The sequence below is a fragment of the Musa acuminata genome, chromosome BXJ2-7, assembly GCF_036884655.1.
Source record: "Musa acuminata AAA Group cultivar baxijiao chromosome BXJ2-7, Cavendish_Baxijiao_AAA, whole genome shotgun sequence".
NCBI classification, from domain to species: Eukaryota; Viridiplantae; Streptophyta; class Magnoliopsida; order Zingiberales; family Musaceae; genus Musa; species Musa acuminata.
In genome coordinates this window covers 11,313,280-11,383,733 of record NC_088344.1, presented here as the reverse complement: position 1 = coordinate 11,383,733, position 70,454 = coordinate 11,313,280, and the positions used below count along the sequence as shown (strand labels likewise).

At 40.1% G+C, this 70,454-nt stretch overlaps 6 protein-coding genes and 1 long non-coding RNA gene across 7 annotated transcripts; 5 read left to right on the top strand and 2 right to left on the bottom strand.

Annotated features, from left to right (window-relative positions):
- Positions 1 to 19,424: 19,424 nt before the first annotated feature.
- Positions 19,425 to 19,883, top strand: LOC103973469 (histidine-containing phosphotransfer protein 1-like). The gene has a single exon (XM_009388044.3). It carries the CDS (start codon positions 19,425 to 19,427, stop codon positions 19,881 to 19,883), a length of 459 nt encoding a protein of 152 aa, XP_009386319.2.
- Positions 19,884 to 43,364: 23,481 nt separating this feature from the next.
- Positions 43,365 to 43,823, top strand: LOC103991768 (histidine-containing phosphotransfer protein 1-like). The gene has a single exon (XM_009411314.3). It carries the CDS (start codon positions 43,365 to 43,367, stop codon positions 43,821 to 43,823), a length of 459 nt encoding a protein of 152 aa, XP_009409589.2.
- A 185-nt stretch (positions 43,824 to 44,008) lies between these two features.
- Positions 44,009 to 49,660, top strand: LOC135616176 (E3 ubiquitin-protein ligase SINAT4-like). The gene is made up of 3 exons (XM_065115362.1): positions 44,009 to 44,437; positions 48,499 to 48,885; positions 49,149 to 49,660. The coding sequence occupies exons 1-3, from the start codon at positions 44,210 to 44,212 to the stop codon at positions 49,239 to 49,241; spliced, it is 708 nt and encodes a 235-aa protein (XP_064971434.1). The 5' UTR covers positions 44,009 to 44,209; the 3' UTR covers positions 49,242 to 49,660.
- A 908-nt stretch (positions 49,661 to 50,568) lies between these two features.
- On the bottom strand, positions 50,569 to 52,563 carry LOC135616342 (GDSL esterase/lipase At5g08460-like). The gene is made up of 4 exons (XM_065115530.1): positions 52,254 to 52,563; positions 52,039 to 52,166; positions 51,709 to 51,948; positions 50,569 to 50,832 (listed from the first exon to the last, which is right to left on the bottom strand). The coding sequence occupies exons 1-4, from the start codon at positions 52,561 to 52,563 to the stop codon at positions 50,569 to 50,571; spliced, it is 942 nt and encodes a 313-aa protein (XP_064971602.1).
- A 2,164-nt stretch (positions 52,564 to 54,727) lies between these two features.
- Positions 54,728 to 58,084, top strand: LOC135617217 (phosphatidylinositol 4-kinase gamma 4-like). Its single transcript, XM_065117228.1, has 2 exons — positions 54,728 to 56,533; positions 57,532 to 58,084. The coding sequence occupies exons 1-2, from the start codon at positions 55,208 to 55,210 to the stop codon at positions 57,907 to 57,909; spliced, it is 1,704 nt and encodes a 567-aa protein (XP_064973300.1). The 5' UTR covers positions 54,728 to 55,207; the 3' UTR covers positions 57,910 to 58,084.
- Positions 58,085 to 60,182: 2,098 nt separating this feature from the next.
- LOC103991669 (plasma membrane-associated cation-binding protein 1) lies at positions 60,183 to 61,605 on the top strand. Its single transcript, XM_009411195.3, has 5 exons — positions 60,183 to 60,313; positions 60,473 to 60,615; positions 60,682 to 60,771; positions 60,919 to 61,003; positions 61,083 to 61,605. Exons 2-5 carry the CDS (start codon positions 60,502 to 60,504, stop codon positions 61,391 to 61,393), a joined length of 600 nt encoding a protein of 199 aa, XP_009409470.2. The 5' UTR covers positions 60,183 to 60,313; positions 60,473 to 60,501; the 3' UTR covers positions 61,394 to 61,605.
- Positions 61,606 to 62,844: 1,239 nt separating this feature from the next.
- LOC135617216 (uncharacterized) lies at positions 62,845 to 66,207 on the bottom strand. The gene is made up of 2 exons (XR_010488646.1): positions 64,963 to 66,207; positions 62,845 to 63,619 (listed from the first exon to the last, which is right to left on the bottom strand). It is a non-coding gene; the product is annotated as an uncharacterized LOC135617216 (long non-coding RNA).
- Between the last annotated feature and the right edge of the window lie 4,247 nt (positions 66,208 to 70,454).

Genomic DNA, 70,454 nt, shown 5'->3' with positions numbered 1-70,454 from the left:
CTTATCTATCCAGCAAAGGAGCTCTACACAGGTTCAAAGACCCTTCAAAGATAATGGAAGAAAATAGTTGTCAAATCCTCGCCAACGATGATCAGTGCTACTGAGAGTAGATTGTTCATTTCATTTCCCAACGAAATGTCAATCAAAAGCGGAAGTGATGCGAACCCTACTTGAAAGTGACAATTAAGTGAAAGAAGAGTCAATAGGTAAATTTTATGGATGAATCATCCAAAAGTTCAGAAGTTTGCAAGGCGATGCTCGTTAAAGCTACATCAAGCTTCCATCCAGTTCAAGCAGCATGAGGCATTTGAGAAACTGACGTATTGTAAGGATTGTCTTTTCCTTCATCTGGAGGATCCGCAAGAACCAATAGGGATCAACACAACTTAGCCAACCCCACACTAAAGTTATAGTGTCGGCAAAGGCTTCGACGAGAACGTCAAAGGAATAAGTGGGGAAGAATGTCACGGGCAAACTTCAAAACAGGATATTTGATTTAATGCTTATGTATGTCCGTGCCTTTTGATATATTCATACTTTGCACAGCATGTAGAGAGATGACCGAAGGCTTAATAGTCCCATTTTAGTTGGGTTTGACAGTCGCTTTAGGCTTGTAAATAAAGGTTATGTCATGTGGACACTTGTGAGAGATTTTCGATCCGTAATGGATCATTTTGACCCTTTGTTGTGTAACTGTTCAGAGATTGTAAAGTCTGTTTATAATATATTGTCTATGAAGTATTTTCGGAAATGTTTGCTTGTGGATCCCGAGTGAGGTGTTTTCTCTAACCTGTTTTCTCTTTTGTGGTTTCTAAGGGACCATGGGAGGCTTCGGGGAGGCTGACCTTTGCGGACGGACACGCAAGTATGCCGCACGACTTAGGCAAAACCAACTAAGCTGCGTTGAGGGAAGTTAGCACATGCGCGACCGTTTGGGAGAAAACATGCATGGAGATATAGGGAAAGGGGTCGCTCAGAGGAGCGAGCATCTGAGATTGTCATTTAGAGGAATAACAAACCCTTCGCGCAAGAGGCACCACGAGAACAAGTAAGCTTGGAAGAATGTGGAGCGCACAAAGGTTGGGATGGCTGAGTTTGAGCTACGGTTCAACTTTGACAACTATACTTGATGGTGCTCAAGGCAAGTGAGGCGCTTGGTAAAAGGATGAGACCATGCAAGATGGAATGAGTTGCTTAGTGACCGAAAAAGTTATGCAAAGCTCACAGATATGAGGGGAATTGCTAACTCAAATAATTCGGTACTCATGCATGGGCTTGTATGCGGATGATGGAATGTTCGTAGCCATCCCAAGGCGACTGAAACCCGACGCTATAGAGCATTGAAACTTTCTCTTCGGCATGTGAAGGATATGTCCGTAGAGGCCGAAGTGTGCATCGAGTTCAGCATGTTTTTAGGCCTTAAGTGGTGTAGCGGGGGCTGTATGTTAGAACCCTTGCAGATTCTAAACTTGGGGTTGATCTCTTTAGGGGATCGGCCTCCTTGGAACTCTATAGGGGTTCCTCCCTCCAATTTTCTACTTAAAGGCTACAGAAAAGATTCATCTATTGCTTATCAAAAGAGGAGGAATACATGACTATTTATAGGGTTTCTAAATCCTAACTCCTAATAGGACTCATACTCAAGACTCCTACTTTTAACCAACTCCTAATAAGACTTCTACTCAAGACTCCTATTTCTTTACAACTTTTAATTCTTCTCTAAGAAACAACCTCCTAACCCTAGCCGGCCACTTCACCTCTTTAATAGGGTCAACTTAGGTAGGTTTTACATGAATGTCCCTCTCAATTAGGACTCTCCTAGCTAGAGTCCTAACAGACCCGCCCTCTTTAAATCAGCCTTGTCCTCGAGGCTGACGATTTATGAATTTTGGGAATTTGATCTTCAAGTCATCATAGTTCTCCCAAGTAACATCTTTTGTTGGTAGGTTCACCCATTGTATTAGCACTTTAGTAGTGGGTCGTCGTCGTCGAGTCACAATCCGTCGATCAATAATGGCACTTGATTGGATCTGGAGTTCTCCTTGAATAGTCATATTTGGTGGGTGGCTTTGGGCTACCTCCAAGCACCTATTTACAACTTCTGTCTGTCCGTCGATTTATGGGTGATATGTCGTACTCCTTTTCAATTTAGTACCCTACATATGAAATAATTTTGTCTAAAATCTGCTCGTGAAGATGCAAGTAGAATTTATCATAAGCACAATGCGTCCCTTATAGTGTAATTCTTTTGAGTCCCAATTGTAATGAGCCACGGAGCTTGGTGCTTCCTCCAATTTTTTTGTAATCTTACTAGTCTTTGAATCTTCCTGCCATTTCATCTTAATATCCTCAAGGAAGTCGTTAGTCGGAAGTGAAACGGTCAAAACTTCAGCTTGTTTGAGTAGCTGCGAAAGCGCATCTGTAAGAACATTCTTTTTTCCTTTTTTGTAAGTTATTTCATAATCAAATCCAAGAAGTTTTGTTACCCATTTTTGCTACTCTGGGGATGATATCTTTCGCTCCAAAAAGTACTTGAGGCTTTTATGGTCAGTTTTAATTTGAAATCGTCGACTAATCAAGTAGGGTCTCCACCTCGTTGTAGTGTATGCGAGTGGTCAACCATCTTGCATGAGAATGGCTCCAATTATGACTCCAAATGCGTCGGCCTCAATAATAAATGGTCGGTTGAAATCTGGTAGTGTTAGCACCGGCGTCGTCATCATGACTGCCTTAAGTTTGTCGAAGACAATGGAGGCTCTGTCCAATCATTGGAAGACATCTTTTTCCAATAAGGAAGTAAGTGGTGTAGTGATCTTTCCATAGTTTTTCACGAACTTGTGGTAGTAGTCTATTAAACCCAGAAAGCCATGTAGTAATTTTATGTTTCTCGGGGTCAGCCAGTTTTGCATTGCTCCAATTTTGAAGGGGTCCACTGCCACACCTTCCTCTAATATGATATGCCCAAGATATTCCACCTTTTGTTGAAGAAAGTAAAAATTCGTAGTGGTCGTTATGTGTTCGAAAGACAGTTTTCGGTATAACTTCTTCGTACACTCGCATTTGATAATACCCGGATCGAAGGTCCAACTTTATGAAGATTTATGCTCCCTTTCATCTAGCAATTCATCTACTACTGGAATAGAGTATTTATCCTTGATGGTTATGCTATTGAGAGCTCGGTAATCAACGCATATTCGCCATGTTCCGTCCTTCTTGCGTACAAGTAGCACCGGTGAAGAGTAGAGGTTGCAACTTGGTCGAATAACTCTTGTTTTGAGCATCTCTTTTATAATCCTTTCTATTTCATCCTTTTGGAGATGTAGATACTGATATGACCGAGTATTTACTAGAGGTTTGCCTGAAAGAATCATTATATAATGATCATGCCGATGGGGAAGAGATAGGTTGTGCGGTTCGTCAAATGTATCTAAAAATTCAACAAGCAAAGGAAGTGGGTTTAGATCTTCAAATTCTATTGGCTCTCCCTTAGTTTGCTACTCAAGTTGTACCAAAAAGCCACTGTATACTTTATACAAAACCTTATCCATTTGTTGTGTGCAAATCATCGTTACGTCGCCCCCATGTTTCCCGTTCAATATCACATGTTTCTCCTTACTGTAAAATTCCATAATTAGATGCATAAAATTCCAAGAAATATTACCTAATGTCGTCAACCATTTAATTCTGAGCATGGCCTCATGATCATCAAGAGGGAGAAGGAAGAAATATGTAATTATCTCTTGGTAAGGCCTCATGATTAGCAACAGTTTCACTTGCGGGCGCCTACAATCATACTTCAAAATCCATCCATCGGTGACCTTAACGTCAAACCTACTGCAATTCTCGATAGGTAAGGCCATCTGGATAGCAACCTTACTGTTTAGAAAGTTATTAGTACTACCCGTGTCGATGAGAACAGTGATCGGTTGTTGTTTGAGAATGCCTCCAACTTTCATCGTTTGTGGGTTTGAGTAGCCGACTAGTGCATGTACCGTAACTTCGGTCGGTTGTGGCTCTTCTCCTGCATCTTTTTCTTCATGTTCAAGGTTCTCTTCTGGATGTTCAATGACCTCTTCTTCTATTGGTTCAATCATAAGAAGTCTCCCTTTACTACAGCGATGCTCACCGCTCGTCACAATGCCAACATAACCCCTTCGCATATCGCTCCCGAAGCTCTTCTCTTGTTAAACTCTTTGGTGTAGAGACTTGGTCGACAGTAAGGGGGGCTGAGGGCTTCAATATTACTAGTTGAGGAGCGGCCCTAGTCCTCTGAGCTTCATGGTTCAATTGCTCCTCTTGATGTCGTGCGAAAGAGATGGCTGCCATAAGCGTATATGGTTGTCGCGCTTTAACTTCTCCTCGGATCTCCGGCTTCAAGCCCTCAATGAAGGTCTTCAATAGCTGTTTTTGAGACCAATCACGAGTTTGATTAGATAACCTTTCAAACCTGGTTTGGTACTCCTGAATGGTGGAGGTTTGTCGGATCTTTGCTAGTTGTCCGTCAATATTCTCGTAATCAGTTGGTCTGAAGCGGATCAGCAATCCTTCTTTGAATTATCGCCATGAAAGGACTCCATATGTGTGTTCAAACTAATCAAACCACTATATGACATCCCCTTCAAGATATTTAACTGTAATTTTCACCATAAATGCATTTACAATTTTGTAGTACCGAAAATATCGCTCCGCACGTGAAATCCAACCAATCGGGTCTCCTTCTTCCCATCTAGGAAAGTTCAATCTCATGCATAGATAGTTGGGGTCGGTTATAGAGCCTCCCCTCCTTTGGAAGTCATCTCTTCGGGCTTGGTGCGATTGGGCAAAGCTCTCTCCTTGATATGATTTCTTCGGGCTTAGTGGTCGGCCCAATCTGAGTTCGGTAAAGAACGTCCGAATCTTATCCTCCATTCGCGCCTCCAAGGCTTCAAATTTAGCATTGATTGCCTCCTTAGATGTCATAGTATATGCCCCCAAATCTATGATGTTAAGATCTCTCTTTTGTTGTTGGGTTAAAGGCATGTATAGGCTGAGAGAAGTGATGGTTGAAAGGGTTGGTGGATATAGGCTGCGGTTTAGGCTTATTTTGTGGCTGTTTTGAGTGCAGTTTGAGGGTATAGTTTGGGTAGTTTTAGGGTTGTGGATGAAAGTTTTGGATCTGTGGTAGATTTGCTGTCTTGTAAGAGCAGAATTGTCGTCGAAGAAACAGTAGTTTCTCGATAAAATTTCTACCAAAAACTTGAGAAATTTGAGGAGGGAATTGACAGTAATATCTTAGTTTATATAACAGCAAGGATGTTCAATTTGATCAAGAAAATTTCAGCAGTAATAGCAAGAAAATTGGTGCAAGTTGCGATAGCAGAATTCTCGTTGAAAAATTTCAACGGTTTACGATGAAAATTTGTAGCAACACAAAATCCTTTTTAGAGATGAATTCCTCAATAGATTAATCTTAGATGGAAGCCATGATGATCTATAAAGTGTATAAGATATTTTATTCAAAAAAGATTGCAAATAGATGGGTGAAGGCAACAATATGTGGCTGAAATTTCAACGGTTTACGATGAAAATTTGTAGCAACACAAAATCCTTTTTAGAGATGAATTCCTCAATAGATTAATCTTAGATGGAAGCCATGATGATCTATAAAGTGTATAAGAAATTTTATTCAAAAAAGATTGCAAATAGATGGGTGAAGGCAACAATATGTGGCTGAAATTTTCTACAGCACAGATTTTCAAGTGTAGCAGATTAGACGTAAAAGATTAGTGGTTTATATTGAGAATTTTTCGACGAAACCAAAGAGAAATCTACTGTTAGGAAGTGTCAAATCTATCATAAAAATTTTGTAGAGATTTGGACAGAAAAAAATGTAGTATCAAGATCAAACAAACAGTTCTATACGGATGAAATTTTACAGTGCAGATTTTCAAGTATAGCAGATTAGATGTAAAAGATCAATGGTTTATATTAAGAATTTTTTTGATAAAACCAAAGGGAAATCTGCTGTTAGGAAGTGTCAAAGATGTCATAAAAATTTTGTAGAGATTTGGATAGAAAAAACACAGTAGCAAGATCAAACACACGGTGCTATACGGTTGGAATTCTACAATGTATCTTTCGTCATAGAGATAAAAACTTTATGATGAAAAGTTTATGCAGCAATATAGGAATAATTTTTTTAGGATTTTCAAATAAGGATAACTAAATTGCAGCAGCACTAAGGTAGGAAACCAGAACCTGTTGCAATTCATGGGGAGATCAAAAGATGATCCGTGGTGGTGGAGATGACGGTGAAATTTGGCGACGATCTTTTAAGCAATTGTGGGAATTGCTTTGGGCGATTGTGGTGGGTTGATGGATGGCTGTGGAAGGGCAGCGAGACACCAAGAACGCTGCTCTGATACCAGGTGTTAGAACCCTTGCACATTCTAAACTTGGGGTTGATCTCTTTAGGGGATCGGCCTCCTTGGAACTCTATAGGGGTTCCTCCCTCCAATTTGCTGCTCAAAGGCTTCAGAAAAGATTCATCTATTACTTATCAAAAGATGAGGAATACATGACTATTTATAGGGTTTCTAAATCCTAACTCCTAATAGGACTCCTACTCAAGACTCCTACTTCTAACCAACTCCTAATAAGACTTCTACTCAAGACTCATATTCCTTTACAACTTCTAATTCTTCTCTAAGAAACAATCTCCTAACCCTAGCCGGCCACTTCACCTCTTTAATAGGGGTCAGCTTATGTAGGTTTTACATGAATGTCCCTCTCAATTAGGACTCTCCTAGCTAGAGTCCTAACATTGTATTAACGTGAAGTCGCAATCTAATAAGTGTATTTGTAGGAGGCAGAATAATGTGCAGTTTGTTCAGCAAATCGAAGTAGTCCAAGGGGATGGTGGTCTCCGAAACAAAGAGAGATGTTGCTCCAATGGGATAGATATCAAGAGGGATAGATCCTGGCTTCTCCAGTGGGAGAATTATGTGCAACAGACCGCATATGTTGAGGAGGAGTACCTCAATAAACAATAACCCCACGAAGCTCAATGGACCAAGCAAGCAGCGAGAAGTTATTGTATGATCTCGCTTGAGAGGATGCATTGGTGGATGCATTATGAGATCAAGTAGGGGAGCGACCCAAAGTAACACAAATGAAGGTATACTTGGAGTCGATTTGGAGATCGGACTCAAAGGAGGGCTGATCCGTGGAATGGTGGGCGTGAGGGATACCATCAACTCAATGCAAAAAACGATGAGTGGAGCAACTTTGGTGTAACTTGGCGAAGTACCCAAGCTGCATGAAGGGAGCTAGTGTAGAAGCTGGAACATTGAGCGGAGTCATAGTGCTTTCCTTAGACAGAGGTCAAGGACATGAACTCTTGTAGAGGCAAGAGCAGGATTATGTTGTTTCATGGGTCATTCATTCTGATAGAGCAGACTCATCTTGCATGGTGCCAAAGATAAAGGGAGCTTCTGGGTAATGCACCTTATCTCGGAGAAGCATTTGATGGAGGAACTAAGGCGACTCAACTTATGGAAGCAAAGTTGGGTTCAGAAGGCCTTGGCATGGGGCAAGAGGACACAAAGGCGGGTACTCTTGAAGAATATGTCATAGTGTTGCCATTCAAGTTGTCATAAAGGAAGTGGTGCACAGCGGAGATTGTGTTAGTAGGGGCAAGGGCCCAGGATCCAGACAATGGTGCACTAATTATGTAACATCCCATTAGTCCCACATCGGAAGTGGGCAATGTGTTTGATTAGCTTATAAGGGCTTGATGAGTGTACTACATTAACTCTTGCTTAAGCATTTTGGTCCGAACTCATCACGACGTGGAGCCACCACTGAGTTAAACCTCACATGCACTATGCTAGGGTTCGATTTGGGATATGTTGGACCTTGACGAGGACGTCAAGCTAATTGAGTTGATATTTTAACATCCCATTAGTCCCACATTGGAAGTAAGCAATGTGTATGATTAGCTTATAAAGGCTTGATGAGTGTACTACGTTAACTCCCGCTTAAGCATTTTGGTCCGTGATTGAAGGACCAAAATGGAGTTATTGGCCAGTTAGCTTATCAAACTCGGGTCGTGACAAATTACAGCGAAGTTGGTGGACTTCTGGAGTTACTAGAGCGGTGCTTCATCTAGGTATGACCCAAGAGTGGGTATGACAAGCCTTGGTCATCAGCATATATGGACTATCCTAGAGCGGTGCTTCATCTAGGAATGACCCAAGAGTGGGTATGACAAGCCTTGGTCATCAGCATATAGGGACTATCCTAGAGCGGTGCTTCATCTAGGTATAATCCAAGAGTGGGTATGACAAACCTTGGTCATCAGCATATAGGGGCTTATGATCGAAGCAGTTGGAGAGTTGGACTGCTCTAGAGTCCGTTCGAAAGGAGCGAGGAAGCGACGACGAAATGTCAATCGAAAGGAGCAAATTTCTCTTAGCTATCCAGCAGAGGAGAGGAGTTCTATACAGGTTTAAAGACCTTTCAAAGATAATGGAAGACAATATTTAACAAATCCTCACCAACGGTGATCAGTACTACTGAGAGTAGATTGTCCGCTTCATTTTCCAATGAAATGTCAATCGAAAGGAGCAAATTTTGTAGAGGAAGGACCCAAAACTTCATAAGTTTACGAGACGATGCTCGATAAAGCTCCAATAAGTATCCATCCAATTGGAAATTAAGAGACTAGTGCATTGTAAGGATGGTCTTTTCCTTCATCTGGAGGATCCGCAGGAACCAACAGGGATCAACACAACTCAGCCAACCCCACACTAGAGTTAGAGTCATTGACGAGTTGAAGCAGCATGGCGGATCAAAGGTTCAACTACTCAAAAATAGTAGTGGAGAGCAGTTGGGAGCCAAGAGGCGCATTACAGCTGGAGCGGAAGATTGAAGACTCAGCAAAGGCGAGGAGTTGTAGTGTCGGCAAAGGCTTCGACGAGGACGTCGAACGAATAAGTGAGGGAGAATGTCACGGACAAACTTCAAAATAGGATGTTTGATGTAATGTTTATGTATGCCCGTGTCTTTTAGTATGTTCATGCTTTGCACAACATTTAGAGGGATGACCAAATGCTTAATAGTCTCATTTTAGTTGGGTTTGGTAGCCATTTTAGGTTTGTAAATAAAGGTTGTGTCATGTGGACACTTGTGAGAGATTTTCGATTTATAATGGACCATTTTGACCCTTTGTTGTATAACTGTTCAGAACTTGTAAAGTTTGTTTGTAATTTGCATTGTCTATGAAGTGTTTTTGGAAATGTTTGCTTGTGGATGAGGCATTTTCTCTAACCCGTTTTCTCTTTTGTGGTTCCTAAGAGACCATGGGAGGCTTCGGGGAGACTGACCTTTGTGGACGGACATTCAAGGGTGCCGTACAACTTAGGCAAAACCAATTAAGTTGCGTTAAGGGCAGTCAGCACACGCGTGACCGTTTGGGCGAAAACGGACATATAGATATAGGGAAAAGGAGTCGCTCGGAGGAGCGGACATCTGAGATTAACATTCAAAGGAAAGACAAACCCTTCGCGCAAGAGGCACGGACGTTGGTGCAGAGTGATAGTGGAGAAGACAGTTGTTGTTCACCAAGGAGGAAAGATTTATCGCACTGATGGGCTGACGACGAAAAAGCAATGGTAGAAAGCCTTTTCTTTTGCCGCCGAAGTTGGAGACGCAACAGTGATCGGTCGGCAACGAAAAGAGAGCTTGCTCTAGGCAAGCTGCTGTTATAAATTGTTCAAATTAAGAATTTCTTTTCAAAAGATTTATTTGAAAAGGTGTTTTCTTTTATTTTTGGTAGTTATTTTTTAAAGGTTGTGTCTTTTGAGAAAATAGTTATAATTTTCAAAGGTTGTGTCTTTTGAGAAAATAGTTAATTTTCAAAGGTTGTGTCTTTTGAGAAAATATCTATAAATAGCTATTTGGGGGTAAATTACAACAACAACTCTTTCATGCTCTTCTTCTTTACTCTCCAAGTGATTGAGTTAGACATTCTCTAATTCCTCTCTGAAGATTCTTTATTGTTTGCTCAATACAGATCTTCTAAAGGCTTGTCATATCCACTAAAACTATTTGCATCAAACCCAGAGCAATCTTATTGAGAAGAGGGTGCAAATATCGTTTTTAGGAAAGTGTTTATACATGTTTCAAGCCTAAATATCTTTCCTAAAGTATTCTTGATCTTGTGTTTGTTATTTGTTTCCATAGTGGGTTTTATCCTCTTCTTTGTCGTACCTCTTTTTTCCAACAATCTAAAAACGATATCTTGTGAGTTTATTCAAATTCACTATGGAGGCTACAAATACCATCAAATTATTGAATCAAGATTTTGTTCGTTTGGATCGTTTTGATGGAACGAATTTTACCCGTTGGCAAGACAAGATGAAGTTCATGTTGACTGCTTTGAAGATCTTCTATATGCTTGATCCAAATCTTCAACCAATTCCTGATCCAACCGACGATGACACCAATGAAATCAAGGCTGAACAAAAGAAAAGAAATGAAGATGAAGTCATGTGTAGAGGACACATTCTCAATGCTCTTTCGGACCGGCTTTATGATCTTTATACGGTGGAACCATCTGCAAAAGCAATTTGGAATGCTTTGGAATTCAAATATCATGCCGAGGAAGAAGGTACAAAGAAATTTTTAATTTCTAAATATTTTGATTATAAGTTTGTGGATGACAAGCCAATCTTGGCACAAGTACATGAGTTGCAAGTCATTGTTAATCAATTGAAGGCTGAAAAAATTGAACTTCCTGAACCTTTTCAAGTAGGGGCTGTAATAGCCAAGTTGCCTTCATCTTGGAAAGGGTATAGGAAGAAGATTTTGCATGACTCCAAGGATATTACTTTGGAGCAAATTCAAAAACATCTTCGAATCGAGGAGGAATCGAGGATGAGAGATAAGAGTGAGAACTCTTTTTGCAATATAAAAGCAAATGTTGTGAATCAGCCTAAGAATTCCAACAAAAGCAAACAAAACAAGGAGAATCATTTTGGCCCCAAAAGGGATCAAAGAAAATTTAAGAAGCCACAGAGTGGAGGCTGTTTTGTTTGTGGAAAACCTGGTCATTTTGCTAGGGATTGCAGATTTAAAAAGGGCCAGAAACCAAAAGTCAACTCCGTTGAGGGAGATGATAATATAATCGCTACGGTGAGCGAAGTGAATGCCATATTTGGCAAGGTTTCTGGTTGGTGGTACGATACTTGTGCTACCGTCCATGTTTGCTATGATAAGGGACTCTTCAAGACTTACAAAGAAGTCACAGAAGGGCAAGAGATTCAAATGGGAAATGAAGTTCGTTCTAAGGTGATTGGGAAGGGAAATGTGGAACTCACTTTCACTTCAGGTAAGAAAGTCACTCTTACTAATGTTCTTCATGTACCGGATATAAGTAGAAATTTAGTGAGTGGGAATCTCCTTAGCAAACCTGGAATTAAATCTGTATTTGAATCCAGGAAGTTAATTCTATCCAGGAATGGAACTTTTGTTGGAAAAGGCTATTCCACTGAGGGAATGGTCAAATTATCTATTGTTGACAATGATTCTAAAGTTAATAAAGATATTGCTTCTATTTATATTGTTGATTCTTATTCATTATGGCATGATAGATTAGCACATATTGGAATTAGCATGATTAGAAGAATGGTTAAGTGTGGCTTAATAAATTGTCATTTTGATGATCTTAATAAATGTGAAATTTGTGTTAAATCAAAGATGATGAAGAAACCCTTCAAAAGTGTGAAAGATATACTAATTTGTTAGATTTAATACATTCTGATATATGTGAATTAAATGGCATATTAACGAGAGGAGGTAATAGATATTTTATTACTTTTATAGATGATATGTCTAGATTCACATATGTGTACTTATTGAAACATAAAAATGATGCTTTTAATGCTTTTAAAGCATATAAAGCAGAAGTTGAAAATCAATTGGGGAAGAAAATTAAAGCTTTAAGAAGTGATAGAGGAGGAAAATACTTTCCAAATGAATTTAACTTGTTTTGTGAACAACATGGTATAATTCATGAATGTTCAGCACCTAGAACACCTGAGCAAAATGGATTAGCAGAAAGAAAAAATAGAACTTATCTAGAGATGATTAATGCTATGTCGTTGCATGCTAAATTATCCTATAATTTGTGGGGAGAAGCTTTATTGGCTGCATGTCATATCTTAAATAGAATTTCCTCTAAAAAGAATAAGATATCTCCATATGAGTTATGGAAAGGAAGACAACCTAACATTGGTTATTTTAAAGTGTGGGGGTGTCTTGCATATTATAAGAATAATAATCCTCAAAGGACAAAATTGGGACCTAGAGGAATCAAATGTGCATTTATAGGCTATGCCTCAAATAGCAAAGCATATAGACTTCTTAATTTAGAGTCTAATATCATAATAGAATCTCGAGATGTGGAGTTCTTTGAACATTTATTGACTTCTAGTAATAATGTTCATCCTCCAACTAGTGAAGAGTCACTAGTGAAGAAATCTCAAAAGATTGGTGAGCAACATAAAATTCCTTTGATTGGACATCAATCAAGTTCACAAGAGGATGGAGAGCAATCTTACGAATTAAGGAGAAGTACTCGTGTACGAAAAGCAAAAACATTAAAATCGGATGAGATTGATTCTCAAAGTATTTCTTTTTACCTTGTAGAAGGAACTAATGAGAGAGTATTAAAAACAATTCCTCTTGTTTTACAAGTGGAAGATGATCCTAAAACATTTAAAGAAGCTATGGCTTCTCGTGATGCTGCTTTTTGGAAAGATGCTATAAATGATGAGATGGATTCTATTATGTCAAATCATACTTGGGAACTTGTCGATTTACCTTCTGCCTCAAAACCTATTAGTTGTAGATGGATATTTTGTAGGAAGTATCATACAAATGGTACTCTCCAAACGTTCAAAGCAAGGTTAGTTGCTAAAGGATTTCGACAAAAGGAAGGAATAGATTATTTTGACACATATGCTCCTGTGGTTAGGATCACATCTATTAGAATTATTTTTGCTTTAGCATCAATTTTTTATCTTTATGTTCATCAAATGGATGTCAAAACGGCATTTCTAAATGGAGACCTCGATGAGGAGGTTTATATGGAACAACCCGAAGGTTTTGTTCTACCGGGAAATGAACATAAAGTGTGTAAACTTATTAAATCATTGTATGGTTTAAAACAGGCTCCAAAACAATGGCATGAGAAATTTGATGCAATAATTCTTTCTAATGGATTTGTTCATAATATTGCAGATAAATGTGTTTATCTCAAAACTTGTGATGACTATATGGTGATAGTTTGCCTTTATGTTGATGATATGCTAATAGTGAGCAACAACATAAAAGGTATTGTAGAAACAAAGAGGTTTCTATCTTCAACATGAAAGATCTTGGGCAAGTTGATACTATACTAGGTATCAAGGTAAAAAGAAATAGTGGGGGATATGTTTTGAGTCAAACTCATTACATAGAGAAAGTACCGGAGAAATTCAGTCACTTAAAAATCAAAGAAGCAAATACCCCATTTGACCCAAGTATCAAATTAGTCAAGAATGTTGGAAGAATAGTGGCTCAATTAGAATATTCAAGTGCTATAGGAAGTCTTATGTATGCAAAGCAGTGCACAAGACTTGATATAGCATTTGCAGTTAGTAAATTGAGTAGATTTACTAGCAATCCAAATGTAGAGCATTGGAAGGCTATTGAAAGAGTTCTTGGGTACCTTAAACGAACCAAAGATTATGGCCTACAATACTCAAAATTTCCTGCTATTTTAGAAGGATATACTGACGCAAGTTGGATATCGAGTTTTGGAGATAACAAATCCACTACTGGTTGGGTGTTCACCTTGGGAGGTGGCGCTGTTTCTTGGAAGAGCAAGAAACAAACGTGTATAACTCACTCAACTATGGAATCAGAATTTGTTGCTCTAGCAGATGCAGGAAAGGAGGCTGAATGGTTGAGGGACTTTCTATTAGAAATTCCATTGACTTCTAAGAGTGTGAATTCAATTTCTATACTTTGTGATAGTCAAGCCACTTTAGCTCGTGCATATAGTGAAATATATAATGGAAAGTCAAGACATATAAGTCTTAGACATGATTTTGTGAGGAAATTAATCAAGAGTGGGATTATTTCACTCACATTTGTGAAAACAAGTGAGAATTTGGCTGATCCATTCACCAAACCTCTTACAAGAGAAGTTGTAAGATCAACATCAAAATGGATGGGGCTAAAACTCCTTGAATAAAAGATCCACCAATGATAGCAACCCTACTCAACATTATGAAATGAGTAATGAAGAGTTCAAAGGGTAAGAACAAGTCATTGATATGTGGAGTGGTTCAGCACTTTGAAATATTTTATGAGTCCCATCTAAAGATGTTAAAGTGCTGGTTGTCACCGAATGAGGGTTGAGTTAATTATACTCTTAATGAAGTTCAGTCAAGTTAGGACAAGTATCTCAAAGAGTGACAAAGATACTATAAGAACTTCACTTATATGAACTTAGAAGTGGTGCCGCTTCGATTGAGAGTTGGAGTTTCTCTCATAAAAGTTCATGAACTTGGATAAGCCCAAGGCCATATTAGGGCTAAGCGAGATTTTATGAGGAATACAAGAATGTTGTATTTATGTGTGTGGTATCACTGGTATTGTCATGAGGAATAACAAATTCAAAGCTTTTATGCTATTTGGGATTTCGACTTCACTTTGTGATGCTTACACTAAGGTAATATTCAAATCGAAAGATATATTACTTTATTCATAAATACTATTCAATCACTTGGAGAAAATTTTAAATTTGAACAAGTGGGGGATTGTTATAAATTGTTCAAATTAAGAATTTCTTTTCAAAAGATTTATTTGAAAAGGTGTTTTCTTTTATTTTTGGTAGTTATTTTTTAAAGGTCGTGTCTTTTGAGAAAATAGTTATAATTTTCAAAGGTTGTGTCTTTTGAGAAAATAGTTAATTTTTAAAGGTTGTGTCTTTTGAGAAAATATCTATAAATAACTATTTGGGGGTAAATTACAACAACAACTCTTTCATGCTCTTCTTCTTTACTCTCCAAGTGATTGAGTTAGACATTCTCTAATTCCTCTCTGAAGATTCTTTATTGTTTGCTCAATACAGATCTTCTAAAGGCTTGTCATATCCACTAAAACTATTTGCATCAAACCCAGAGCAATCTTATTGAGAAGAGGGTGCAAATATCGTTTTTAGGAAAGTGTTTATACATGTTTCAAGCCTAAATATCTTTCCTAAAGTATTCTTGATCTTGTGTTTGTTATTTGTTTCCATAGTGGGTTTTATCCTCTTCTTTGTCGTACCTCTTTTTTCCAACAGCTGCTGCTCTAATACCATGAAGAAAATAATAGAAGATAAGAACAATTATTGAAAAAGCTTTATTAAAGAAGCGAAGAAGCTTGATTGTCTTCACATGTTCCTCTTTTATTTATACAGATTACGAGAGATGATTTTCCTTTTCTCTGCTATCATAAAGATGTTATTTATGGTATTGTTTGTGTTTTTTTTTTATTCGATTTGTCGAGTTAAGTGTTCGGAGTGGTTTAGTTTCGGTGTTTTATTGTTGATGATAAATGCGTGATTTTTTGTGTCTATTTTTGAGTCTTGACGAAATTGTTGACACAAAGGTGCAACCTACACTTTTAAAATTTCTTCTTTTGAGATACTTCAAAAGTTGACGAATCTTCATTTTTACGGTTTAGGCATGTGCATCTGAATGATTATTGATACATAAGTGAATAATTTGAATGCGAGAGGCCATTATCGTTTCAAGTTCTTCTACATCACATATGTCAAACCCTGGATTTCGGGGACTGCTGCACTTGAGGTATTAACGTGGAAATCACCAAGAAGGGCTTATCTACATGGCACCTTCGTACGATTTTTTCCCTGATATTGAAGAACGATATGCATATTAAGAATTCTAGTATGATTTGTGACATAATAGTAAGTGTTTAAATGAATTGGATTTATTGTAGCTTGATTTGTATTGGAGGACTGCATATGCAATTTGGAACAAAAGGCTTATCTAGTCTAGTTTCCCTGTTCCTTTACTTGGGATGCTTCCTGTCAGTTTCCAATTCTTACAGGCTTCTCATCTGTTAATGAGTTGCTTTCTCCATGTAAGCACCCTGAGCTCTTAAGCTTCAGGTTTTCCGGGTGGCTGCTGGCTGTTATGACGATTCTTTTGGTTGGGGATCAAAATAATATGATTAGATTATTTTAAACCATACAAATCATGTCCTTTTTTTTTGTTTATATGGTGCTTTAGTGGGTTAAAAGCGGGAATAAAGAGTATTATCCAAATAGTTCCATTTAGGTTGATTATTTTTCTCTAGTTTATCATATTATATTTATTTTTATCAAAAAATTATAACTTTTATTACTTAATCATATTTTGTAACTTAAGTGTTAAAACCAACAGAGTTATTATTTTTAATCATGCAATAAATTTTGGTGCTACTGTTATATGGAAAATAGATGTAATTTTTTTATTATATGATTTTTGCCTTTCATGTGATGTGATAAAAAATAAAAATGAGACAACAGCTCATATGCCTTTAATTGACATCTAATGGAGACTATAATTGTTGATATTTTGATTATATAATTTTCTCGTTTATTTTTTAAAATTTTGTTTATCGATTCAATAACTAATAGTATAACATCCCAATTAATCTTATATTAGTGATGGACAAGACTAAAATTGACTTATATGAGTTTAATGAGTGAGCTAGTATTAGTTTCAGCTTAAGCATTATGACCAGTTGTTTGGGTCAAACAAAGTTGATAAGCCAGTTAACCCATCAAGCCCGAGTCATAATATTTGATATTAGAACCGACCTAGTATTTGGAAATGATGAACGGACTCAATTAGGAAAGAGCTACCTGTGGATGGAGTCGAAGGATTTGTTATGACGTAGAGTCACCACTGGGCTGTACCTCAAATGCACCATGCTAGGGTTTGATCTAGGATATGTTGGGCTTTGACGAGAACGTCAAGCCCTTGAGTGAGGGAGATTATGATATACCGATTAGTTCTACATTGAAAGTGGACAAGACTAAGATTGACTTATATGGGTCTGATAAGTGAACTACTATCAATTTCAGTTTAAGTATTATGATCAGTGATTTATGTCAAATTAAGTTGATAGGTCAATTTACCCATTAAACCTGAGTCGTGATATTTGGTATTAGAGTCGACCTAATATTTGAGCACGATGAGATGACTCGAATATAAAAGGGATACTCGTTACGACGTGTAGTTATTATTGGATTATGTCTGCTCCTTTTTTTGGAATCGAATTTTCTAATTTCATTCATGATCATTAAGAAACATCAAAAGAGGGATCCAATTCATGGGCGTTCTTAAGAAAGAAAAAACATTTTTTTTTCTATTTGGTGTGCAATATTGTGCTTGTTTGACGAGGCATGGTTCATTTTATCGTCGAATTAACTTGACCTCGAATTTCCAGCAGAAATGCTTATTTGAAGACTGGAAAAGAATTCACTTTGATATGATTCTCCCAAATATATCAAAACCTAGCCCGTAAACATCATCTCAGGATCAATTAAATGAGCAATAACTGTAGGGGATTGTGATTGCTCCTACCGGTGGAAACCGAATTTGGTGGCTTTCTCGAACGAGATCTCGTCGGTGGGAGCGGACATCCACACCGACTCCCTGTACAACCGCACCTCGAAGTCCGACTCGGAGTGTACGACGGTGTACTGGGGCGACTCGATCGCACTGGTGACGACCAACAAAAGAGGGACGACCGCGAGGAGGGTGAAGCCGCGGGGCCGATTCATCGTTGCAAGTCGCCCCCCCCCCCCCGAGCTCGAAGGGATCGATCGGAACGAGGGGCAGCGAGGCTCTGCGTCCGTTTTTGACCTCTCGATTGGTTCGGGCTGGACAACACTAATGTGGGAAGTTGGGCCGTGTTAGGACGACTCAGTGGACTCGGGCCCATACAAGGATCCGGACCCATTTACGACACATGGTGATCCACGTGACTCCCGCCATGTCTCTGTCCACGCGTCGCTAGGTGGATGGAAGACCTGACGAGTCAGCTTAACTGAAAGTGTCCTTGACGAACAACGCGAACTGAACGGTATACGCACATTCGCAGTATGATTACCGACGCAGTGTAACGGAATTTGTGTCGCAGGATGGACATAAACTGCACGGTATTAACACCGTAGAGGCAAGCCATTTTGCAGCGCCAACGAACGGGACTCTCTTCCCCCATTTCCCACTTCTCGCTCTGTTTCCGGCGCTTCGACTCCTTTCATCTCTCGCTCTCCCTTTCATGGTCGGAGGTATTCTCGTGTTCTCCACCGTCGTTCTTGGGGTCAAAGCTCGTTCCCGTGGTCGCCGGACTCTTTGCAGGAGGTATTCTCTCTCGATCTTCGGATGCTCTCTGCAGCTATGCAACCTTGCATAGTTACGGAGCATCAAGAAAGTCAGATCCAGCCGGAGCCTTCTTTCTTGATGCCATTTGCCGCACCTTGTTGTTCTTACACGGTCTGCATTAGGTTTTCGTGTTTATTAATCGTTTCTTGGATGCGAGACGGTTCGCACTCTTGTCGAATGAACCACGCGTCGAAGGTATCAGCGCGACAAGAAAATTCCACCGCATCTCGTCGTTGATTATTTCACGTGGGCTTGCTTTCTTTTAGGTTTTGTATGTTTCTTGGTCGGCTTTCGGATCAGAGGAGGCGTTTAATCTGTTATCTGATGATGGTTTCAAGGTTTTGGGAGGCTTTTGCTGGCTTTGCTTGTGAAATGTTGGTTCGTTTTCTTGCTGCATGCGTTCTATTTGTGATTATAGGTTTTCTCTGTTCTTGATGTTTAAGCAACCAGTTCCGAAATCATTTTACAGAGAGAGTGGGTCAGTCTTGGAAAACCTTATTAGTTGACTTGAACGCTTCTACGTTAATAAGCTCATCATTCAGCATTTGGAGAGTCATTTTACTACTTGGCTTTCAACTCAGCTCATCGTCTCCAGCTGCCTTGGTATCACATAAAAAGTTGTGTGTGTTGTGTGTTCATAATTAGCAAGTTTTCTTTTTTTTTTGCAATTTTTATGCTTCTTGTCTTTCATTTTAATGGAAAAATTGCATAGATATATGTTTCTCAAAGTTACTTCTCTAAATTTAAATTTAGCATGAATATCCAATATATAGCTGATACACTATGAGCACACAGACATACAATATTTGTCTCCCATTGCTGTTCTTTTTATTGGATGCGTTGAATGAGAATTTGGGAGTCGTATTGCCGAACAGCTGCTTTATTTTGAAAAGGTGAAGAAGCTCCCCCTCCCTGGAAGAAGCCTGGTCCCTGCTGCATAGCTGAGGAGACATGGAGTTGCATAAATTGCGAAGGGTATACATTGAGTTCGCATCGTTTGTCTACCGTGACGGGTTTCTGGACGATCAGTACACACAGTTGCAGCAGCTGAAGGATGAGAGCGAACCTAAGTTTGTTCTTCAGGTTGGGACTCTTTTCCTTGAAGACTCTGAGAAGCTCCTCAATGAACTACGCTCTATCCTAGATCAGCAGGACGTGGACTTCGAGAAATTGGATGTCTTTGTCCGCAAGTTGACAGGCAGCAGTGCCAGCATAGGTGCTAAAAGAGTCAAAAATTCGTGCATGGCCTTTCACGACTGCTGTAAGAAGGGGAGCAAAGAAGGTTGCCTCAAATGTCTGCAGCAACTGACGGAGGAGTATCGCCTGGTGAAGCGCAAGATGGAAACTCTGTTCGAGATGGAGACGGAGATTCTGGATGCTGGTGGATCAGTCCCATTGTTGTCGCAGTAGCAACAGTCGTACGTGCCAAAGCAGTTGTTCATGCTGTTTGCTGCTTGTCATTGCTTTCGCAGCTTCCTGTGGCCCACTCATGTGGAAACGTCTCTTTTTGAGTGACTTAGAAGTCAAAAACTTGTGGTGTTTCTCTGATGTGGTAGATAAGAGTAAAAGGATAAGGTGGTTCCTCGATTGAAAACATATTAAGGAGAAGTCGACAGTTCAATTTGGTGTCTCATTTCCGTGCAACGTTTAGTGTTACTTCGATTTAAATGTGCTTGCGGCGACCAAGGCATCTGCGAGCGACGCTCCCGCTCCCGAAAGGGGGGAGAGAAGGGTGTGGAACTCGCATTGCAATTTTGGCAACGCGTCTTCCCCGGCGCGAGAGAGGGCAGGAAGAAGGGGTTGAATCTGGAAAGGCGCTTCCATTTTGGTTCTCCTTGGTTTATTTTGACCGATGGAATCGGATAATATCGAGTGCATCTCCGTGTCGGACGGGATGGTGGACGACGACGAGGTCGCCCACGTTCCCCACCCCTTCTTGAAGCCCCACGGCGATGGGAGCGGAACCATCATCGGCTGCGCCGGCGGCTTTCCGGCGCCGGTTATAAGCCCGGTGACTAAGGTGCATCAGTTGCTAGTTGCTGGAGTGCCCCGTCTGCACCAACTCGATGTACCCCCCGATCCACCAGGTTAGAGTTGCCCTATTTTGAATTTTCTTCTCCATCCTGGTCGTTGGGGTTGGGTCTCTAGGGATTGTTGTCGGATTTAATTTCTTGGCTTGTATTTCGAGGGAAATCTAAGTGATTGTTGGTATCAAGATGTTTAACAACCTCGAGGTGGCGTCCAAAGTCTAGTAACATTTATCTTATCAACTTTTAAAAAAATTGGACGAAATCGAGTACCCTAATTCTCTTATCTATTCAGCAGAGGAGTTCTGCATAGGTTCAAAGACCCTTCAAAGATAATGGAAGACAATAGTTGTCAAATACTCGCCAACGATGATCAGTGCTGCTGAGAGTAGATTGTTCGTTTCATTTCCTAACGAAATATCAATCGAAAACGGAAGTGATGCGAACCCTACTTGGAAGTGACAACTAAGTGAAAGAAGAGTCAATAGGTAAATTTTATGGAGGAATGACCCAAAAGTTCAGAAGTTTGTAATGCGATGCTCGTTAAAGCTCCAACAAGCATCCATCCAATTCAAGCAGCATGAAGCATTTAAGAAACTGGCGTATTGTAAAGATGGTCTTTTTCTTCATCTGGAGGATCCGCAAGAACCAATAGGGATCAACACAACTCAGCCAACCCCACACTAAAGTTAGAGTCATTGGCGAGTTGAAGCAGCATGGTGGATCAAATGTTCAACTACTCAAAAATAATAGCGGAGAGCAATTGGGAGCCAAGAGGCGCATTGCAGCTGGAGCAGAAAATTGAAGACTCAGCAAAGGCGAGGAGTTGTAGTGTCGGCAAAGGCTTCGATGAGAACGTCAAAGGAATAAGTGGGGGAGAATGTCACGGACAAACTTCAAAACAGGATATTTGATTTAATGCTTATGTATGTCTGTGCCTTTTGATATATTCATACTTTGCACAGCATGTAGAGAGATGGCCGAAGGCTTAATAGTCTCATTTTAGTTGGATTTGGCGATCGCTTTAGGCTTGTAAATAAAGGTTATGTTATGTGGACACTTGTGAGAGATTTTCAATCTGTAATGGATCATTTTGACCTTTTGTTGTGCAACTGTTCAGAGCTTGTAAAGTCTGTTTATAATTTGTATTGTCTATGAAGTGTTTTCGGAAATGTTTGCTTATGGATCCCGAGTTAGGTGTTTTCTCTAACCTGTTTTCTCTTTTGTGGTTTCTAAGGGACCATGGGAGGCTTCGAGGAGGCTGACCTTTGCGAACGGACACGCAAGTGTGCCGCACGATTTAGGCAAAACCAGCTAAGTTGCGTTGAGGGAAGTCAGCACATGCGCGACCGTTTGGGAGAAAACAGGCATGGAGATATAGGGAAAAGGGGTCGCTCAGAGGAGCGGACATATGAGATTAGCATTCAGAGGAATGACAAACCCTTCGCGTAAGACGCACTACGAGAACAAGCAAGCTTAGAAGAATGTGGAGCACACAAAGGTTGGGATGGTTGAGTTTGAGCTATGGCTCAACTTTGACAACTATACTTATGGTGCTCAAGGCAAGTGAGGCGCTTGGTAAAAGGATGAAACCATGCAAGATGGAATGAGTTGCTTAGTGACCGAAAAAGTTATGCAAAGCTCACAGATATTAGGGGAATTGCTAACTCAAATAATTCGGTACTCATGCATGGGCTTGTATGTGGATGATGGAATGTTCGTAGCCATCCTAAGGCGATTGAAACCCGGCGCTATGGAGCATTGAAACTTTCTCTTTGACATGTGAATGATACGTTCGTAGAGACTGAAGTGTGCATCGAGTTCAGCATGTTTTTAGGCCTTAAGTGGTGTAGCGGGGGTTGTATGTTAGAATCCTTACAGATTCTAAACTTGGGGTTGATCTCTTTAGGGGATCAGCCTCCTTGGAACTCTATAGGGGTTCCTTCCTCCAATTTTCTATTCAAAGGCTGCAGAAAAGATTCAACTATTGCTTATCAAAAGAGGAGGAATACATGACTATTTTTATGGTTTCTAAATCCTAACTCCTAATAGGGCTCCTACTCAAGACTCCTACTTCTAACCAACTCCTAATAAGACTTCTACTCAAGACTCCTATTCCTTTACAACTTCTAATTCTTCTCTAAGAAACAACCTTCTAACCCTAGCCAGCCACTTCACCTCTTTAATAGGGGTCAACTTAGGTAGATTTTACATGAATGTCCCTCTCAATTAGGACTCTCCTAGCTAGAGTTCTAATAGACCCGCCCTCTTTAAATCAGCCTTGTCCTCGATGCTGACGATTTATGAATTTTGGGAATTTGATCTTCAAGTCGTCATAGTTCTCCCAAGTGGCATCTTCTGTTGGTAGGTTCACCCACTATATTAGCACTTTAGTATGGGTCGTCATTATCGAGTCACGATCCGTCGATCAATAATGGCACTTGGTTGGGTCTGGAGTTCTCCTTGAATAGTCATATTTGGTGGGTGGCTTTGGGCTGCCTCCAAGCACCTATTTACAACTTCTGTCTGTCCATCGATTTGTAGATGATATGTCGTACTCCTTTTCAATTTAGTACCATGCATATGGAATAACTTTGTCCAAAATCTGCTCGTGAAAATGCAAGTAGAATTTCTCATAAGCACAATACGTCCCTTATAGTGTAATTCTTTTGAGTCCCAATTGTAATGAGCCACGGAGCTTGGTGCTTTCTCCAATTTTTTTTTAATCTTACTAGTCTCTGAATCTTCCTGCCATTTCATCTTAATATCCTCAAGGAAGTCGTTAGTCGGAAGTGAAACGACCGAAACTTCAACTTGCTCGAGTAGCTGCGAAAGCGCATTTGCAAAAACATTCTCTTTCTCTTTTTTGTAAGTTATTTCATAATCAAATTCAAGAAGTTTTGTTACCCATTTTTGCTGCTCGGGGGATAATATCTTTCGCTCTAAAAAGTACTTTAGGCTTTTATGGTCGGTTTTAATTTGAAATCGTCGACCAATCAAGTAGGGTCTCCACCTCGTTGTAGTGTATGCGAGTGGTCGACCATCTTGCATGAGAATGACTCCAATTTCGACTCCAAATGCATCGGCCTCAATAATGAATGGTCGGTTGAAATATGGTAGTGTTAGCATCGGCGTCGTCGTCATGGCTGCCTTAAGTTTGTCGAAGACAACGAAGGCTCTGTCCAATCATTGGAAGACATCTTTTTCCAATAAGGAAGTAAGTGGTGTACTGATCTTTCTATAGTTTTTTACGAACTTGTGGTAGTAGCCTATTAAACCTAGAAAGCCATGAAGTAATTTTATGTTTCTCGGGGTCGACTAGTTTTGCATTGCTCAAATTTTGAAGGGGTCCACTGTCACACCTTCCTCTGATATGATATGCCCAAAATATTCCACATTTTATTGAAGAAATTAAAAATTCGTAGTGGTCGTTGTATGTTCGAAAGGCAGTTTTCGGTATGACTTCTTCGTACACTCGTATTTGATAATACCCAGATCGAAGGTCCAACTTTGTGAAGATTTGTGCTCCCTTTCATCTAGCAATTCATCTACTACTGGAATAGAGTATTTATCCTTGATGGTTATGCCATTGAGAGCTCGGTAATCAACGCATATTCGCTATGTTCTGTCCTTCTTGCATACAAGTAGCACCAGTGAAGAGTAGAGGTTGCAACTTGGCTGAATAACTCATGTTTTGAGCATCTATTTTATAATTTTTTCTATTTCATCCTTCTGGAGATGTAGATATTGATATGGCCGAGTATTTACTAGAGGTTTGCCTGAAAGAATTATTATATAATGATCATGCCGACGGGGAAGAGATAGGTTGTACGGTTCATCAAATATATCTAAAAATTCAACAAGCAAAGGAAGTAGGTTTAGATATTCAAATTCTATTGGCTCTCCCTTAGTTTGCTGCTCAAGTTGTACCAAAAAGCCACTGTATACTTTATGCAAAACCTTATCCATTTGTTGTGTGCAAATCGTCGTTACATCGCCCCCATGTTTCCCGTTCAGTATCACATATTTCTTCTTACTGTAAAATTTCATAATTAGATGCATAAAATTCCAAGAAATGTCACCTAATGTCGTCAACCATTTAATTCTGAGCATGGTCTCATGATCATCAAGAGGGAGAAGGAAGAAATATGCAATTATCTCTTGGTAAGGCCTCATGATCAGCAATAGTTTCACTTGCGGGCGCCTACAATCATACTTCAAAATCCATCCATCGGCGACCTTAACGTCAAACCTACTACAATTCTCGATAGGTAAGGCCATCTGGATAGCAACCTTACTGCTTAGAAAGTTATTAGTACTGCCCGTGTTGATGAGAACAGTGATCGGTTGTTGTTTGAAAAGGCCTCCAAATTTCATCGTTTGTGGGTTTGAGTAGCCGGCTAATGCATGTACCGTAACTTCGGTCGGTTGTGGCTCTTCTCCTGCAGCTTCTTCTTCATGTTCAAGGTTGTCTTCTGGATATTCAATGACCTCTTCTTCTATTGGTTCAATCATAAGAAGTCTCCCTTTACTACAGCGATGCTCACGGCTCCACGGCTTGTCACAATGCCAACATAACCCTTTCGCATATCGCTCCCGAAGCTCTTCTCTTGTTAAACTCTTTGGTGTAGGGACTTGGTCGATAGTAACGGGGGCTGAGGGCTTCAATATTACTGGTTGAGGAGCGACGCTAGTCCTCCGAGCTTCATGGTTCAATTGCTCCTCTTGATGTCGTGTGAAAGAGATGGCTGTCATAAGCGTATACGGTTGTTGCACTTTAACTTCTCCTCGGATCTCCGGCTTCAAGTCCTCGATGAAGGTCTTCAATAGCTATTTTTGAGACCAATCACGAGTTTGATTAGATAACCTTTCAAACCTGGTTTGGTACTCCTGAATGGTGGAGGTTTGTCGGATCTTTGCTAGTTGTCCGTCAATATTCTCGTAATCAGTTGGTCTGAAGCGGATCAGCAATCCTTCTTTGAATTATCGCCATTAAAGGACTACATATGTGTGTTCAAACTAGTCAAACCACTGTATGGCATCCCCTTCAAGATATTTAGCTGTAATTTTCACCATAGATGCATTTGCGGTTTTATGGTACCGAAAATATCGCTCCGCACGTGAAATCTAATCAATCGGGTCTCCTTCTTCCCATCTAGGGAAGTTCAATCTCATGCATAGATAGTTGGGGTCGGTCATAGAGCCTCCCCTCCATTTAAAGTCATCTCTTCGGGCTTGGTGCGATTGGGCAAAGCTCTCTCCTTGATATAATTTCTTCGGGCTTAGTGGTCAGCCCAATCTGAGTTCGGTAAAGAGCGTCTGAATCTTATCCTCCATTCGCGCCTCCAAGGCTTCAAATTTAGCATTGATTGCCTCCTTAGATGTCATAGTATATGCCCCCAAATCTATGATGTTAAGATCTCTCTTTTGTTGTTGGGTTAAAGGCATGTATAGGCTGAGAGAAGTGATGGTCGAAAGGGTTGGTGGATTGGTAGATGTAGGCTGCAGTTTAGGCTTGTTTTGTGGCTGTTTTGGGTGCAGTTTGAGGGTGTGGTTTGGTAGAGTTTTAGGGTTGTGGATGAAAGTTTCGGATATGTGGTAGATGTGCTGTCTTATAAGAGCAGAATTGTCGTCGAAGAAACAGTAGTTTCTCGACAAAATTTCTACCAAAAATTTTAATATCTTAGTTTATATGACAGCAAGGATGTTCAATTTGATCAAGAAAATTTCAGCAGTAATAGCAAGAAAATTGGTGCAAGTTGCGATAGCAGAATTCTCGTCGAAAAATTTCAACGGTTTACGATGAAAATTTGTAGCAACACAAAATCGTTTTTAGAAATGAATTCCTCAATAGATTAATCTTAGATGGAAGCCATGATGATCTATGAAGTGTATAAAAAATTTGATTCAAAAAAGATTACAAATAGATGAGTGAAGGCAACAATATGTGGCTAAAATTTTCTACAGCACAGATTTTCAAGTGTAGCAGATTGGACGTAAAAGATTAGTGGTTTATATTGAGAATATTTTGACGAAACCAAAGAGAAATCTACTATTAGGAAGTGACAAGGCTATCATAAAAATTTTGTAGAGATTTGGACAGAAAAAATGTAGTATCAAGATCAAACAAACAGTTCTATGCGGATAAAATTTTATAATGCAGATTTTCAAGTATAGCAGATTAGATGTAAAAGATCAATGGTTTATATTAAGAATTTTTTGATAAAACCAAAGGAAAATCTGCTGTTAGGAAGTGTCAAAGATGTCATAAAAATTTCGTAGAGATTTGGATAGAAAAAACATAATAGCAAGATCAAACAAACGGTGCTATACGGTTGGAATTCTGCATTGTATCTTTCGTCGTAGAGATAAAAACTTTATGACGAAAAGTTTATGCAGCAATATAGGAATAATATTTTTGAGATTTTCAAATAAGGATAACTAAATTGCAGCAGCAGTAAGGTAGGAAACCAGAACCAGTTACAATTCACGGGGAGATCAAAAGATGATCCATGATGGTGGAGATGACGGTGAAATTTGGCGATGATCTTTTAAGCAATTGTGGGAATTGCTTTAGGCGGTTATAGAGGGTTGATGGATGGCTGTGGAAGGGCAGTGAGACGCCAAGAATGCTGCTCTTATACCAGGTGTTAGAACCCTTGTAGATTCTAAACTTGGGGTTGATCTCTTTAGGGGATTAGCCTCCTTGGAACTCTATAGGGGTTCCTCCCTCCAATTTGCTGCTCAAAGGCTGCAGAAAAGATTTATCTATTGCTTATCAAAAGAGGAGGAATACATGGCTATTTATAGGGTTTCTAAATCCTAACTCCTAATAGGACTTCTACTCAAGACTCCTATTTCTAAACAACTCCTAATAAGACTTCTACTCAAGACTCATATTCCTTTACAACTTCTAATTCTTCTCTAAGAAACAACCTCCTAACCCTAGCCGGCCACTTCACCTCTTTAGTAGGGGTCGGCTTAGGTAGGTTTTATATGAATGTCCCCCTCAATTAGGACTCTCCTAGCTAGAGTCCTAACATTGTATTGACGTGAAGTCGCAATCTAGCAAGTGTATTTGCAGGAGACAGAATAATGTGCAGTTTGTTCAGCAAATCGGAGTAGTCCAAGGGGATGGTAGTCTCCGAAACGAAGAGAGATGTTGCTCTAATGGGATAGATATCAAGAGGGATAGATCCTGACTTCTCCAGTGGGAGAATTATGTGCAACAGACCGCATATGTTGAGGAGGAGTACCTCAATAAACAATAACCCCACGAAGCTCAATGGACCGAGCAAGCAGCGAGAAGTTATCGCATGATCTCACTTGAGAGGATACATTGGTGGATGCATTATGAGATCAAGTGGGGGAGCGACCTAAAGCAACACAAATGAAGGTATACTTGGAGTCGATATGAAGATCGGACTCAAGGGATGGCTGATCCATGGAATGGTGAGCGTGAGGGATACCATCAACTCAATGCAAAAAACGAGGAGCGGAGCAACTTTGGTGTAACTTGGCGAAGTACCCAAGCTGTATAAAGGGAGCCAGTGTAGAAGCTGGAATATAGAGCGGAGGCATAGTGCTTTCCTTGGACAGAGGTCAAGGACATGAACTCTTGTAGAGGCAAGAGCAGGATTATGTTGTTTCATGGGTTATTCATTCTGACGGAGCAGACTCATCTTGCATGGTGCCAAAGATAAAGGGAGCTGTTAGGATCAAGAGCACTAAGAGGGGGGGGGGGGGGGGGGGGGGTGAATTAGTGCAGCGGAAATCTTTCTGCGATTAAAACCGAAAGCTGCGTACTTTTGATAAAAATGATTTCGATGTAGAAGCCGATTTTAAGATTAGGCACAGTTTACATTTAAACGCTGTTTATGTCTAAACGCAGTTTGCGTCTAAGCGCAGTTTACGCAGTTTGCGTCTAAGCACAGTTTACGCAGTTTGCGTCTAAGCGCAGTTTGCGTCTAAATGCAGTTTGCGTCTAAATGCAGATTGCGTCTAAGCGCAGTTTGCGTCTAAGCGCAGTTTACGTCTAAATGCAGTTTGCGTCTAAATGCAGATTGCGTCTAAATGCAGATTGCGACTAAGCGCAGTTTTACATCTAAACACAGATTGCGTCTAAACGCAGTTTTACGTCTGAAAGTAGTTTATGTCTAAAACACAGTTTTACGTCCAAATACAGTTTGTGCAGTTTACGTCAAAAACACAGTTTTACGTTTAAACACAGTTTGCGCAGTTTACGTCTAAACGCAGTTTTTACGTCTAGACGCAGTTTACGTTTAAACGTAGATTTACGTCTAAACGCAGTTTCAAAGGGATATGAACTTGGAAACTTGTTCGTAAAAGCGCAGAAGACAGTTTTGCAGAATCAAAACGTAAACGTAAACTGTAATGTAAATCTCGTACGAAAACACCGATTTACGTCTGAATGCGGATTAGGAAAGATCAGCGCTTAGAAACTTATTCGTAAAGGCGCAGAGAGCAGAAGCAATGTAGGAGGTTTGCAGTAATGATAAAGTGCTCAAAATAAATGCAAACCAGAGATTTAGAGTGGTTCGGTCAGTCTTGACCTACTCCACTTTTGGCTTCCTCCACCGGCGAGGTCACCGACGTCAACTAGGGGCCTTCCTTCAATAGGCGAAGGCCAACTGCCCTTTTACAGTTTCTCTCCTTTTGACAGGCTCAGGAGACAACCTTTACAGATCCTTTCTCTCCTCTCTTTACAACTCAGAATTTGAAGAACAGAAAGAGGAGAACTTTAGGACTTTACACAAATTTAAGCTCTTAGAATCACAGAAAAGATCAGAAATTCGGTGTGGATCTGTATCTCTTCAGTGTTGAATGGGTGGGGTACTTATAGGCCCTAACCCAATTCAAATTTGGAGCTCAAAACGATCAAATCCCGGAATTTCGGGATCAGGCGGTTGTACCTCCTGACTGGAGAGGTTGCACCGCCTGGCAGAGCTCGAAGAATGAGCCCAGGCGGTTGCACCTCTCTGTCAGGGAGGTTCCACCGCCTGAGTTTGGCTCGGAGACTGAGCCCCAGGCGGTGCCACCTCTTGACTGAGGCGGTTGCACCTCTCTGCCAGAGCTCGAAGACCGAGCTCAGGCGGTGCCACCTCTTTGTCAGGGAGGTTCCACCGCTCAGTCTAGCTCGAAGACTGAGCTCAGGCGGTGCCACCTCCTGGCTGGAGCGGTTGCACCGCCCAGTCTCGCTGAAAGACTCAGCCCAGGCGGTGCCACCTCCTGGCCTAGGCGGTTGCACCTCCTGGTGCAATCAGGGTCCGAATGGTTAGCTTCATTCGGCTCAATTTCGACTTTTCAGGGGCCCAATTGCCCCAAGATTAAGCTAATGGGATCACCTCCCATTTTCTAGCTTAACCAATGTGCTAACTACGATTAAATCTAAGACAATTCCTGCAGCTTTGCTTCGGTGCGTCAATCGCTTCTTCCGGCGAGTTTCCGACGAACTTCCGTCGATCATCCGATGAACCCTCGGTGATGCTCCTGCGGACTTCCAGCAAACTCCTGGACTTTGCGACGATCCACTTGGCGAGTTCCGACGAGCTTCGCTTGGCAAGCTTCTGGACTTCTCGGATCTGTTCCCGCAGAACCTCCGACGACCGTCCGAACTTCCGTCGAACTCTCGAACTCCCAACGTGATCATGAACTTGACTCCGGCGCAACTTCTGCTGCTTGTCTAACTTTCATCGTAGTTAATCCTGCACACTTAAAACAAAACTTTGATCGAGACAATTAATCCTAAGCAATTAACCAAGTTGTCCGACATGTCATTGGTCCCTCGACGCTTCGTCCGATTCTTCGGCGCATCATCCTCTCCTGCAGCCTATTGCCCAATCGGCCAGTTGACTCTGCAACTCCGATATCCTTGGCACAATACCCGCTCTTCTTGGCCCGATGCCCGAGTCCACGGCCCGAAGCCTTCTGTCGATACGTCGACCGATCCACCAGCCCGACGTCCAATCTTCTGACATGTTCCTTCGGCACAACATGATTTTCCTGCTTTAATTGTCTCATCCTGATCGAAACATCCTGCGTCAGTCAAAACGCAGATTAAATCATAAATATATATCAAGTAGTTTCATCATCAAAATACGAGATTCAACAATCTCCCCCTTTTTGATGATGACAACCACTTGATGACGGAGTTAAACTTAACTCCCGGAGTTTAAACAAACTCCCTCTATCAATATGCCATATTGATAGAACCTTGAATTCAAACTGAATTCAAGTCATTGCAATATTCATCATGAATACTTGCAACACGTCAACGTGAACATATGCATAAACTTATGCATCACATGTCATGTCATCAACATACTTCTCCCCCTTTGTCATCAACAAAAAGGAGAAGTACCACAATCAAGTGTTTGTGATATTGGTTCAACTCATTGCATGAAAAACATAATATCAAGTTTTATCATCATGCAATTTTGCTAGAAAATATAGCAAGTGTTGAATCATGCTTAGAATATTCAAGCTATCAAGTTTTAGATATGCAAGTTTTATAGCATACAAGATAGCACTTGGTATGAAAATTAGAGATGTTCAAGGTAGCAAGTTCTACATCATGCAAGCTAGCAAATTAGAGATGTTCAAGAAGGCAACTCTTGCTTCTTGAAATATGAAAATTTTGTCCACTTTGCTAGATGCGCAAGTTAGCATGTTTTGCTTCTTGAAATAGGCAAGATAGCACCTTTGTTCTTTTTGTTTCTTAAGATGTTCAAGATAGCAATTTCTTCTCTTTTGAGAAGTGAAAATTTGCTTTCTTCTTGAATTGTGCATGCAAGTTATCTCCTCCTTAGTCATTGTCAAAAAGAAGGGAAAACCTTTTCTGTCAATTTCTAAATCATGACAAAGGTGAGTAATCATTTTTATTTCAAAATTCCATAATTGAGATAAACCTTGAATTCAAATCAAGGCAATTTTAATCAAGGTTCATATCATATGCAATACATTACGTAGAAAGCATAAGTATTGCATGCATCATTTTAGCAACAAATCGTAGCATTTCATCACATGGCAAGATATCATCAAGTAGAATTACGATGCAAGTTCTTGATATCTTAACATGATGAAAATTCAAATATGACACTTATAGTATCAATTCATATATTTCTCCCCCTTTATCATCAACAAAAGGAGAAGTAGCTCTAGCTATTTTAAAATATATGTAAGTTTTTATAACATGAAGCTATATTTTCATCACAACATATAAGCACAAAAGCATAGCAAGATTCTTAGGTTCAATCATGACAATTCAACACTTGCTTCATGTGCAAGATTGCAATTGCTTTTCTTTGCATGTTCTAACTAGCAAAAGCTTTCTCCCCTTTGTTTTTGTCGAAAAGAAGGGAGAAATCAATGGCCAAAATTTTTTAATTATTATCCAGGCCATATTACAAAATCTTGTCATGATATCAAGAAAGTTCAAGAAGGACATGATCCATTCAACAAATCCTTTTAATAGGGCAAAGGAATTATATAACCAAGAATCATGATTAAAATATTTCAATATCATAGATCAAGTCATGATTCGTGATTCATCGTAAAGCAAATTAATTCTCAGTCATCACATAAGGCATTTAAAGAATTTTTTGAAACATAGAAGAATGATTAATTTAAGCATGTAATGTTTCAATCAAAATCAAGTCATAAATACCAATACTTTCATATTGTGAGTATCAATTCATGAATACCAAAAGATATTATTTGTGATTTCAATTTTGCAAGATCATGATTATGATTTAGACATAACTTATTCAAATCAAATCGTCAACTTGAAACTCATAATCAAGTCATTAAAATTAATTTCGAGATTCACAAAATATCATGAAATCAAAAGACAAGTTGCATTTCATTTGAAGAACTCCTTTTTGATAAATGTAGGGAGCATAATGAACGATCTTGATTTATAAAGAGCTTCATGTTATAATTATCAAGATCATGATTTTAATAATTATTCTCTTTAGCAAAGAATCATAAAAGCACTTTATTTTTGCATAAGAAATCTCATTGTATTATGATTTATAAATTCTTTTTCTGCACATGAATCATAGGAGATATGTATGTGAAACAAATCTTTGCAAGCAAAGACATTATCATTCATATTTCAAGATGGAATTTATAAGCAGGAATCATTTCATCAAATCCATTTTAGAAAAATATTTTTCATAAGTGTATGAGAAAATCCGATTGTTAGGATACCAATTGTTAAGTGAATCCGAAAATGAAATTAGTACTTTCATACATTCGGATAAGATTTTTCTATAGATTTTCAAGTTCAATTATGAAGATAAAACATGCTCATGATCATAAAAATTTATGTATCCAAAACATATAATTTCCAACATGTTATAGTGTAAAATCATCATGGCAATTAAGTGTTTTGAACATTGAATCAAGAATGTCCGAAAAATAATCTTAACACGTTCATGCATTCAAGCACATTTTTGCCATAGTTTTTCAAATATACTCATGAGAATAACACATGCTTATCATCGGCTTAAAATCTCATGCATAAAATTGTTAATCAAAATATTTAATTTCATCATTATGCATTTCTATGATCTTTAATCAAAATCGAGAAATAACAATGGAAATCAACGTAATACACATTATTACTTCTTAACCATGATTTCATATTTTCAATCAAGATTATTTTATTTGTTTATCATAAAATATGCAATATTATCATTTTCGAAATTACTTAGTATGATCATAATAATTTTTTTTTTTTAACATGTAATTTTTAAGAAAATTAATTCTAAACTAAAAGAGAAAAATACATCATGAAAGCATCAAGTAATTTCAAAATAAATTAGGGGGATTTCGATTACCTCATCATTGTAGGCTGTTAAGGCGTAGTTTGCCGCCTTGCTTTTGTTGACTTTCTCTTCTTCGGATGAGCTCGATTCATCCCAATTTTTGTTCTTCTTCTTGCGTTTAAAGCAAGTAGTTCGATTCTTTTTGCTTTTTAATTTTTGTTTTATTTGTAGTTTAAGTTCACCATCACTTGAGCTTATGCTCGAGTGGTCTTCAAATGTTCTATGTCCCAAATCCTTCCTGTTCTTTGGAAGGTTGTTTTGTTCATCATTGTCCTCATCACTTGAGTCATCGCTCAAGTGGCATTCATTTGTCCAGAGTTCCAAATCCTTCCTGTTCTTTAGAAGGTGATTGTGTTCAACATGTTCATCATGTGCATTGTGCACCATTTCATATGTCATCAATGAACCAATTAGTTCTTCAAGTGGTAAGTTGTTTAGGTTTTTAGCTTCTTGTATTGCAGTTACTTTTGAATCCCACTTCTTAGAAAGAGAACGCAAAATCTTGTTTACAAGTTCAAAGTCCGAAAAACATTTTCCAAGAGCTCTTAAACTATTGACGACATCCGTGAAACGGGTGTACATGTCGCCTATAGTCTCGCTTAGTTGCATTCGAAAAAGCTTGAAATCATGCAATAAAAAGTTAACTTTCGAGTCTTTGACACTACTAGTTCCCTCGTGCGTGATTTCAAGTGTTCCCCAAATGTCAAAAGCTGTTTCGCACGTAGAAATCCGATTGAACTCATTTTTGTCCAAAGCGCAAAATAAGGCATTCATAGCCTTTGCGTTTAAAGAGAAATACTTCTTCTCCAAATCCGACCATTCGTTCGTCGGTTTAGAGGGAAGTTGAAAGCTGTTTTCAACGATATTCCATAAATCCAGATTTAGAGAAATCAAGAAAACTCTCATTCGAGTTTTCCAATAAGTATAGTCCAATCCGTTAAAGAACGGTGGACGAAAGATCGAAAAGCCCTCCTGAAGAGCCATTTCTCTCGGGTGTAAATCCGAAATGAGAAATACCCCGCTCTGATACCAATTGTTAGGATCAAGAGCACTAAGAGGGGGGGGGGGGGTGAATTAGTGCAGCGGAAATCTTTCTGCGATTAAAACCGAAAGCTGCGTACTTTTGATAAAAATGATTTCGATGTAGAAGCTGATTTTAAGATTAGGCACAGTTTACGTTTAAACGCTGTTTACGTCTAAACGCAGTTTGCGTCTAAGCGCAGTTTACGCAGTTTGCGTCTAAGCGCAGTTTACACAGTTTGCGTCTAAGCACAGTTTGCGTCTAAATGCAGTTTGCGTCTAAATGCAGATTGCGTCTAAGCGCAGTTTGCGTCTAAGCGCAGTTTGCGTCTAAATGCAGTTTGCGTCTAAATGCAGATTGCGTCTAAATGCATATTGCGACTAAGCGCAGTTTTACGTCTAAACACATATTACGTCTAAACGCAGTTTTACGTCTGAAAGTAGTTTACGTCTAAAACACAGTTTTACGTCCAAATACAGTTTGTGCAGTTTACGTCAAAAACACAGTTTTACGTTTAAACACAGTTTGCGCAGTTTACGTCTAAACGCAGTTTTTACGTCTAGACGCAGTTTACGTTTAAACGTAGATTTACGTCTAAACGCAGTTTCAAAGGGATCTGAACTTGGAAACTTGTTCGTAAAAGCGCAGAAGACAGTTTTGCAGAATCAAAACGTAAACGTAAACTGTAATGTAAATCTCGTACGAAAACACCGATTTACGTCTGAATGCGGATTCAGAAAGATCAGTGCTTAAAAACTTGTTCGTAAAGGCGCAGAGAGCAGAAGCAATGTAGGAGGTTTGCAGTAATGATAAAGTGCTCAAAATAAACGCAAACCAGAGATTTAGAGTGGTTCGGTCAGTCTTGACCTACTCCACTTTTGGCTTCCTCCACCGGCGAGGTCACCGACGTCAACTAGGGGCCTTCCTTCAATAGGCGAAGGCCAACTGCCCTTTTACGGTTTCTCTCCTTTTGACAGGCTCAGGAGACAACCTTTACAGATCCTTTCTCTCCTCTCTTTACAACTCAGAATTTGAAGAACAGAAAGAGGAGAACTTTAGGACTTTACACAAATTTGAGCTCTTAGAATCACAGAAAAGATCAGAAATTCGATGTGGATCTGTATCTCTTCAGTGCTGAATGGGTGGGGTACTTATAGGCCCCAACCCAATTCAAATTTGGAGCTCAAAACGATCAAATCCCGGAATTCCGGGATCAGGCGGTTGTACCTCCTGACTGGAGAGGTTGCACCGCCTGGCAGAGCTCGAAGACTGAGCCCAGGCGGTTGCACCTCTCTGTCAGGGAGGTTCCACCGCCTGAGTCTGGCTCGGAGACTGAGCCCCAGGCGGTGCCACCTCTTGACTGAGGCGGTTGCACCTCTCTGCCAGAGCTCGAAGACCGAGCTCAGGCGGTGCCACCTCTCTGTCAGGGAGGTTCCACCGCTCAGTCTAGCTCGAAGACTGAGCTCAGGCGGTGCCACCTCCTGGCTGGAGCGGTTGCACCGCCCAGTCTCGCTGAAAGACTCAGCCCAGGCGGTGCCACCTCCTGGCCTAGGCGGTTGCACCTCCTGGTGCAATCAGGGTCCGAATGGTTAGCTCCATTCGGCCCAATTTTGACTTTTCAGGGGCCCAATTGCCCCAAGATTAAGCTAATGGGATCACCTCCCATTTTCTAGCTTAACCAATGTGCTAACTACGATTAAATCTAAGACAATTCCTGCAGCTTTGCTTCGGTGCGTCAATCGCTTCTTCCGGCGAGTTTCCGGCGAACTTCCGTCGATCATCCGATGAACCCTCGGTGATGCTCCTGCGGACTTCCAGCAAACTCCTGGACTTTGCGACAATCCACTTGGCGAGTTCCGACGAGCTTCGCTTGGCAAGCTTCTGGACTTCTCGGATCTGTTCCCGCAGAACCTCCGACAACCGTCCGAACTTCCATCGAACTCTCGAACTCCCAACGTGATCATGAACTTGACTCCGGCGCAACTTCTGCTGCTTATCTAACTTTCATCGTAGTTAATCCTGCACACTTAAAACAAAACTTTGATCGAGACAATTAATCCTAAGCAATTAACCAAGTTGTCCGACATGTCATTGGTCCCTCGACGCTTCGTCCGATTCTTCGGCGCATCGTCCTCTCCTGCAGCCTATTGCCCAATCGGCCAGTTGACTCCGCAACTCCGATATCCTTGGCACAATACCCGCTCTTCTTGGCCCGATGCCCGAGTCCACGGCCCGAAGCCTTCTGTCGATACGTCGACCGATCCACCGGCCCGACGTCCAATCTTCTGACATGTTCCTTCGGCACAACATGATTTTCCTGCTTTAATTGTCTCATCCTGATCGAAACATCCTGCGTCACTCAAAACGCAGATTAAATCATAAACATATATCAAGTAGTTTCATCATCAAAATACGAGATTCAACAGGAGCTTCTTGGTACATGCACCTTATCTCGGAGAAGCATTTGATGGAGGAACTAAGGCGACTCAACTTATGGAAGCAAAGTTGGGTTCATAAGGCCTTGGCATGGGGCAAGAGGACACAAAGGCGGGTACTCTTGAAGAATATGTCATAGTGTTGCCATTCAAGTTGCCATAAAGGAAGTGGTGTGCAGCGGAGATTGTGTTAGTAGGGGCAAAGGCACAGGATCCAGACAATGGTGCACTAATTATATAATATCCCATTAGTCCCACATCGGAAGTGGGCAATGTGTATGATTAGCTTATAAGGGCTTGATGAGTGTACTACGTTAACTCTCGCTTAAGCATTTTGGTCCGAACTCATCACGACGTGGAGCCACCACTGAGTTAAACCTCACATGGACTATGCTAGGGTTCGATTTGGGATATGTTGGACCTTGACGAGGACGTCAAGCTAATTGAGTTGATATTTTAACATCCCATTAGTCCCACATTGGAAGTAAGCAATGTGTATGATTAGCTTATAAAGGCTTGATGAGTGTACTACGTTAACTCCCGCTTAAGCATTTTGGTCCGTGATTGAAGGACCAAAATGGAGTTATTGGCCAGTTAGCTCATCAAACTCGGGTCGTGACAAATTACAGTGAAGTTGGTGGACTTCTGGAGTTACTAGAGCGGTGCTTCATCTAGGTATGACCCAAGAGTGGGTATGACAAGCCTTGGTCATCAGCATATATGGACTATCCTAGAGCGACGGACTATCCTAGAGCGGTGCTTCATCTAGGTATGATCCAAGAGTGGCTCTAGAGTCCATATTCGCTTAAGAGAGCTTGGCAAGTCAGAGGAGTGCTACTGAGAGTAGATTGTCCGCTTCATTTTCCAATGAAATGTCAATCGAAAGGAGCAAATTTTGTAGAGGAAGGACCCAAAACTTCAGAAGTTTACGAGACGATGCTCGATAAAGCTCCAATAAGTATCCATCCAATTGGCAATTAAGAGACTAGTGCATTGTAAGGATGGTCTTTTCCTTCATCTGGAGGATCCGCAGGAACCAACAGGGATCAACACAACTCAGCCAACCCCACACTAGAGTTAGAGTCATTGACGAGTTGAAGCAGCATGGCGGATCAAAGGTTCGACTACTCAAAAATAGTAGTGGAGAGCAGTTGGGAGCCAAGAGGCGCATTGCAGCTGGAGCGGAAGATTGAAGACTCAGCAAAGGCGAGGAGTTGTAGTGTCGGCAAAGGCTTCGACGAGGACGTCGAACGAATAAGTGAGGGAGAATGTCACGGACAAACTTCAAAATAGGATGTTTGATATAATGTTTATGTATGCCCATGTCTTTTAGTATGTTCATGCTTTGCACAACATTTAGAGGGATGGCCAAATGCTTAATAGTCTCATTTTAGTTGGGTTTGGTAGCCATTTTAGGTTTGTAAATAAAGGTTGTGTCATGTGGACACTTGTGAGAGATTTTCGATTTATAATGGACCATTTTGACCCTTTGTTGTATAACTGTTCAGAACTTGTAAAGTTTGTTTGTAATTTGTATTGTCTATGAAGTGTTTTCGGAAATGTTTGCTTATGGATGAGGCATTTTCTCTAACCCGTTTTCTCTTTTGTGGTTCCTAAGAGACCATGGGAGGCTTCGGGGAGGCTGACCTTTGTGGACGGACATTCAAGGGTGCCGTACGACTTAGGCAAAACCAGTTAAGTTGCGTTAAGGGCAGTCAGCACACGCGTGACCGTTTGGGCGAAAACGGACATATAGATATAGGGAAAAGGAGTCGCTCGGAAGAGCGGACATCTGAGATTGATATTCAAAGGAAAGACAAACCCTTCGCGCAAGAGGCACGGACGTTGGTGCAGAGTGATAGTGGAGAAGACAGTTGTTGTTCACCAAGGAGGAAAGATTTATCGCACTGATGGACTGACGACGAAAAAGCAATGGTAGAAAGCCTTTTCTTTTGCCGCCGGAGTTGGAGACGCAACAGTGATCGGTCGGCAACGAAAAGAGAGCTTGCTCTAGGCAAGCTGCTGCTCTAATACCATGAAGAAAATAATAGAAGATAAGAACAATTATTGAAAAAGCTTTATTAAAGAAGCGAAGAAGCTTGATTGTATTCACATGTTCCTCTTTTATTTATACAGATTAAGAGAGATGATTTTCCTTTTCTCTGTTATCATAAAGATGTTATTTATGGTATTGTTTGTGTTTTTTTTTTATTCGATTTATCGAGTTGAAGTGTTCGGAGTGGTTTAGTTTCGGTATTTTATTGTTGATGATAAATGTGTGATTTTTAGTTTCGGTATTTTAGGTCTTCCTCCTACCGAAGGAATTTCCTTGTGCAGTAGATCTAGGTGGAAGAGCATGTTGTTGATCGACTACATACATCTAAACTGTAAATCTTTTGCAGATTTGAAATACATGTTCTGTCACAAATTGCTAGCTTCAGCTGCATTCCATAGTTTTTTTCCTAACCACATCAATGTTGTAAAGTACTTGCTATTCCAGGTGTTTGTGCCCTTGATCATCTCTTCCTCACAATTCTTATGCTATGTCTCCTGTATTTCATGTTTATCTCATTTTGTTGGTCATACCTCCACTTCTTGATGACTTGGATATCTTGCTTTTCATCTTTCTGCTTTCCTAATCTTTCTTTTTTATCTTTTTTTTTCTCAATAAAATAGTTTCTTTTCTCTTTTTTGGCTCCCTGTTCCTCTACCGATGCTCCTTTTATTTTGTTGTTTGCATTCCTACTTTTCTGTGTTTTGTTACTCCCTGTTCCACTACCCTTTTCTTTTGACTTCCTGCTTTTCCGCTTCTCTATCCTCTTTTCTCTTCTTCCTGCTTTCTTAATCCTATGAGAAATAAATACTCTCTGTTTGATTTTTTTATCCCATCATATTCCTTTTGGTCTATAATTGTCATTATGCTCTGTCCTTCCTGTTTTCCTCTTTCTTATTTTTTTCCTATCAATCTTTGCCTTCTTTTGGTACTATTCTCCTTTTCCATTCCATTCATTTGCATGCTCATTCCCTCCTCTGGGCTGTAAGTGATTTTCTTCACAAATAATCATTTTTGCACAACTCAAATAAAAAGTGATGCTTCCTTTTCTTTTTCATCACTCCAGTAATCATGTTGGCCTGTCGACTTGTAGTACGTTGAGATTTTTCCTTTTGATAACTGGTAGCATACACTTTTTCGGGAGCTAATAAAGTTTGTTAACAATGGGTTCTCAGTTTCCTATTGGATGTGAAATTTTTTTTTTACTTGCAGTAGTTAAATTAAGGTGTGCATTTGGAATTTATCAGTATATTTTTATCTTTTAAATCAATTTCATCCATCACTTGAAGCTGTTTCTATTGTCCATCCAGTTACATAACCAATATTGCTTTTCTTACCCATTGATGAATGATTGTAACTTTACTTTAATAATCAGAGATTACTGAATTGAAAAACATGCACTAGCTTCCTTTTGGTTGGGGATCAAAATAATATGATTAGATTATTTTAAACCATACAAATCATGTCCTTTTTTGTTTATATGGTGCTTCAATGGGTTAAAAGCGGGGATAAAGAGTATTATCCAAATCATTCCATCTAGGTTGATTATTTTTTCCTAGTTTACCATATTATATTTATTTTTATCAGGAAATTATTACTTTATTACTTAATCATGTTTTGTGACTTAAATCTTATAACCAACAGAGTCATTTTTTTTTATTATATGATTTTTGCCTTTATATGATGTGATGAGAAACAAAAACGAGATTATAATTCTCATGATATTTTGACCATATAATTTTCTAGTTTATTTTTTAAAAATTTATTTATCGATTCAATAACTAATGGTATAATATCCCGATTAGTTTTGTATTAGCAATGGATAAGACTAATATTGACTTATATGGGTTTGATTAGTGAGCTACTTGATGACTAGTGGTTTGGGTTAAACGAAGTTGATAAGCCAATTGGCCCATCAAGCCCGAGTCATAATATTTGATATTATAGCTGACATAATATTTTGGCATGATGAGCGGACTCGATTAGAATAGAGCTACCCGTGGATAGAGTCGAAAGACTTATTATGACGTAGAGTCACCATTGGGCTATGCTTCAAATACACCATGCTAGGGTTTGATCTAGGATATGTTCGACTTTGACGAGGACGTCAAGCCCTTGAGTGAGGGAGATTATAATATACTGATTAGTTCTACATTGGAAGGGAACAAAACTAAGATTGACTTATATGGGTCTGATAAGTAAACTACTATCAATTTCAGTTTAAGTATTATGGTAAGTGGTTTAAGTCAAATTAAGTTGATAAGTGGACTACTATCAATTTCAGTTTAAGTATTATGGTAAGTGGTTTAAGTCAAATTAAATTGATAAGCCAATTTGTCCATCCTGAGTCGTGATATTTGGTATTAGAGCCGACTTAGTATTTGAGCACGATGAGATAACTCGTTACCACAGTCACCAGGTTATGTCTGTTCCTCTTTTGGAATCGAATTTTCTAATTTCATTCATGATCATTAAGAAACATAGATCCAATTCATGGCGTTCTTAAGAAAAAAAAAACATTAATTTTCTATTTGGTGTGCAATATTGCGCTTGTTTGACGAGGCATGGTTCATTTTATCGTCGAATTAACTTGACCTCGAATTTCCAGCAGAAATGCTTATTTGAAGACCGGAAAAGAATTCACTTTGATATGATTCTCCCAAATATATCAAAACCTAGCCCATAAACATCATCTCAGGATCAATTAAATGAGCAATAACTGTAGGGGATTGTGATTGCTCCTACCGGTGGAAACCGAATTTGGTGGCTTTCTCGAACGAGATCTCGTCGGTGGGAGCGGACATCCACAACGACTCCCTGTACAACCGCACCTCGAAGTCCGACTCGGAGTGTACGACGGTGTACTGGGGCGACTCGATCGCACTGGTGACGACCAACAAAAGAGGGACGACCGCGAGGAGGGTGAAGCCGCGGGGCCGATTCATCGTTGCAAGTCGCCCCCCCCCCCCCCCCCGAGCTCGAAGGGATCGATCGGAACGAGGGGCAGCGAGGCTCTGCGTCCGTTTTTTACCTCTCGATTGGTTCGGGCTGGACAACACTAATGTGGGAAGTTGGGCCGTGTTAGGACGACTCAGTGGACTCGGGCCCATACAAGGATCCGGACCCATTTACGACACATGGTGATCCACGTGACTCCCGCCATGTCTCTGTCCACGCGTCGCTAGGTGGATGGAAGACCTGACGAGTCAGCTTAACTGAAAGTGTCCTTGACGAACAACGCGAACTGAACGGTATACGCACATTCGCAGTATGATTACCGAGGCAGTGTAACGGAATTTGTGTCGCAGGATGGACATAAACTGCACGGTATTAACACCGTAGAGGCAAGCCATTTTGCAGCGCCAACGAACGGGACTCTCTTCCCCCATTTCCCACTTCTCGCTCTGTTTCCGGCGCTTCGACTCCTTTCATCTCTCGCTCTCCCTTTCATGGTCGGAGGTATTCTCGTGTTCTCCACCGTCGTTCTTGGGGTCAAAGCTCGTTCCCGTGGTCGCCGGACTCGTTGCAGGAGGTATTCTCTCTCGATCTTCGGATGCTCTCTGCAGCTATGCAACCTTGCATAGTTACGGAGCATCAAGAAAGTCAGATCCAGCCGGAACCTTCTTTCTTGATGCCATTTGCCGCACCTTGTTGTTCTTACACGGTCTGCATTAGGTTTTCGTGTTTATTAATCGTTTCTTGGATGCGAGACGGTTCGCACTCTTGTCGAATGAACCACGCGTCGAAGGTATCAGCGCGACAAGAAAATTCCACCGCATCTCGTCGTTGATTATTTCACGTGGGCTTGCTTTCTTTTAGGTTTTGTATGTTTCTTGGTCGGCTTTCGGATTAGAGGAGGCGTTTAATCTGTTATCTGATGATGGTTTCAAGGTTTTGGGAGGCTTTTGCTGGCTTTGCTTGTGAAATGTTGGTTCGTTTTCTTGCTGCATGCGTTCTATTTGTGATTATAGGATTTCGCTGTTCTTGATGTTTAAGCAACCAGTTCCGAAATCATTTTACAAAGAGAGCGGGTCAGTCTTGGAAAACCTTATTAGTTGACTTAAACGCATCTACGTTAATAAGCTCATCATTCAGCATTTGGAGAGTCATTTTACTACTTGGCTTTCAACTCAGCTCATCATCTCCAGCTGCCTTGGTATCACATAAAAAGTTGTGTGTGTTGTGTGTTCATAATTAGCAAGTTTTCTTTTTTTTTTGCAATTTTTATGCTTCTTGTCTTTCATTTTAATGGAAAAATTGCATAGATATATGTTTCTCAAAGTTACTTCTCTAAATTTAAATTTAGCATGAATATCCAATATATAGCTGATACACTATGAGCACACAGACATACAATATTTGTCTCCCATTGCTGTTCTTTTTATTGGATGCATTGAATCAGAATTTGGGAGTCGTATTGCCGAACAGCTGCTTTATTTTGAAAAGGTGAAGAAGCTCCCCGTCCCTGGAAGAAGCCTGGTCCCTGCTGCATAGCTGAGGAGACATGGACTCGGATAGATTGCAAAAGCTATACATTGACTTCGCATCAGTAGTCTTCCGTGAGGGGTTTCTGGACAATCAGTACACACAGTTGCAGCAGCTGCAGGATGAGAGCGAACCTAAGTTTGTTCTTCAGGTCGGGACTCTTTTCCTTGAAGACTCTGAGAAGCTCATCAATGGACTACGCTCTATCCTAGATCAGCAGGACGTGGACTTCGAGAAATTGGATGCCTGTGTCCGCAAGTTGATGGGCAGCAGTGCCAGCATAGGTGCTAGAAGAGTCAAAAATGTGTGCATGGCCTTTCACAACAGCTGTAAGAAGGGGAGCAAAGAAGGTTGCCTCAAATGTCTACAGCAAGTGGCGCAGGAGCATCTCCTGGTGAAGCGCAAGCTGGAAACTCTGTTCAAGCTGGAGACGCAGATTCTGGCTACTGGTGGATCAGTCCCTTTGATGTCGCAGTAGCAACAGTAGTTAGTGCCAAAGCAGTTATTCATGCTGTTTGCTGCTTGTCATTGCTTTTGCAGCTTCCTGTGGCCCACTCATGTGGAAACGTCTCTTTTTGAGTGACTAAGCAGTCAAAAACTTGTGGTGTTTCTCTTTTTGAGTCGACAGTTCAATTTGGTGTCTCATTTCCGTGCAACGTTTAGTGTTACTTCGATTTAAATGCGCTTGCGGCGACCAAGGCATCTGCGAGCGACGCTCCCGCTCCCGAAAGTGGGGAGAGAAGGGTGTGGAACTCGCATTGCAATTTTGGCAACGCGTCTTCCCCGGCGCGAGAGAGGGCAGGAAGAAGGGGTTGAATCTGGAAAGGCGCTTCCATTTTGGTTCTCCTTGGTTTATTTTGACCGATGGAATCGGATAATATCGAGTGCATCTCCGTGTCGGACGGGATGGTGGACGACGACGAGGTCGCCCATGTTCCCCACCCCTTCTTGAAGCCCCACGGCGATGGGAACGGAACTGTCATCGGCTGCGCCGGCGGCTTTCCGGCGCCGGTTATAAGCCCGGTGACTAGGGTGCATCAGTTGCTGGAGTGCCCCGTCTGCACCAACTCGATGTACCCCCCGATCCACCAGGTTAGAGTTGCCCTATTTTGATTTTTCTTCTCCATCCTGGTCGTTGGGGTTGGGTCTCTAGCGATTGTTGTCGGATTTAATTTCTTGTCATGTATTTCGAGGGAAATCGAAGTGATTGTTGGTATAAAGATGTTATTTATGGCATTGTTTGCGTTTTTTTTCTTCTTTTTTTCTTTTGATTCGATTTGTCGAGTTGAAGTGTTCGGAGTGGTTTAGTTTCGGTATTTTATTGTTGATGATAAATGCGTGATTTTTTGTGTCTATTTTTGATTCTTGACGAAATTGTTGACGCAAAAGTGCAACCTACACTTTTAAAATTTCTTCTGTTGAGATACTTCAAAAGTTAACGAATCTTCATTTTTACGGTTTAGGCATGTGCATCTGAATGATTATTGATACATAAGTGAATAATTTGAATGCGAGAGGCCATCATCGTTTCAAGTTCTTCTGCATCACATATGTCAAACCCTGGATTTCGGGGACTGCTGCACTTGAGGTCTTAACGTGGAAATCACCAAGAAGGGCTTATCTACATGGCACCTTCATACGATTTTTTCCCTGATATTAAAGAACGATATGCATATTAAGAATTCTAGTATGACTTGTGACATAATAGTAAGTGTTTAAATGAATTGGATTTATTGTAGCTTGATTTTTATTGGGGGACTGCATATGCAATTTGGAGCAAAAGGCTCATTGAGTCTAGTTTCCCTGTCCCTTTACTTGGGATGCTTCCTATCAGTTTCCAATTCTAACAGGCTTCTCATCTGCTAATGAGTTGCTTCTCCATGTAAGCACCCTGAGCTCTTAAGCTTCAGGTTTTCCGGGTGGCTGCTGGCTGTTTTGACGATTCTTTGGTAGGAACCCAAGTAGTAAGCCTTAATCAGTCAGTAATCTTTTAAATTCCGGTACCTACTGTAGTACCGAGGTCCAGGTCCTCCTCCTACTGAAGGAATTGCCTTGTACAGTAGATCTAGGTGGAAGAGCATGTTGTTGATCGACTACATACTTCTAAACTGTAAATCTTTTGCAGATTTGAAATACATGTTCTGTCACAAATTGCTAGCTTATGCTGCATTCCATAGTTTTTTCTCTAAACACATCAATGTTGTAAAGTACTTGCTATTCCAGGTGTTTGTGCCCTTGATAATCTCTTCCTCACAATTCTTATGTTATGTCTCCTGTATTTCATGTTTATCTCATTATGTTGGTCATACCTCCACTTCTTGATGACTTGGATATCTTGCTTTTCATCTTTCTGCTTTCCTAAACTTTCTTTTTATCTTTTTTTTTTCTCAATAAAATAGTTTCTTTTCTCTTTTTTGGCTCCCTGTTCCTCTACCGATGCTCCTTTTATTTTGTTGTGTTTTTTCCTACTCTTCTGTGTTTTGTTACTCCTGTTCCTCTCCTCCTGCTGCCTTCACTACCCTTTTCTTTTGACTTCCTGCTTTGCCGCTTCTCTATCCTCTTTTCTCTTCCTGCTTTCTTATTCCTATGAGAAATACTCTCTGTTTGATTTTTTGACCCCATCATATTCCTTTTGGTCTATAATTGTCATTATGCTCTGTCCTTCCTGTTTTCCTCTTTCTTCCTTTTTCCTATCAATATTTTCCTTCTTTTGGTACTATGCTCCTTTTCTGCTCCATTCATTTGCATGCTCATTTCCTCCTCATGGCTGTACGTGATTTTCTTCACAATTAATCATTTTTGCACAATTCAAATAAAAAGTGATGCTTCCTTTTCTTTTTCATCACTCCAGTAATCATGTTGGCCTGTCCACTTGTAGTAGGTTGAGATTTTTCCTTTTGATAACTGGTAGCATACACTTTTTCGTGGGCTAATAAAGTTTGTTAACAATGGGTTCTCAGTTTCCTATTGGATGTGAATTTTTTTTTTTACTTGTAGTAGTTAAATTAAGGTGTGCATTTGGAATTTATCAGTAGATTTTTATCTTTTAAATCAATTTCATCCATCACTTGAAGTTGTTTCTATTGTCTATCCAGTTACATAACCAATATTGCTTTTCTTACCCATTGATGAATGATTGTAACTTTACTTTAATAATCAGAGATTACTGAATTGAAAAACATGCACTAGCTTCCTTTTGGATAATATGATTAGATTATTTTAAACCATACAAATCATGTCCTTTTTTGTTTATATGGTGCTTCAGTGGGTTAAAAGCGGGGATAAAGAGTATTATCCAAATCATTCCATCTAGGTTGATTATTTTTCCCTAGTTTGCCATATTATATTTATTTTTACCAAGAAATTATAATTTTTATTACTTAATCATATTTTTATTTCTTCAAACCAACAGAGTCATTCTTTTTAATCATGTAATAAATTCTGGTGCTACTTCTATATGGAAAATTGATGTAATTTTTTATTATATGATTTTTACTTTCATATGATGTGATAAAAAATAAAAATGAGACAACTGCCCAGATGCCTTTAATTGACATCTAATGGAGACTATAATTCTTAGTGATGATATTTTGATTATATAATTTTCTCGTTTATTTTTTAAAATTTTATTTATCGATTTAATAACTAATGGTATAACACCCCAATTAGTCTTATATTAGTGGTGGACAAGACTAAGATTGGCTTATATGAGTTTAATGAGTGAGCTACTATCAGTTTCAGCTTAAGCATTATGACCAGTGGTTTGGGTCAAACAAAGTTGATAAGCCAGTTAGCCCATCAGGCCCGAGTCATGATATTTGGTATTAGAGCCAACCTAGTATTTGGACATGATGAACGGGCTTGAGTAGGAAAGGGCTCGCCATGGATGGAGTCGAAGGACTCGTTACGGTGTGGAGTCATCACTGGGTGTGCCTCACATGCACCATTCTAGGGTTTGATCTAGGATATGTTAGGCTTTGACGAAGACTTCAAGCCCTTGAGTATGAGATATTATAACACCCTGATTAGTCTTATATTGGAAGTAGACAAGACTAAGATTAACCTATATGGGTCTAATGAGTAAACTACTATCAACTTCAGCTTAAGCATTATAGCCAGTGGTTTGGGTCAAACGAAGTTGATGAGCTAGTTAGCCCATCAGACCCGAGTTATGACATTTGGTATCAGAGCCGACATAGTATTTGGGCATGGTGAGAGGGCTCGAGTAGGAAAAGGCTACCCATGGATAGAGTCAAATGACTTGTCACGGCGTGGAGCCACCATTGGGCTGCGCCTCACATGCACCATGTTAGGGTTTGATATAAGATATGTTGGGCTTTGACGAGAACGTCAAGCCCTTGAGTGAGGGTGATTATAACACCCCGATTAGTTCTACATTGGAAGTGGACAAGACTACGATTGATTTATATGGGTCTGATGAGTGAATTACTATCAACTTCAGTTTAAATATTATGGCCAGTGGTTTGGGTCAAATGAAGTTGATAAGCCAATTAGCCCATCAAGCTTGAGTTAATGACAAATAACATCTCTTGCATGGATTCGTGTTGGGTATTTGCTTATCTTGTTCTTGTTATGCTCTGAGGAAACTTAATATCTAAAGATTCACTTGCACTGTAGTTATTATTTTATATGATGATATTGGAAATTCAGGAACTGAATTACAATATCTTTGTGGTTAACTTTCTGATTGTAAACCTGAATCCTTAGTTAATCTAAATGTTGAATCTTGTTTATAGAACATAAGCAGTGATCCATCATACATTAATTCATGGTGAGCCGTAAATGTTTGCTTGGAAGCAATAAGAGGTGCCACTTTATCTCTCTATCTATGCTGTATTTGTCCTGTACTTTTCTCCCAACATTTGCTGTTAGCTAGTTGTGGAACCTTTTGTTACCTTGCCATTTTTCTTTTAGTACTTTCAATATGCTTGGAGTTGCCTGCAGCCCAAAATTTTTGATGCTCGAGACAAAGGTTGATTGTGATGCTTAAGAAGTTTTATGTTCTTTTTTTTTTTTGTAAGTAAAGCAGACTTTTTACTTGGGATATTTATTGTATGCTTTCAAATATCAAATTCTCTGGATCTATAACTCTTATATATTATTATGAGTTAAACCAATTAGAATATTTGCAGTGCCACAATGGACACACCCTATGTTCAGCTTGTAAGTCAAGGGTACATAATCGTTGCCCCACATGTAGGCAAGAGCTTGGAGACATCAGATGTCTGGCCTTGGAGAAAGTGGCGGAGTCACTCGATCTTCCTTGCCGATATTTTTCGCTGGGGTGCCCTGAAAGTTTTCCATATTACAGCAAACTCAAGCATGAAGCTCAAAGCGATTTCAGGCCACACAACTGCACCGATGCTGGTTCTGAGTGTTCTGTTGTTGGGGATATTCCATTCCTCGTTGCTCATTTAAGGGAGGAACACCAGGTAGATATGCACGTTGGTTCTGCATTCAACCATAGATATGTGAAATCCAATCCCAGAGAGGTTGAAAATGCTTCCTGGGTGTTGACTGTAAGTATGCTAAAACACCCCAAAGTTGACCTATTGTGATTTAGTAGGGTTTAAGTCTACTGTTGAGTTCTTTTAGTTAAAGCGTGCTGTATATGAACATGCTCTTGGAGAGAACTTCATCGGCTGTAGGATGATCATTCATGGTTTAAATTTACTGTACTGTATACATCCTGTTTAGTCATGTCATTCGATCTATTTTCTCTTTGGTATCATACCATTTGCTCTATTGCGCTCTGTCACTCTCTCTCTCTCTCTCTCTGCAGGTGTTCCACTGTCGTTTCATGGGTGATGAGAATGAAGCAATGCACTGTAGCTACAGCCTTGTAGTTGGTTCAAATGGCAGGAAACTTACGTGAGAAGGCACCCCTCGGAGCAATCGTGACAGCCACCAGAGTTCGAGACAGCCATGGCGGTCTCATGATTCAGAGGAACGTGGCACTTCTCCGGTGGAGACAGGAAGGAGCTGAAACTGCGGTTACTGGTGGTCGCATATGGAAGGAGCAGCAGAATCTCGATGGTGGAGCATGCGGTATTGAATCCCTGTGACTGATAGTCCACAAGCTTTTGTCACTGGTTGTGATTGTGCGAAGCAGGTGCATCCATGACGCTGCTGCTGTCAATATTTGGCTGTGCTTTCCACTGTTCAGTTGAATTGTTGAGAGGAGGGATATGTATGGATATAATAAGCAAAGCTTCTTCTCCATCTTATCTCGGTGTTATTCTGAAAGAAAGCCTTTTTTTTTTTATCTCATGTTATTTCAAAGTGTCTTTTTTGGATGTGGGAATATCATCTGTAAATTTTATGACTGATGGACGACTATTATTTGATGAATGAGTCCGTGCAATTTATGGTTATCTGATGAGCACCAACCAGAGAGCAAATCACATCTTGATTTGTGGCCATTGCCTCTAATAATGATTTTATGGATGCAAGATTCAACATTAGGAGTATTTGATGTGTGTAGGCATATTTTGTCTTGTCTTAACGATAGTTCCAAAATTGATGATTTTGATTTATTAAAATAAAGAATCAAAATTCGGTTTTGGAACCATAACCGGAATCTTTCTCTGCTGACTTCGCATCAAGATGATCATAGATCAGACTCTTTTCAACCTGTTAAACTTCCAAACAATTTTGTTAATGTTCCACGGAATCTACCAAACATTCTAAATGACTATATTTTGACATGTAGAAAAACTGAACATCATCGTCGAATAAGATTTTCTCGGTACAGGAAAACAGTAGAAACACACGTGTTAAGAATGACGACTCACCCAGTTATCAATCTTTCATGAGCAGTAGTAGTCATTCAAGTTTCTTCTTCTTCTTCTTCTTCTTCTTCTTCTTCTTCTTCTTCTTCTTCGAGCTTCCAGTAAGGTGTAGCCAGCTAGTGGTTAGCTCTAAGCATGTCCTGCAAGTTCACGGGATAGCAGATGGACGCATGCTTGCTGTCCCACACATCATCCGCGATGATCCGGTTGACTGCATCCGTGGGATGGAACTCATCCCACCACACATGGGTCGAAGCATTGCTGCAAGCCATCTCCGGCAGCAGGCACATGATGAATCCTCCCTACTTCCCAAGACCGCAGCAAGCATCGGTGACTGTCTGGAAACCTGCGAGGAACGGAACGGTGAGCGAACGAGCTCCGCTATTTCCATGCTAACTCATAACCGATAACTCACTCTCCGTAGAGCTGGTGATTGGTTAGTATGTCCATGGAGCCCTCAAAAGCATCACAGAAGGTGAAAGTGGCATTTGGGAGCTCGCGGTTGAGCTCATGCACCGTGTACCTCATGGCGTAGTTGAACTCCATCACCACGTTATTGATTGCATCAACACACTCCCCATTCTCACTGGCGGATAGCCACAGGTAGTGAGGAGTGCAGCCAATCGGAGCCAGCCCCGTGAGCACCACTCTTCTCACGTTCTTATCATACAGACTCTGCAGTCATGAAACAACTTAGCAGAAGCCAAACACAGCCCAAGCACAGGAAATAGACACACAAAGCTTTCTCCATCTCAAGTAACAATACCTGATGCAGAACGCAGACCTAAATCGCACTGGTATTTGGTAGTGAAGCTCAGAACAAATTCAATGATCAGCAGACCATGATAAGAAATTAAGAGAAAACAATTTAACTTTTCTAGAGATTTCATATCAGATCTTTTCAGAACAGGAAGTCATTGAAATCAAGGCATAATCACCCAACATGTTGTTAAGTCTTATAAATAATATCGACTCCTTTCCTACTAGTTTGGCCATTGTAATATTAAGTCGTAATATCGGTTTCATGAGTATGTCTAATTTATCTTGTACTTGAGAAAATTATTAATTCTTATCACATATATTAGACCCTTTCCTAACAGTTGTAATTAGTGACAACTCAATCAAAATATTTATTGTAGGCCATATCCATATTTCAAAGTATAGTTGGGACACTTTGGAATCAAATTTGAAGCCTTCCAAATCATTAACAAAGGAAACGCTAAATGCAGCCAAGATTCCTTTGGGTGTGACAATCTAGTCAACCATAGCATTCAATAGCCATTATCAAAAATTTATAGAAAAGATATATTAGGTGTATGGATGCAAGATCAACATGAACTCTGCAAAATTAAGGAATTTAACTAAAAATGTATTCTTTTCCTAGTCTCCCAATTGATCACACTATCAAAAGGCAGCATTTGCTCCACTAGAAGGTTAAATTAGTCAAGACAATCAGTAAATAATTGATCACAAGTCAATGAGCAAAATGGAATAGGAAATGACAATATATATGCCATAGCTAGAAAGGGCGCTTTGAGGAAGGAGGTTGACCTTGAGCGCCTGCTTCATAGTGGTCACTAGGAGCTGGTTGAACTCCCATGGCAGGTACAGCACCTGCGCGCTCGAAGTATTTTGCTGGTAGTAATGTATAAAGTCATTGCTCCCGATCGAGACGTAGAACACCGACTTCGAGATGAGGTCCGCCGTCGCCTCCTCCCCTAGGCTCAGCTCGAACTGCTGGAAGGTGTCCGATACCTGCTGGATCTGCTGCGACAGAGAAAAGTGCTGCCCCTGCCGCAACAACGATGAGCATTTGACACCAAATCCCGCGGCAAAGTCTCGTCTACCTCAAAGAAGATATCAATTTAGTAACGAACTCACCAAATCGGAACCGCTCGAGAAGAGGATTCCGGGGGCGGCCGACGCGTAGTTCACCCCGCGGATCATGTCCTCGATCTTCCCGCTCCGGCCCAAGAACGGAGGCACGAAGGGCAACCCCAGCCGGACCGCTGCATCAGATGAGGAGAGGGTGGGTGAGAACGGGTCAAGAAATCGGAGTTCTTGAAAAGACGGGTTCTTTGACTAGGGTTGCCGACCGAGGTAGTCGACGATGATGCGGCCGTTGGAAAAGCGGCCGGTGGGGCGGTGGGTGTCGAAGTCGCGGCCGTAGGGGGATCGATCGGCGCGGGCGAGGGTTCCGTGGTAGTTGTTGGTGCCGGAGTCGACGGTGGAGTCTCCGAGGACGAAGAGAGCGAGGACGAGGGGGGAGGGCGATGGCGAGGGCAGCGAAGGGCTGGAGGAAGCGACGAGGACACCGGACGAGGTGCGGCTGCGGCGTTCTTGGAGAGAGGGGGAGGGGAAGAAGAGGAGGAGGAGGAAGAAGAAGAGTGGAGAGGTTGGCGCCATTTCGCTGCTCGTTTGATTGGGTTTTGGGAAGGCTGGAGACTAAAGGGGCGGTGGTCGGCTTGATAGCTTACTTATGATCGGTTGTTGACCGTCCGATGCGTTTGAGTTCTTGGGATTCGATCACAGCCTTTCGATTGAAAGATCACTAGAATGTCTCCAATATGGGATGTAAAGAAAAATGGTTCATCAAATTAATATGTTAGTCTCTTTATTAGATTGGATTATAATAAATAGTATCAAAACGAAGTATATGTCGATTAAAAGACTTGTGAATGAATTATGTTGGCCTGCTTTCAAGAGTGCGACTTTTGTAATCATCCTCTCATCACTAACATCAAAGAAAAATAAAAAAAGGCAGAGAAAAGAAAATTATTAAATAGTAATATTATTTTAAATATATATCAAGTGAAAAATACGAAAAAGTATGAGTGTCTATGGAAAAAGAAGATAAAAATATTTTTTTACGAAGAATTCAAAAATCTTAATTCTACTTACAAGTTTAAACTTCAAATTTAAAGGTGGAAGTCCCAATTAGTTTTATCCCTTTAGATAGTTGCCTTTAATACAAAATGATAGAATATATAAATATATATAACTTATTTTTTATAAAAAATATTTTTTTAATACTTAAAATCTCTTTCAACACTATTAATAGTTATAATAAAATTGATCGATAAAGACAATTAATAGAATCAAAGCAAAAGGATAAATATGAACGAAGGTAATAGAGCCTCATAATTGATAGATATGATCATAATAACACAAATGAGATACGGTTAACACGACAATAATAAAATGCATGTGACTACAACGATGAAAAAATATAAAGATAAAAATAATAAAATTTAATGAATAAAAAAGATATAATTATCATATAATAAAAATGATGAAACAAAGACGATAAGAGGGAAGCGATGGATAATACACTCCCAAGGAGAAGTAACGGCGATAATAAATATTTAGGATATTAAAAAGAAAATTCATAAATAAAAAAATAAAAAACTGAAAATACTTTTTGGGGCATATATATATATATATATATATATATATATATATATATATATATAGAGAGAGAGAGAGAGAGGAGTTGGTTGGCAACTACTCGGTTGCTTCGTTCGCTTTCTGCTTCCGAGTGATTCCAACGCAGCTCAAGAATTGTTTACTCATTAGAGGTTTGATAAATGTAGTTTAAATAAAATTAGGTAGAAAGGAAGACAGATAAGGAAGCAGCAAAGCAAGGAATACCGACACCGCAAAAGCAAACTAAGCCCATGGTTTACAACATATATTAATATCTTAAATAACACTAAACAAATATCTTAGACACCTGATGATCATGCTTCCATCATCGATCTTGATGCTTTGTTTCTATGGAGAATATTCTTCTTTTATAACGATTCAAATATAAAAACATCCCTCACACGTTGACTGCTTCCATTGCGTCGAGATGTACCACAAAGAACCAAGGGTCAAAGGAGCGGGATGAGGGCGAGGATTTATGACTTGGAGATCACGTTGCTGAACCAATCCAGATGGCCGAAACGTCCCGACGTGCTCTTAATTCTCCGTTGACTTTTTCCTTCCACCGTAACAGACGTCACTACTTACGCCACCACGCTCGTCTCCTCCTCTTACTTCGATCACGGACGCTAACATTTTAACCGTCAATTTTTGTTTATAAGTGATGATCTAAGGTTTGGGTCCGTCCATTTCGATGATGTAATGATTTTTTATTCAAATACTTCTTATGCTGTTATTTTCTCGTTGGCTGTGAAGATGAATGATAGGTTTACAGATTAGTCTTTGCTTGCATCGTATTTACAGTTTGCCAGCTGTGAAGATGAATGGGGGTTTGCAAATTACTATTTGCTTCTGCATCACATTTGCGTCTTACTAACTGTGAAGGTTTCATATTTTTATGAGATAGATATTAAGGGAAAATCCAGACATTTTGACCCGAGTCAAAATTAACTCAAAATGCTGTGCTGTTTTTTTTGCACCATAAACTACGAGGAGGCCTCAGGGGTAGAAGTGGCAATTCATCTCGACCTTCCAAGAAGCTGCCCGCTTTCGGAACCGGCGCCTCGCTCCACTTAACGCCGTCAGTTATCTACCATGCCGTTAAGTCTTGGTCTACCCTCATAAGATCCACGAGCCTTTCCCTCTCCTCATTTCTCTGATCGAAAGGAAGCAATCGGGGCAGGAAGATTAGTTTCGGCGTTCGGATCGAAGCCCTCGCCCATTGATCGCGCGTTTTCGGTTCTTCCTCTCCGGTAAGAGCCGATCGCCGAGGGTCGATCTTCCTCCATCTTTTCTGCCCTTTTCTGGGTAGAAATCAGCCATCGATCGAAGGAAACCCTGATCGCTTCTTTTGTTCCCTTCTTGCTGGTTTTGCTGAATTTGGAAGGTTCAGTGTAGGGTTTGTTCTCGATGCTGGAAGCTTCCCTTGGGTCCTTGATGGGGTTGTAGGATCTGATCAGTTCTTGGGATTATTTGGGCGTCGCTTCCTCAAATCTGTGGGGAGCAGATGGCCGTAGTCGAAGATGAGTTGTAGCGTTTGAAGGAAAGACTCTCGCTGTTCTTTTTCTGCCTTCCTTCTTAGAGGCAAAGGGGCTTCTGTGGTCATCTTAGTTTGGGAACGACGATGTCGTCGTCCGCCCTCGTCGCACTCAGCCCCATCCGGGACGATTTCCCGCTGTCCCCTGTACGTTTCGACGGCAGCTGGTCGCCTCATTGCTCATCGGAGTCCATCCTGATCTATCTTGCCGTCCCTGGGTCGTCCGTGATTCCGATGCAGGTATCGGAGTTCGATTCGATCGCCTCCGTGAAGCTCCGGATCCAGAACTTCAAGGGTTTTGTTGTCAAGAAGCAGAAGCTGGTGTTTGATGGGAGGGAGCTGGCGCGGAATGATAGCCTTGTTAGGGACTACGGCGTGACTGATGGCAATGTCCTGCACCTTGTAATTAGGCTCTCCAATCTCCGTTGCATCACTGTAAAAACCACCTGCGGCAAGAAGTACAACTTCCAAGTTGAACGGAGCCGTAACATTGGGTATATCAAACAGCAGCTGGCTAAGAGGGGAAAAGATTTGAGCAGTCTTGTGGACCATAAGCTCATATGTGATGGTGAGGAGCTCGATGATCAGCAAGTGATTGATGACATCTGTAAAAACAACAATGCTGTCATCCATTTGCTGATCTGCAAATCCGCAAAAGTTAGGTCAAAACCTGTTGAGAAGGACTTTGAGGTGTCAATAGACTCTCCTTCTGTAGTAGATGATCTTCAAATAGTTGCTAAGAAGGCACCAGTTTCTTGGATCGACCCAGTTGTTAATCCCAAAGTCGAATTGTCTCCGGTGATTATGGAACTAGTCCGGTCTACCTCTGCAGGGCTGGAGAAGGGTAATCTACCAATCATGTCTTCAGAAGGTTCAGGGGGAGCCTACTTTATGCCGGATGCCCTGGGCCACAACTATATTGCTGTCTTCAAGCCGATCGATGAGGAACCGAGAGCTGAAAATAACCCTCGAGGGCTTCCTTTGTCGACGGATGGTGAAGGGTTGAAGAGGGGAACACGTGTTGGAGAGGGAGCAATAAGGGAGGTTGCAGCATACATTCTTGATCATCCTGTCAGTGGAAGCCGCTTATCTGATGAAGCAGGGTTTGCTGGTGTTCCTCCGACGGTCATGGTGCGGTGCCTCAACAATGGTTTCCATCACCCTGAGAATCGTGGGTATGTGGTCAAGAATTCCAAGATCGGATCCTTACAGATGTTTGTGAAAAACAATGGAAGCTGTGAGGATATGGGGCCTCGAATGTTCCCGGTTGAGGAGGTTCATAAGATTTCTGTGTTAGATATACGCTTAGCAAATGCTGATCGCCATGCTGGAAATATTTTGGTCTGCAAGGATGAGGAAGAAGGGAGGTTTCTCTTGGTTCCCATCGATCATGGATACTGCTTGCCTGAGAATGTAAGTATTTGCATTTATTTTTGCGATGAGCGGTACTTTACTATTGTCTTGATGTACTTCTGCCTGGTTTGTGCTTTATCTGTTGTTCGAGAAAGCTGAGTTGATATTTAATTTGAAATATTTCATGCTTGTTGTTCTGTAAGACTGCATCATAAGTAGAGCAATCAAGCTCCAGAGCCGCCTTTTCCTTCTTTCTACCTCAGCTCCCATCTGTTTCCATTGGATGACCTAGATTTAGACTAGTAGGCATGTTTGGACACAGTACTTCAATGATTATGTCCCTGAGAATGATAGATACTTTTCATTTAAAGCCTTTTGTCCGCATTCATGGAGGTATAGCTGTATACATTTAGTTCACTCAAGCAAGGTAATTTGAAATGATGATATCTCATTCTGGAGGATTTTTAAGTATGACTCCATTACCCCCAATAATTCCTAAAGTGTTTGTATGCTTGCTTGACCTAAAACCGTTTCTTATGTCCTTAAGTGTCCTGAAGGATGATTCCATAACAGCTACTTTAACTATATTAAACTATTCTTATCCTAAAAGAATGTCTCAAAAGCACTGTAGAATTTCCCTCTAGGAGCTATTAAGCCCACATGCATTGCTGTTTTAGCCGACTTCCTCATCTGTGACAATATCTGATCCATTCTGTCCACCATTACCTTACATATAGTTAGTTATACACACAAAATAGGCTCCTCCTGATTTGACATGACCACATTCTTATCCATATTGGGGAATCATGATGGTGTGATCATTTCAGATAAACTAATCAGTGTGAGATTGGAACTTCTGCATGTTTGTGATTCATCTTTTTATTAAATTTGGTGAAATTTCATATCTGCATGAATTCATGGTTTCATATGTTTTTCTTCTTGCGGACAGCCATCTGGATCTTTAATGTTTTCTTTCTTGAGGAAAAAATCCAGATTGGTTTGTCCATGTATGTTTGGTGTTACATAATTGCTGAGCTTTAACACATTTGTTACTGCAGTTTGAAGATTGTACATTCGAGTGGCTCTACTGGCCTCAAGCTCGCCAACATTTTAGTGATGCAACCATCAATTACATAAAATCACTGGATGCTGAAGAAGATATTGCTCTCCTTAAATTCCATGGGTGGGAACTTTCACCAGAATGCTCTCGCACTCTTCGCATCTCAACCATGCTTTTGAAAAAAGGTGTAGAAAGAGGACTCACACCCTATGATATTGGAAGCATCATGTGTAGGGAAACTGTTAATAAGGAATCAAAAATTGAGGAGATAATCTGTGAAGCAAAGGATGCTGTTCTTCCGGGCACTTGTGAGACGGTGTTCCTGGAGTCTGTTTCTGAGATCATGGATTGCCACCTTGATAAACTTTTATCATAGGTTGACTGGTTACTGTTTCATATTCATTTATGATCAGATGTAAGTATGCGAACGAGCAATAGAACTATGGATGGCATGATTGTTGTAAGCATGAAGGCCACCCTATCAGTTACGTTGATATGTTCCATTTCATGACTATTTCACTTTGCACTTAATAAATCCTCGACTTTCAATATGTCACATTTGTTTGATGAAAAAAGTCAAGCTTGTACGACGGTACATATTATTTGAGTTTGCTATTTTCTTGAAGGTCATCGTAACATCCGAATGTGTTTTCTAGAAAATAATTCTGGTGTTTTTGATATAATCTTAGTTGCTTCATTACTTGGTTTGTTCCATTTTTCATAAATATACAGTTATTTTGAAATAATTGACTGTTTAGTTAAATATATTGTCGTTCAATGGTTGGTGCCATCTCAGAGAAGATCACTGATATGTTTCTCTAGTGATGTGCCAGCAATGGTTTTACTAGTTGAACTAACTCTTCAGATAAAAAGTTTGTTCAACAGTAAAACCTCATTTCTGAGTGGTAGCTGATGATACATATTTATCTATAGTTAGTACCAGTTTTTGATCTTTGAGGAAACCTTCTTTCAGTCCTCAGAATCTAAGCAGAGAATTTTAAACAGTTCAATGAGTTGATTACCAGTTCGGTTACTCAAATGTTAACAGAGTGAATGTTCTTTACAATCCATAGACACATTAAAACTTGGAAGTGGTCTTTTTCTGGAAGTAGTAAATTCTCATGATGGTTCTGAGTATTAATTCTTCGGCAGAAATAGTGGAAGGGTGATTTTATGTGAATTTTCATCTTCTAGTTTCTCGGATATTGAATTTGTTCCTTTCAGGTATTTGCATAATATATTATTACAACACTTGGCCATGTTTATGCCATAGTAATAGTTCCCACATATTACAACTTTTTAACTTTTAAGCTGATCTCATGTTATATTTATCCTTATGACATGTCCATATTGTTCTCCCTATCCTTCTCTTCTGCAAGTGCCAGCTGATAAGCAGCATCAGATCTGCTACATGTCTATGGATTGCAAGTCACAAATGCAAGTCTCAGTTCAAAAAAATGATCACCATCAAACTATGCTTCAGAGTCACTAAAATGTCATGTACCTTTTCTTCACTAACTACTGAGGCAGTGCATTCATTCTCCTGGTTTTCCAAGTAGAGCCCTTTGTATGGTGAGGAAGAGAGGAGCTTAAAGCTGTACCCATTTGGGAGAGTTTTCAGAATCAGAAACACGGATAGATGAAAGGAAACATGATCTGTGGTTGGCTCAGTTCATCTTTCTATGCTTGTGCTTGCTGGATATACATGCATGCATGCGCATGCATGCATGCATGCATTGATGAACCAGCATTTGCTTGCTGGTAATTACTGATCCACAAAAGCTTAGTTGAGTCACTGCAACCAGGAACACGAAACCATATCCCTTCCACGGAAGAAACAAAGGAAGTGAGGAATCCATGCAGCTACCATCTTCCACATGGAACTGTCCACTCTTTTCGGTGGTCGCCTTCTGCTGCTGCTGCTGCTGTTCATGTTCACTGTATTCCCCGTCACTCGTGACGAAATTAGTGGAGTTTTGAGTTGTTTCGAAAGCAATACCCCGAAGAAGAAGAAGAAGCCACGGTTCTCAACAGCAGAAAGCAGAGATGGCTTTTCCTTCAAGTGGATGTCGCTCACGAAGAGAAGGCATTATTAGTCTATGAAAACGCTTGAATTAATGAAATCACATAAGTTCATTTTATGTTTTTGATAAACACTGGTCTACTTCACCCCTATAATGGATCTTAGAAAAGGATACTGCATGTACATGATGAAACATGCACATTAATTGTAGAATGGTGGTGAAAACTATCATATGCTCACCAAAAGTAATTGAGGAAAATAGTAGGGGTATTTTGGGGATAAGGAAGATAAAAAATGCCAAGCCAGCGAAGCCACGTTGTGACGGATGAGACGAAAATGGCAACGTGGCCCAGCCCACTGGGCCCGGATAGGGAAACCGGAGCCGACTTCGTTTCCCACCCCGCCACCTCCGTTCTCCGTTTCACAAGTGGCGGGCCCACGAATAAGCGACGGCCACCAAATGCCAGCTGTCACATATCTGCTCTCCTATTCGTACCCTCATCTCGACCACGTATCTACGGAAATGCCTTCTACGTGTTCCGGTGTGCTGGGCCCCGGTGGGACCATGATGGCTTCCAATGCGAACCCTCCACCCGTAAATTCGCTGCAAGAATAAGGTTGTTTATGTGGCCTGTTCTTCTATATTTTGGCTGCGGAGTTCGTGGCTCGCCTCTACTCTTTGTTTCGTGCATGATAGACACTTGGTGATCAAAGCAGGAGAAGGAGAGGGCGAAAGAGAAAGGAAGAGACTCGAAAGGTACGTCTTGTTCTTTACGGATTCTTCCTCTGGGCTGAAAGCTTTTGATGTTAGTTGTTGTTGGTAGCTGGTGATGTGTACATGTTGGTGTTTCCTTTTTGTGGATTTGCGTTTCTTCCTTCTGAGTAGAATAGTAATCATAACTTTCTTCTACTGAAGGAGCGAGCGAGCGACAGAGAGAGAGAGAGATGGCTAATATCTGGAAATCTAAGGTTCTTCCAAAGATTAAGAAGGTTTTTGGTAGTGGCGGCAGCAAGAAGGCTGCTGTAGCTGAGGCCATCAAGTCCTTCGATGAATCGAAGGTTGGTTTAACTTCCTCTCTCTCTCTCTCTCTCTGTGTGTTGTTATTTTGGCTTGTTGGTATACAGGAGGAGATCAGCAAGGAGTTGGAAGAGAAGAAGACTGAACTCCAACCCAAAGTCGTAGAGATCTATGAAGCTTCTCCTGCTGAGATTAAGGTCCGTATTTGATTTCCTCATTCACGTAAGGCAAATGATGCGCTTGATGATCATGGAAGCCTTGCCTCGCTTGCCTGTGGATTTATGGGAATGAATGCCAAATTACAGATAAATCTTTAAACAATGTTTGGTTAATCGTCACTGCAGTCTTTGGTGAAGAAACCTACAGAGTCTGGTCTGAAGAAGAACTCGGCCGCCGTCAAGAAGTTCCTCGAGGAACTAGTAAAGATTGGTAACCAACATGAAGCTATTCATGTGTGTATTATATGATCAACTTCTAATGGGAGATGGTCTATTAATATTGCTTGCAGAGTTCCCGGGCTCCAAGCCGGTGAGCGAGGCTGCCACCAAGTACGGTCCGGCATACGTCTCCGGTCCTGTCACGTTCATTCTCGACAAAGTCTCCGGCCTTCTCCCCGCAGAAGAGGCCGCGGCCACCCCCGAGGCAACCGCCGAAGCCGACAGCTCCAGCAAAGAGGCGACAGCCGAGGTCATCGAGGAGATCAAGAAAGAGGAGGCTGAGAAGGTGGAGGAGACCCCTCCTCCCGCCACCGAGACCCCCCCGCCGGCCCCAGCACCGGAGCAGGAGCCGGAGACAGCACCGGAACCTGCCAAAGCTTAAGATGCTCTCCGTTCAGTACTCCATGCACGATTCCATGTTTTACGTGATTTATTATTCTTTGTTTTTATTCGATCACTTCCTACACTCCCTTCTCTCTTCCTTGGCGGGGGGAGTTCTTCCTCTTTTGTTCTTGTGAGGAAGGGCATGCAAGCTATGTGCTATTCTGATGGATGAACTGCTGTGTGGTCTATTATGTTTGGGCTTTCTCACCACTTTTGCGAGGTGATTACTTGGTTTTAGTTCCTATCATTGTTTCTCATCATTATCACTCTGTCATGCTCACATCTAAAAGAGATGAATGGATTATCCTTTTATCTTCCCAGTAGGCATGAAGGTGATATATATCAATCAATGCATGTGATGGTAAGTTGAAAGACATCGGCCTGAATGTTCTGATGACTGTAGCGACAGGTAAGCCTACTGAAGAGATTAATCTGCAATGATTGGTATGGTGAGTCCTGTAAACTTGTAGATGTGAGAAAAGCCTATCAGCTCTGTTTTAATAGGTTATTACTTTGAGTTGTTTGTTCAGTCTTGTCTTTGGTTGACTTGATGGAATATGACTTGTCAGCAATCAGAATGAGCAGATTCTTTAAAGGTCTAAATCTCAAGTAATTAGCAGCAGTCAACTAATGGAGTAATAATCTTTCATATACTTCCATATCAGTCTAATGTTAGGATATATATGCATCCACACACCAATTTGTTGGCCTTGAACCATAATTACCAATGTGCTGATCATGTGGCAGCATATTATTGGGAGCATTTTTTGTTGAGTAGAAACTTTGCAAGACTAAAATCAAGGAAAAAAAATAAAGATTACAGTAAAAAAAGATCTATGAATCCATCTCCCCAAAAAAAAAAAAAAAAGTGATCAAATAAATGCTCTTTCTTCATGGGCAACAATTGTGAGAAACTGATGTGTGAATCATGAGCAGAGAGGAATCGAGTAGTATAGGAAAAGAATAAATGGAATAGAGAACTTATGAGAAAAGATGTTAACTAAGAATCATCAAAGGTAAAGAATAACAAAAGAAAATACAAGAAAAAATATGCTTAAATGGGAAGGAGTATCAGTGATTTGAATTGTTCCACTTCATGTGAATGCGGCATCAGAGTTGGTCAAACCTATCATTTCTGTAGCACTCCCTGGGAATAAAGTTCCAAGATTTGTTTTGGTCACAGCACAGATTGCTTGAGCTTGCACTCTATGGTCCCAAGAGACAGGAATTGTCCCATTAGGAGCAGAACAATAAATGAGATGGATACGAAGGATTTTGTGTGTTCCTACGGCTGCAAGAACTTCCAGATGCAACCACATGGCTGCTCTCAGAGTATTCCCACCACTAATGTTCGTTCTCGTACCCATGTTTGATCTCTCCATGCTTGTGTTGAACATAGAGAAGCCAGCTTGAGTAAATGCAATCCACAGTGACGAATAACTCGATAGATTTAAATCATGAAACTCAGAATATTTTATTTTATATACAATAATTTAAATCTTGTTGTAAAATCCGGCATGACAATTAACTTTTGAATGTTACAATCTCAACAACAAGCAAAGGAATAATGATTCATGTGAAAGAAAGTAGAAATCCCTTATAATTCAAGTTCCCATCACTCGAAGAGAGCCAAACCTGTGGATGCTGATGGTGTCCTCATCCTCCAACCACCAAACAATACTTAAAAGAAGCCTGGAGCTGATTAGCTTTAGATGCCATGTGTTTCTCCAATGCCCATCCGTGTGAGTTGGTGGACATGGACATATGAGCCTGGCTGCTGCCTTTGACAGCAGGGCTGTGAGATGTCCTCAACAAGGACTGGTGAGAGACGTACCAGTGGCTCCGGGCATTGCGGCGGAATCATCAGCAATCCAAGGGCATGACAGGAATGTGATTGTGACACAAGCCATCGGGAGTAGTCGCCTGCAAGAATTAGCTGGAGTTGTTCTTTAGCTCATTCTTGCTCGAGCTCTGTTGGGAGGGAGGCAATGCAAGGGCTTGCAAGCAAGTGTTGTACAAGTTCGACAGCCAATGAACAATGTGGAACAAGTCACATGGCTTGACTTGGGCATCTTGAGACAGAATGAGAGCCCTGCTGTCTGTGATGAAACCCATTGGTGGAGTGGAAAGTTCAGTTTCATGGCTAAAGATGGAACTGCATGTCTGAAAGATGATACATGTAAAGTTTCCTTGGTATTTGTTCTTTTGATCAGCTGAATATTTGCTGCACAGGAGATGTCATTAAAGCCTGTGTTAAATATATCAGATTCTGATGATACAACACACAAGATGGCAGATAAATGAGCAGACAAGTAAATATTTTCTTATGATCAAACTGGTCTGTTCTATTCTTACACAAGTGTTGGAGTTACTACATTATGGACACAATACAAAGAAGAAGGTTTGTGTCAATGTGAGATGGTCAATACCACATTACAATTAAAGATGGTGAAATCCATATTTGGAACATCTCAAACTATCTCCTTTCAATAGAATTGAACCTGTAGATGTCAATAGACCACAAGAAACATCATTATAAACTAAGACCATTACCAAACACAAACACAATCTCACAAATTTCTGAAGACAGCTGTAGCATTGCTTGTATGATTTTTTATGCCTTATATCATTTTGATCAGATATGACAAGTGTCAACATGTATTAATTGGTAAAAGCTGCAAATAATCTTTTTTCTGGACTTTAAAAACAACATGATCGGGCTGCTTAATCAGTGCAATTATGATATGCTGAATGAATGATACCAAGTGAAAAACGAAAATGATATAACAATTAGATCAGATCTTACATTAGCAGCATTCAAAGAGTAGTTTTGTAACTGCAGGCAATACAACTCACAGCTTACTCATAGGCATTCTACATTTCTTCCCCTTCTCTTTCTTGTGAGACACTAAAAACTACTCATTCTTATATAAGATACAATAATAACAAGCTGTGACTTTCCAACTATTTAGATTCAACTATAAGGATCTTTTCTGTCATTGTACACCAAGCATTTTCATATAAGATCAGAAACAAAAAACCTACCTGCTTAAAACAAGGAGCTTTGCTGAATAAGATGATATTCTACCAATAAGAACATTCCAAGAAGAATTTGTCCTATCTCAGTCTAATTTCTTTCTTTATCAGACAAGAGATTCATCCGAGTTAGATTTTTTGCCAAACTTCTACATACAGGATGAGGAGGCTGACGTAGAAGATACATGAAACTGTTGGTACCCTGAAAAATCCTAAGAAAGTTTCGTGAGGTAGGGTCATCAAACAAATGACCGAGAGCAAACAGGTGCGGGACAAGATCTTTGGAAATTAGTGCCAGAGTGAGGGGTATATCTCCTAATGGCTCTCTGTATTAAAAAATCTTCATCATGTGTGGATATGTTATTGTCTATTTTGACTAATGCCATTCAAACAGCAAATTAGTAGAATTAAATCCTGAGAATGGGATTCTGCAGAACAAAAACTGCATTTAATATTTGATGTTTAATAAACCTACAACAGATGTGTGGTATCTAACCTTATCTAGCACCTCAAAAGTGTTACTGTACTCACCTTGGATTATGCTAATCGATGCACCAAGCAACTTGATCTCCTTGCTTCGTGCCACAAAAACTAGTTCCTGTAAAACATGCAAATATACTCTATGGGGATACAGAGCAGAGCCATCAGAAAAATAATTTGCCTGGGAACCAAAAGTCCATAAATTTATGAAACAGGAAAGCAATACAACGTCTCACACTAGCTTAAAGACAGTTTAATGGAGCAGACTGACTAAAATTTAAACAACATTTACTGCATTCATTTCCTTTTCTTATCTCAGATTAGATACTTTACATGATAACTGTGACTAGAGAATTTAGACTTAAAGCAACATTTAGTGAGTGTTAACAACTAATGACCATTTTGTACAGTTATACTTAAAAAGATCAAACAACAGAGTATAAGGCTATGAGGAGACATACTGCAATCAAAAGCTACAGAACTAATAGTTCATTAAGTGCAAACAGAGATATCAATTCATCTACCAATACAAGAAACAGAACATATAGATTTATCGATCAATCAGCGTAAAAGAGTCTCTTTTTTGGTTTTTTGTGATCAATAACCGCACAGAGAAAGTAATGATTCCTAATGATTTCTCCGGAGGCCACACCATCAGCCTATCAGCTCATTTAAGCAAACGGTCTAATGTACGCTGGGAATCAATCGGACTCATCCCTCGAATCGTTGCCGTCGAACTCGCTCCAATCCTCATCAATATCGTTCTCGCCGTCAAAGTCCTCGTCGAGATCGTCCAGGTCCTCCTCGTCGTCCGAATCCTCTTCCTCGAAGTCGCTCGGGATGGCCTCCCGGCCCCGCGCGAAGCCACGTGAGGGCTCGTAAACAGGCGGCAGGAGGCGCGCGATCGGGCGGTGAAGGTCGTGTGATGAGAAAAGGCACCGGGAGAGGGCCGGACCGGCCAACGAGGCTGCTCGCGCGAGGAACATCGGCCGGGCCGCCTCCGCTGCCGCTAGACGTCGCAGGGCGAAGGACGCGATCGCCGTCGCTCGCTGCATCCTTCCTCTCTCTCTCTCTCTCTCTCTCTCCCGGAGGCTGCTAAGGGTCCTGGCAGTAGTGTTCTTGGTAGGGTTTCCGAGAGCCGGCTGCGTCTATAGAGAGATGTATAATCTGCAGTAGGGTTTGAATTGGCTTTGAATAATATTACCTTCGAATCTCGGCCAATTTGATTAATTGGATTTGAATTGGAATTAGGGTTGGAAGATAACCAGAACTAGACATTGATTTGGCACAACCCAAAGCTTGACCCAAGTTTGACTTTGATCCAATTCTACACTTAGCCTTAAGTAATGCACATGGATATAACTAAGTTTCATGTTCAATGTGTTATATATAAAAATTAAAGTAAAATATCTATCAATAATCGAGGTTCTAAATCCAGGATTTATTGGTTTAAATGATATTTAACGTCAAGATCACATTTCTAATGTAATTATGGAAAATAAATTTATTATATATATATATATTTTTTTAAAAAAATAATATTTATTTATTTTATTTTCTTGTTGGAAACTATTCTTTTGTTTACTCATTACGAGGGAGGAGGATTTTACTTTTTATTTTTTGAATTTTAAATCATAATATTGATTGTTCATAATTTTAGTTATACATTAGTTTTATTTTTTTTAATATTACTTGTCTAGAAATTTTATAATTAATATATGATTGTATTAATAAATTTATATTTTAGATTAAGATTAAAAATTATAAAGATATTTATTGTAATGATGAGTCTCACAACTACAACTTGTATATATGTTATCCTCACTTAATAATACGATTTGTAATGCCTATGTTTTATAAATATATTAAATGACATACTAATATTTTTAACTCTTAAGATTAAAATACATATATTTTAAAAATATTATTTTTAGTATTATAAGAAATATTTGTTAACCATTTATAAATATTAATATTTGTCTTAAGCATAGCATAATAAATCAAAATGTATTAGTGGATTTGAATAATAGGTTAAGTTATAATAATAAGTATGCATAGAAATAATTATTAAATTACAATCGACTTTAAGTGAATCTCAATCCTAAATGAGTTTGAACATAATCAAAATAAGAAAGTTTAAGTTTTAAACCTCGTGTATACGAAGGATTATAAGCTATTTAGATATGGATTAAGTGATAAATAAATAAATAAAAATATAAATCAAAGAGGAATTTTATGCTAAATATATTGAGATATATAAGTGAGATTGAAGGATGAGCTTAGATCAATAATATCATCTTTGTTAAACTAAATTTGACTCAATTGAAGTTGTTGTAATCTTATAACTATATTAATAAAAGTAGAAAAAAAAAATGAAATAAGATTTAATGAGATTGAACCATAAATATCACGACAATCTTTTAAGTATCTCTATCTTATTTTGACCTCATCTTCTTTGTCAACCTGATAATCCATAACTCTTTCTCTCCGTCTTTAGTCATATTTTCAATTTTTCTCATAGCAACCAGTTTTATAAATTATAAATTCTTCCCATGTAATATCGATTTCAGTTTTATAAATTATAAATTAAATTTTTTAACTACTTTTGAGTAACCTAGACTTCAAATTAATATTTAATTTTTAGATATATTTTGAATCTTTTATAGTTCTAAGGCATCTAGTATGACTTTAATACTAGATTGGTGCATAGAGTTATAATTATTCTAATATAAGGTACTCAGAATTTTTTATTTTTTATAATATATTATATTTAAGCTAAATTTACTGACTTAGAGAAATAATTAGAATTTATTCTTTTGTACGTAGGTTCCTTGAAGTTTGGTAGGATTTAGAATTGATTAAATATTACCTTTTTGCACGATTTATAAGTTCAAATAGTATTAACTCAGTTTCAGTAAAATATAATATATGTTGATAGTGAATTATGAGAGTGGTTTAGCCTCCAAATATTATGTTTTAAGCTAAAATTTGGTGTATGTTTAGTTTTATATGTCTTCTAGTTTTATGTAAAATTTCATGATAAGTTAAGATCATTTTGTTAGCTAGAATAGTGAAACAAAATTTCTTCGCATAATTATGCGATTGTTTGATTGATACTATCTAGTTCATTTAATTATAGAGTAAATTATTGGAAAGATTAATGATAAAATTTAGATAAATTTTTAGGTGGAGTATAGTCTAATTTATTAGAGAGTTTATCAATTTTTTTATGAATTATTATAAATCAATGGTTCAAGAGGTAGGATTCTTAATTAAGACATATTATAAGCTTATTGTTAGGATCAAGAACACTAAGAGGGGGGGTTGAATTAGTGCAGCGGAAAACTTTCGACGATTAAAACTACGTTCGTACGTTGAAATCCGATTCCGACGTAAAAGTCATTTCGTGCAGATAATAACTTTGAAAGCTTACGGAAACGTATTTGAAGTAAAGTAAGAAGACAATTTATAGTTAAGATAAATATCACAAAGGAAATGCAAACCAGATTTTAGAGTGGTTCGGTCAAACGTGACCTACATCCACTTTCGGCTTCCTCCTCCGACGAGGTCACCGACATCCACTAGAGGCCTTCCTTCAATAGGCGAAGGCCAACCACCATTTTATAGTTTCACTCCTTTTGACGGGCTTAGGAGACAACTCTTACAGAATTTTTCTCCTCTCTTTAAAGCTCAAAACTTGAAAGAAAAGAGGGAGGAGAACTTCTAGCCTTTACAACACCTTTGAGCTCTAAAATCACAAAGTAAGATCAAGCTTTCGGTGCTTTTGGGGTGCCCTTTCATGCAGGAAAGGGTGGGGTTTATATAGGCCCCAAATTGGTTTGAATTTGGAGCTCAAAAGTGTCTTTTCCCGAATTTTCAGGGTCCTGACGGTACTACCTCTTGACTAGGGCGATACAATCACCTAGCAGCTCGGAGACTGAGCCCAAGCAGTGCCACTGCCTAACCTGGGCGGTTGCACCGCCCAGCTTTCCTGGGAGACCATCTCTTGGGCGATGCCACCGCCGATCCTGGTGGTGCCACCGCCTAGCAGGAATTCTGGTCCGAATGGGTTGATCCATTCGGTCCAATTTAGGTCTATCAAGGGCCTAATTGCCCCTAGATTAAGTTAATGGGATTATCTCCCATTCCTAACTTCATCTACATGCTAACTACGATATTTCTTAAGACATTTACTGCAACTTGCTCCGGTGTGTCAATTGTTAGGATCGAGAGCACTAAGAGGGGGGGGGGTGAATTAGTGCAGCGGAAATCTTTCAGCAATTAAAAACGAAAGCTGCGTTCGTTCGATAAAAACTATTTTGATGCAAAAGCCGATTCTAAGATTACTTATGATTAAGTGCAGTTTACGTCTAAACACAGTTTGCGTCTAAGCGCAGTTTACGCAGTTTGCGTCTAAATGCGGTTTGCGTCTAAATGCAGATTGCGTCTAAGCGCAGTTTGCATCTAAGCGCAGTTTGCGTCTAAGCTCAGATTGCGTCTAAGCGCAGTTTGCGTCTAAGCACAGTTTACAGTTATAAATGGAATCAAAACGTAAATGTAAACTACAAAGAAACTCGTTCGTAAAAGCGCAGAAGACAGTTTGCAGTTATAAATGGAATCAAAACGTAAACGTAAACTGCAAGGAAACTCGTTCGTAAAAGCGCAGAAGACAGTTTGCAGTTATAAATAGAATCAAAACGTAAATGTAAACTGCAATGTAAAGATCGTACGAAAACACCGATTTACGTCTGAATGCAGATTCGAAAAGATCAGAACTTAGAAACTTGTTCGTAAAAGCGCAGAGAGCAGTAGCTATGTAGGAGGTTTGCAGTAATGATAAAGTGCTCAAAATAAAAGCAAACCAGAGATTTAGAGTGGTTCAGTTAGTCTTGACCTACTCCACTTTTGGCTTCCTCCACCGACGAGGTTACCGACGTCAACTAGAGGCCTTCCTTCAATAGGCGAAGGCCAACTGCCCTTTTACAGTTTCATTCCTTTTGACGGGCTCAGGAGACAACCCTTACAGAACCTTTCTCTCCTCTCTTTACAACTCAAGACTTGAAGAACAGAAAGAGGAGAACTTTTGGACTTTACACAAATTTGAGCTCTTAGAATCACAGAAAAGATCAAGAATTCGGTGTAGGTCTGTTTCTTTTTAGTGCTAAATGGGTGGGGTATTTATAGGCCCCAACCCAGTTCAAATTTGGAGCTCAAAACGATCAAATCCCGGAATTCCGGGATCAGGCGGTTGCACCTCCTGACTGGAGAGGTTGCACCGCCTGGCAGAGCTCGAAGACTGAGCCTCTGGGCGGTGCTATCTCTGTCAGGGGCGGTTGCACCTCTCTGCCAGAGCTCAAAGACCGAGCTCAGGCGGTTGCATCGCCTGACTGGAGAGGTTGCACCGCCTGGCAGAGCTCGAAACTTGAGCTCTGGCGGTGCTACCTCCTGACAGAGGAGGTTGCACCGCCCAGTCTCGCTCGGAGACTGAGCCCTGGGCGGTTGCACCTCTTGGCTAGGGCGGTTGCACCGCCCAGTCTCGCTGG

Bases quoted from the DNA above. Each gene is read 5' to 3' on its own strand.
- LOC135617217 (XM_065117228.1), top strand. From the start codon at position 55,208: ATGTCGTCGTCCGCCCTCGTCGCACTCAGCCCCATCCGGGACGATTTC. The intron at 56,534-57,531 runs GTAAGTATTTGC...TTGTTACTGCAG, and splicing joins GATACTGCTTGCCTGAGAAT to TTTGAAGATTGTACATTCGA.
- LOC103973469 (XM_009388044.3), top strand. From the start codon at position 19,425: ATGGAGTTGCATAAATTGCGAAGGGTATACATTGAGTTCGCATCGTTT.
- LOC135616176 (XM_065115362.1), top strand. From the start codon at position 44,210: ATGGAATCGGATAATATCGAGTGCATCTCCGTGTCGGACGGGATGGTG. The intron at 44,438-48,498 runs GTTAGAGTTGCC...GAATATTTGCAG, and splicing joins TGTACCCCCCGATCCACCAG to TGCCACAATGGACACACCCT. The intron at 48,886-49,148 runs GTAAGTATGCTA...CTCTCTCTGCAG, and splicing joins ATGCTTCCTGGGTGTTGACT to GTGTTCCACTGTCGTTTCAT.
- LOC103991768 (XM_009411314.3), top strand. From the start codon at position 43,365: ATGGACTCGGATAGATTGCAAAAGCTATACATTGACTTCGCATCAGTA.
- LOC103991669 (XM_009411195.3), top strand. From the start codon at position 60,502: ATGGCTAATATCTGGAAATCTAAGGTTCTTCCAAAGATTAAGAAGGTT. The intron at 60,772-60,918 runs GTCCGTATTTGA...TCGTCACTGCAG, and splicing joins CTTCTCCTGCTGAGATTAAG to TCTTTGGTGAAGAAACCTAC. The intron at 61,004-61,082 runs GTAACCAACATG...TATTGCTTGCAG, and splicing joins CGAGGAACTAGTAAAGATTG to AGTTCCCGGGCTCCAAGCCG.
- LOC135616342 (XM_065115530.1), bottom strand. From the start codon at position 52,563: ATGGCGCCAACCTCTCCACTCTTCTTCTTCCTCCTCCTCCTCTTCTTC. The intron at 52,167-52,253 runs GTCGGCAACCCT...CATCTGATGCAG, and splicing joins CATCATCGTCGACTACCTCG to CGGTCCGGCTGGGGTTGCCC. The intron at 51,949-52,038 runs GTGAGTTCGTTA...TTGTTGCGGCAG, and splicing joins TCTCGAGCGGTTCCGATTTG to GGGCAGCACTTTTCTCTGTC.